At 49.8% G+C, this 71,769-nt stretch overlaps 1 protein-coding gene across 1 annotated transcript; it reads right to left on the bottom strand.

Moving 5' to 3' along the window:
• Positions 1 to 18,580: 18,580 nt before the first annotated feature.
• On the bottom strand, positions 18,581 to 71,451 carry LOC147109974 (nectin-1-like). Its single transcript, XM_086003958.1, has 8 exons — positions 71,061 to 71,451; positions 43,153 to 43,494; positions 39,752 to 40,045; positions 35,410 to 35,527; positions 28,723 to 28,880; positions 26,869 to 26,982; positions 21,176 to 21,216; positions 18,581 to 19,981 (listed from the first exon to the last, which is right to left on the bottom strand). The coding sequence occupies exons 1-8, from the start codon at positions 71,107 to 71,109 to the stop codon at positions 19,856 to 19,858; spliced, it is 1,242 nt and encodes a 413-aa protein (XP_085860084.1). The 5' UTR covers positions 71,110 to 71,451; the 3' UTR covers positions 18,581 to 19,855.
• Positions 71,452 to 71,769: the final 318 nt, after the last annotated feature.

Here is a 71,769-nt window from a genome sequence, read left to right as displayed (position 1 = left end):
GTGCAGTTCTGGTCACCACATTACAGGAAAGATGTGATTGCACTGGAGAGGGTACAGAGGAGATTTACGAGGATGTTGCCTGGGCTGGGGACTTTTAGCGATGAGGAAAGATTGGATAGGCTGGGGTTGTTTTCTTTGGAACAGAGGAGGCTGAGGGGAGATTTAATTGAGGTGTATAAAATTATGAGGGGTCTAGATAGAGTGGATAGGAAGGACCGATTTCCCCTGAGCAGAGAGGTCAATAACCAGGGGGCAGAGATTGAAAGTAATTGGTCGGAGGATTAGAGGGGAGTTGAGGGGAACTTTTTTCACCCAGAGGGTGGTGGGGGTCTGGAACTCACTGGCTGAAAGGGTGGTAGAGGCAGAAACCCTCATTTAAAAAGTAACATAAGGCCATAAGAAATAGGAGCAGGAATAGACCACTTGGCCCCTCGAGCCTGCTCCGCCATTCAATAAGATCATGGCTGATCTTGGGCTCAAAGCCACTTCCCTGCCCGCTCCCCATAACCCTTCACTCCCTTATCTTGTAAAAATCTGTCTATCTCCACCTTAAATGTATTTAATGACCCAGCCTCCGCGGCTCTCTGGGGCAGAGAATTCCACAGATTTACGACCCTCTGAGAGAAGAAATTCCTCCTCATCTCAGTTCTAAAAGGGCGACCCTTTATTCTGAAACTGCGCCCCCGAGTTCTAGATTTCCCCACGAGGGGAAACATCCTCTCTGCATCTACCTTGTCGAAGCCCCTCAGAATCTTATATGTTTCGATAAGATCACCTCTCAATCTTCTAAACTCCAATGAGTATAGGCCCAACCTGCTCAACCTTTCCTCATAAGTCAAACCCCTCATCTCTGGAACCAACCGAGTGAATCGTCTCTGATCTGCCTCCAATGCAGTACTTGGATATGCGCTTGAAGTGCCGTTACCTCAAGGGCTACAGACCAACAGCTGGAAAGTGGGATTTGGCTGGAGAGCTCTTTGTCGGCCAGCACAGACGGGATGGGCCGAATGTCCTCTATCTGAGTTCTAAATTTCTATGATTCTGTCGCCCACGTGCGACTCCAGTCCCACACCAAACTATATAAAACACTAGTTAGGCCGCAGCTAGAGTACTGCGTGCATTTCTGGTCACCACATCACAGGAAGGATGTGATTGCACTAGAGAGGATGCAGAGGAGATTTTGCCAGGACTGTGGAATTTTAGCTATGAGGAAAGATTGGATAGGCTGGGGTTCTTTTCTTTGGAACAGAGGAGGCTGAGGGGAGATTTAATTGAGGTGCATAAAATTATATGGGGCCTAGAAAGAGTGGATAAGAAGGACCTATTTCCCCTGAGCAGAGGGGTCGATAACTCTTAATTGTAAAAGCTGGTAGCGATACCGATTCATAAAACTTTCCTTTGCAAGTTGATTCTATGCAGATCATGAAGTAAAGCACGAAAAGGGAAGCTCCTCTCTGAATTGTGTAGGAGCTCATCACGAACAGACGCGTTGCAGGAAACAGACACAACCACCAGATGAGAAGTGGTCACAGCGCCAACAACAAAAATCCCCAGCGAAAACTGCTGCCGAATGCAACAATCCGCGTTGTTAATAATGTTTCTTCATCCCCTGGGAAAGATTTTTTAAATGTCGCCAGTGTGACTTTATCGCTGAGCTTCCATACGCGCTCCCTCGCTGTTTCCAAATTTAAACAAATGTCGGGAATTCTTTTCAGGCATCAGTTCTGCATTGTCGTACAGCAAGGCATGAGTAGTGGCTCAGTGGGGGGCACTCTGTCCTCGGAGTGAGAAGGTTGTAGGTTCGAGCCCCACGTCAGAGACAGGATCACAAAATCCAGGCCGACACTCTCCAGTACAGTACAGAGGGAGCGCCGCATTGTCGGAGGGGCAGTGCTGAGGGATCGCTGCACTGTCGGAGGGGCAGTACTGAGGGTGCGCTGCACTGTCGGAGGGGTAGTACTGAGGGAGCGCCGCACTGTCGGAGGGGCAGTACTGAGGGAGCGCTGCACTGTCGGAGGGGCAGTACTGAGGGAGCGCCGCACTGTCGGAGGGGCAGTACTGAGGGAGCGCTGCACTGTCGGAGGGGCAGTACTGAGGGTGCGCTGCACTGTCGGAGGGGCAGTACTGAGGGAGCGCTGCACTGTCGGAGGGGCAGTACTGAGGGAGCGCCGCACTGTCGGAGGGGCAGTACTGAGGGAGCGCCGCACTGTCGGAGGGGCAGTACTGAGGGTGCGCTGCACTGTCGGAGGGGCAGTACTGAGGGAGCGCTGCACTGTCGGAGGGGCAGTACTGAGGGAGCGCTGCACTGTCGGAGGGGCAGTACAGAGGGAGCGCCGCACTGTCGGAGGGGCAGTACTGAGGGATCGCTGCACTGTCGGAGGGGCAGTACTGAGGGAGCGCCGCACTGTCGGAGGGGCAGTACAGAGGCAGCGCCGCACTGTCGGAGGGGCAGTACTCAGGGAGCGCCGCACTGTCGGAGGGGCAGTACTGAGGGAGCGCCGCACTGTCGGAGGGGCAGTACAGAGGCAGCGCCGCACTGTCGGAGGGGCAGTACTCAGGGAGCGCCGCACTGTCGGAGGGGCAGTACTGAGGGAGCGCTGCACTGTCGGAGGGGCAGTACTGAGGGAGCACTGCACTGTCGGAGGGGCAGTACTGAGGGAGCGCTGCACTGTCGGAGGGGAAGTTGTTAAGTCTGTGTGTTATATTGAGAATTACTACACAGGCCATAAGAGTAAACTTTAACAGGTCTTTACTAGTTGAAGGTCAGGGCGGAACTGCCCAATAAATCATTACACAGCACTTATATACTGGTGTGGTCACCACCGGTATTATAGTATACAGCAGCCAAGATAAAGTAGTGCAACTCTTAAAATAGTTCTCTTAAAGGTGGAACGGTTACATACACTACAAGCATCCCTTTTTAGCTTAACTGTATATATTCCCCATTAAACATAACATCATAACATATATGCACAACTTCATGTAAAAACAGTTCACAGATTCAGTCTCTGAGTCGGCGCCTCCTGCGCCTCCTGGCTCGGTCCGGATAACGCCTCGGTGGTGTAGTAGGTTCTTGTTGCTGGGGTGACTCATCTAATAGTCCTTCACTGGACTTAACAGCTTGAACTTTCGTAACTGCAGAACCAGCATTGCTGACTTCTAAAGGCTCGAGTACCTTGGGAAGTTTTTCTACTTCCAGACTGATTTGGCTCAGTTCGGAGGGACCACGTGCGTGACCTGGTAGGGGTGATAATGGTTCAGATGAGTCATCATCTTCATCATCATGGGACAACTCACATGAATATACTAGATTGCTGTCCTCCTCAGTATCTACGTCCTCCAAATGTTTTATTATTTCTATTTTTGGAGCTTCAACTGTGAGTGTGGCTGTGGTCTGTGCATTACTTGATTTGCAGCTATATTCACCAGAGTCTTTGGGTGTGAGGTTTGTAATGGTAAGTTCTATCACATTCTTCTTTTGTTTACATTTGTATCGGTCAGAAGATTCAATTAAGCTCTGGTCTTTGTACCATCTGACCATCTTGGGAGTAGGTGTAAACTCACAGCTCAAAGTAGCAGAATGCTTCTCTTCCACTGTAATGTTCTGTAGTTCTTTGACTACCTTTGACGGAGGCTCTTTAATAGTCAGCCTCGCCTTAGATTTTGATTTCCCTGCAATAAACTGCAGCAAGCCGGCCATCTTACAAGTTGTTTTTTTCAGTGAGACGATGAATAGTGCCACGATACTCAATGTCCACATCTTCAGAAGCATGAAGAACTTCCCCATTTAGTATCTATTTTGGAGGCTTCACGTCAGCAACTGAAAGCTCACACTCAAGAATGGCGTCACTTGGCTCTGTCACTTCCACATCACATATGGGTTTAATGATGGCAATTGATTGCTCTTCTACATATAACTTTGCTGTGCTTTGGTCATCTATGGCATCGCACATGTAGTTGCCTTCATCTTCAAAAGCGACATTATTAATAACGAGCTTCCTGTACACATCTTCACCCACAATCTCATATTTATTACTGGGATGAATCTCTTTGTCTTTGTAATACCGCTTGACAGCAGCATTTGGCCTGGAAACCTTGCATTCGAAAATGACACGATGTTTCTCCACGCCAATCTTCTCTCTTAAGGGTTTCACAATTTTAACTGGCAATTCTTTAATTCGAAGCAAAGCTCTGGAAGTAGCGCTTTCAGCAACAAACTTGATCTCTGCAGCATCTTCAGTTTTTGCTTCTGCCACCAATTTCCTGAGTGGCTTATTACTGCTGACACCGCTCACAAAAGGGTGCTCTTTCTTCTTAGCTTTCAACTGATCGATGAATTTGACATATTCCCTTTCTTGCTCAGCTTTGATTCGTTTGGCCTCATCGCGCAGGCGGTTTGTGTGTTCCTGCTCCATTTTCTCAATCAGCTGCTTCTGCTGTCTTCCCAGATTCTCCAACTCTGTGTCAAAGAACTTTTTCTTTGCATTCATCTCTTGCTCAAAACGGCGAATCATTTGTTCTAATTGCTGTTGTAGTTTGAGATTGAGTTGAGTTCGAGCCCGGTGTCCCTCAGAAATGTGCATGTCTGTAGACTGGACAGACTCAGAATCCTCTGTCAAACTATGTTGTTGTTGTTCAGTGGAATTTTGTTCTGATACTTTGTTCTCTTCTGAAGCATTTATGCACTCCTTCGTTTTTCCATCATTAGTCTGCAAGTCCATTTTAGACTTGTCTTTTGCACATGGGCTGGTCTTACCATCATCAGTTCCAGAGTCTGAGCTGATTGTCTTCACCGAGTTCTCACTCTCTTCTTTGTCACTGTCACTGCTGCATATGCCCTCATCTAATATTCTGGACAATCGTGCAGGGTTGACATTTTTTTTCTTTCCGGAATCTACCGTTATTGCTTTTAGGGAGTGCCAGTCCATATTTATTTTCCTGATCCACTCCCGTCCCAGAAGTGGTGGACCTCCCTCAGGTAGTACATATATGTCCATTCCTTGGTGTTCCTTGCCCTTGTGTACCACCTTGACTTTTATCTTTCCGATGGGGTATACTCTTTGCCCCGTGTATGTCTTTAATACTATCTCCGTATCCCGTAGGGAAATATGTGTGAATAACCTTTTGTAATCTTGCTTATTCATGACCGTCAATGCCGATCCGGTGTCCAATTCCATCTTCACTTGGACTCCTGCTATCTGCAGGGTGACCCAGATAGTTTGTCGGTCAGCTTCCTTACTCACATTGTGAATTCTCAGACTACCCAGTTCCTTGCTGTTGGAGTCTGAATCCGAATTCTGTTCATCCGAACTCTTCTCAGCCACCTTGTGTACCTTGCTGCACTTTTCCTGCGGTGACTTTTTGTTGCTGGTCTTCTTTCCTGACCGGCATACTTTAGCTATGTGACCAAGCTTGCCACATTTCTACATTCCTGGTTTTTAAACCAGCATTGGTTCTGATCGTGTGTTGTCTTCCCACGACGATAACATTTCGTTGTACCCAAAGCCATTTGATCTACGCTGAGTACCGCTGCCTTCAGCTGCATTTCCGCAGTGCCTCTCGCTGCGGCTTCATGCGATGCTGCAATAGAGACAGCCTTATCAAGTGTAAGATCATTCTCTTCAAGTAGCCGCTTTTGTGTTCCTTCTTTCGACAATCCGCACACGAATTTGTCTCTCAGTGCCTCTGTCAGTCCTTCCCCAAACTGACAGTATTTCGCTAGCTTACGCAGTTCAATTAAGTACTCCGCGTTGCTTTCCTCTTTCAGTTGCGTTCTCGCATAAAATTTAAATCGTTCCGCTAACATCAGCGGTGTGGGGTTCAAATGATCCTTCAGGACAGCAACAATATTAGCGAAAGTCTGATCCGCCGGTTTAGCTGGTGATAGAAGATGCTTCAATAGCCCGTATGTCTTTGCACCCATTGAGTTTAGTAAGGTTAGTGCTTTATCTTCATTTGATATTTTATTTGCCTTACAATATATCTCTATGCGTTCTACATACGTGGCCCAATCTTCAACATCGGGATCGAAATCATTGATGTTACCACGCTTAGGCGTCCTCGCACTCTTCTTGAGAAACAGCAAGAAATTTTTCTTTAACTTTTTTTTTTCAAAATGGCGGTTTCCCGCGCTTGCCTTCTTCACCCCGCCTACGAAAATGGCGGCTTCCCGCGTTTGCCTTTCTCCCCCGCTGGCTGTAATGGTGATTGCCGAATTGCTGCGTTCGCCCTCCCCCAGCGGTTCTCGAATCGTGCCTCCCAGCCCCTCTTGCAGTCCGGTCCTATCCCCCCCCGGCTGCGGCTGAGTTCTGCGCGGCTTCTTTTTTTATTTTTTATTTTCTCCCACGCCTTACGCTGTCCCTGCGCCTCGCGGCCTCGGTAGCTGCCCGGCCTTTTTCACCGGTCGCGGTCGAGCTCTCTCTCGACGCTGTTGCGTCTCCCAGCCCGCTTGCAGCCCGGTCTCTCATATCGGCTGCGTTTGCATTCATCGCGGCTTCCGTGCCTTACGCTGCCCAAGTCTCAGCGCCTCTGGCCCCGACTTCTGTCCGGCTCTCTTCCCCGGCCGTGGTCGAGTTCTCCGCCCTTATATCCTCCGTTTTTTTTTATCTTCTCCCCTACTCACAGTCAACGTGGCCGACTTGCTGCTCGTCGCTGATCGGCTTACCCACCACCGTGAGAGAAGGGATGATCACTGCCTGTTGCTGATGGAAGACTTCATGTCAGAATTCTTCCTTTGCTCTGCAGGCTCGAGTCTTCTCTCAGCAGAATGATGAGGGCGGATGCCTCTTCTCGACGCCCGTTAAACAGCCTTGGATGTATCTCTGCCGCAGGGTAAGATCGTACTCGTCGCCACTATTAAGTCTGTGTGTTATATTGAGAATTATTACACAGACCACAAGAGTAAACTTCAACAGGTCTTTACGAGTTGAAGGTCAGGGCGGAACTGCCCAATAAATCATTACACAGCACTTATATACCGGTGTGGTCACCACCGGTATTACAGTATACAGCAGCCAAGATAAAGTAGTGCAACTCTTAAAATAGTCCTCTTAAAGGTGGAACGGTTACATACACTACAGAAGTACTGAGGGAGCGCCGCAATGTCGGAGGGGCAGTACTGAGGGAGCGCCGTACTGTCGGAGGGGCAGTCCTGAGTGAGCGCCGCAATGTCGGAGGGGCAGTACTGAGGGAGCGCTGCACTGTTGGAGGGGCAGTACGGAGGGAGCGCTGCACTGGCAGACGGGCAGTACTGAGGGAGCGCCGCACTGCCGGAGTGGCAGTCCTGAGGGAGCGCTGCACTGTCGGAGGGGCTGTACTGAGGGAGCGCCGCACTGTCGGAGGGGCTGCACTGAGGGAGCGCCGCACTGTTGGAGGGGCGGTACTGAGGGAGCGCGGCGCTGTCGGAGGGGAAGTACTGAGGGAGCGCCGCAATGTCGGAGGGGCAGTACTGAGGGAGCGCCGCACTGTCGGAGGGGCAGTACTGATGGAACGCCGCACTGTTGGATGGGCAGTACTGAGGGAGCGCAGCACTGTCGGAGGGGCAGTACTGAGGGAGCGCCGCACTGTCGGAGGGGCAGTACTGAGGGAGCGCTGCACTGTCGGAGGGGCAGTACTGAGAGAGCACTGCACTGTCGGAGGGGCAGTACTGAGGGAGCGCTGCACTGTCAGAGGGGAAGTACTGAGGAAGCGCCGCAATGTTGGAGGGGCAGTACTGTGGGAGCGCCGTACTGTCGGAGGGGCAGTACTGAGTGAGCACCCCAATGTCGGAGGGGCAGTACTGAGGGAGCGCTGCACTGTCGGAGGGGCAGTACTGAGGGAGCGCTGCACTGTCAGACAGGCAGTACTGAGGGAGCGCCGCACTGTCTGTGGGGCAGTACTGAGGGAGCGCTGCACTGTCGGAGGGGCTGTACTGAGGGAGCGCCGCACTGTCGGAGGGGCTGTACTGAGGGAGCGCCGCAGTGTTGGAGGGGCGGTACTGAGGGAGCGCGGCACTGTCGGAGGGGAAGTACTGAGGGAGCGCCGCACTGTCGGAGGGGCAGTACTGAGGGAGCGCCGCACTGTCGGAGTGGCAGTACTGAGGGAGCGCCGCACTGTCGGAGGGGCAGTACTGAGGAGCGCCGCACTGTCGGAGGGGCCGTACTGAGGGAGCGCCGCACTGTCGGAGGGGCAGTACTGAGGGAGCACCGCACTGTCGGATGGGCAGTACTGAGGAAGCGCCGCAGTTTCGGAGGGGCAGTACTGAGGGAGCGCCGCACTGTCGGAGGGGCAGCGCTGAGGGAGCACCGCATTGTCAGAGGGGCAGTACTGAGGGAGCGCTACACTGTCGGAGGGGCAGTACTGAGGGAGCGCCGCACTGTCGGAGGGGCAGTACTGAGGGAGTGCCGCACTGTCAGAGGGGCAGTACTGAGGGAACGCTACACTGTCGGAGGGTCAGTACTGAGGGAGCGCCTCACTGTCGGAGGGGCAGTACTGAGGGAGCGCCTCACTGTCGGATGGGCAAAACTGAGGAAGCACCGCACTTTCGGAGGGGCAGTACTGAGGGAGCACCGCACTGTCGGAGGGGCAGTGCTGAGGGAGCACCGCACTGTCGGAGGGGCAGTACTGAGGGAGCGCCGCACTGTCGGAGGGGCAGTGCTGAGGGAGCGCCGCACTGTCGGAGGGGCAGTACTGAGGGAGCGCTGCACTGTCGGAGGGGCAGTGCTGAGGGAGCGCCGCACTGTCGGAGGTGCTGTCTTTCAGATGAGACGTTAAACCGAGGCCCACGTCTGCCCTCTCAGGTGGACGTAAAAGTCCTCACGGCCACTATTGGAAGAAGAGCAGGGGGAGTTCTCCCCCTGGTGTCCTGGCCAATATTTATCACTCAACCAACTTCCCTAACACAGATTATCTGGCCATGATCTCATTGCTATTTGCAGGATCTTGCTGTGCATGATCAGCTGCCGCGTTTCCGACATTACAACAGTGTTTGAAAAGTAGGTTCTTGTCTGTGAAGGTCTTTGGGATGTCCGGAGGGTCGGCACGACTGCTGAATAAATGCAAGTATTTCATTGGGCGGTGCGGGCTAAATTTTGTAAACTGAATAAAGTGACGATAGGCGACTTGCTGGTTCTACAAATCTTGCAAACTGCGATGTGAGCACACTTAGGGAGCAGCAACGCGCTTGGAACGGTGGACGTGAAATTTCTCTCCGCTTGCTCCGGGCTGCGACTCGTTGCCGATCTGCGGAGGCCATTGAGTTGAGGAATTGGTCCCCTGTGCCTAATTAACATGGGATAAGCGGACTCTCAACTCTACACGGCTGTTCATTGGTAGTTCGCCGAATGAGGGCTGGAATATTCAGCGTTCCCGGCCGCCTTTGCAGATGTCACGCACCTCTTAAAGGGGAAGTGCACGCTGGCTGCTGAATACAGCCAACTCTTGGAATCATGGAATGGTTAGAGCACAGAAGGAGGCCATTCAGCTATTCCTCATGTGGCCTTTGGTTCTTCTGCCAATCACCTTAAATCTGTGTCCTCTGGTTCTCGACCCTTCCGCCAATGGGAACAGTTTCTCTCTATCTACTCTGTCCAGACCCCTCATGATTTTGAACACCTCGATCAAATCTCCTCTCAACCTTCTCTGCTCTAAGGAGAACAACCCCAGCTTCTCCAGTCTATCCACTTAACTGAAGTCCCTCATCCCTGGTACCATTCTGGTCAATCTCCTCTCGACCTTCTCTGCTCTAAGGAGAACAACCCCAGCTTCTCCAGTCTATCCACTTAACTGAAGTCCCTCATCCCTGGAATCATTCTAGTAAATCTTTTCTGCACCCTCTCTAAGGCCTTCACAGCCTTCCTAAAGTGCGGTGCCCAGAATTGGATGCAATACTCCAGTTGAGGCCGAACCAGTGTTTTATAAAGGTTCGTCATAACTTCCTTGCTTTTGTACTCTACAGGCTAGAATTTCCCAGGGCCGTGGAGGCGGGAATGGAGGCATGTGAGGTGTTAAAATCGCGAAATTGAGGGGCACGAACCCATCCCGCCCCCAACCCGCCTCCATGCCCGTTTTCCAGGAGGTGGATACCCAACCTGTGCTGGGAGACGCCTCCCTGAGGCGGGAAGGGGATTAGTGCCAATTAACTGCCTGTTAACAAAATGCTGAGGTACAGAGGGGTCTGGGGGTCCTTGTACATGAATCACAAAAAGTTAGCATGCAGGTACATCAAGTAATTAGGAACCCTTAATATTCAAAAATCTATCGATCTCTGTCTTGAATATACTCAACGACTGAGCCTCCACAGCCCTCTGGGGTAGAGAATTCCAAAGATTCACCCCCCTCTGAGTGAAGAAATTTCTCCTCATCTCAGTCCTAAATGGCCGAGCACTTATCCTGAGACTGTGACCCCTGGTTCCAGACTCCCCAGCCAGGGGAAACATCCTCCCTGCATCTACCCTGTCAAGCCCAGTAAGAATTTTGTATGTTTCAATCAGATCACCTCTCATTCTTCTAAACTCTGGAGAATATAGCCTAGTCTAGTCAATCTCTCCTCATAGGACAATCCCCCCATCCCGGGATAGGACACATGAGTTTCTTAAGGGCTCAGCAGATAGTTACACAATAACGATATAGGATGAGATGAGATTGGAGAGACAGGAGAACGGGATGTGGACCACGGAAATATTTTCACTCAACAGATAGGGTAGATAGAGAGAGAAACTATTTCCGCTGGTTGGGGGCAGAGTCTAAAAATTAGGGCCAGACCTTTCAGGAGTGAAGTGAGGAAACACTTCTACACACAAAGGGTGGTAGAAGTTTAGAACTCTCTTCCGCCAACGGCAATCGATGCTAGATCAATTGTTAATTTTAGATCTGAGATTGAGAGATTTTTGTTAACCAAAGGTATTAAGGGATATGGGGCAAAGGCGGGTAGATGGAGTTAGGTCGCAGATCAGCCATTGAATGGTGGAACAGGCTCGAGGGGCTGAATGGCCTCCTCCTGTTCCAATGTTCCTCTTCCCCCCCTTGCGATTCAAATTGCATCTATCTCGCCATCCTTCCCCAGAAATATATCAAGCTTAACACTGGTTCCACTTATCCTATTTGCATAAGTGACCATCCCTGATAAAGGATAGATTCAGTAGACGAGGCCATATGTTCCCCAGAGTTTAGAAGAATGAGAGGTGATCTAATTGAAAGATATCAAATTCTTCCAGGGAGTGACAGGGTAGATGCAGGGAGGATGTTTCCCGCTGGCTGGGGAGTCCAGAACCAGGGGTCACAGTCTTAGAATAAGGGGTCGGCCATTTAGGACTGAGATGAGGAGAAATTTCTTCATTTCGAGGGCGGTGAATCTTTGGAATTCTCTACCCCAGAGGGATGTGGGAGCTCAGTCGCTGAGTATATTCAAGACAGAGATCGATAGATTTTTGGACACGAAGCGAATCAAGCGATAGGGTGGGGGAGTGGAGATGAGGTTGAAGATCAGCCATGATCTCATTGAATGGCGGAGCAGACTCGAGGGGCCGAGCGGCCGACTCCTGCTCCCTATTTCTTATGTTCTCAATTTTACCATTCATCTGCATAAATGAGTTCCCTCTGAATCCTTTATTCGCTCCCGTTTCTCTTCCGTTAAAGTATTCGGCAGATTTTACTCTCCACGCCGGGCCGGAGTTCCGTGAGGAAAATCTGCCGGGGGAAGATCGCAAGTCCTTTGCAGAACCCGCCAGCGTTCGCTTCCGTGACTTAAAATGGTCGGAAAAATTCGGGTCCAGTTACCAGCGTGCGATTCTCCCCTGGAAAGTGGCTCCCTGCGCGCCGGGCAACACATGGTTAATGCCCGATGCAGTCAAGGTCGAAAATCTATGGGGTATGTTCTCATCCTAGCACCCAAGTGACTGCACACCGCCTGACTGGCCTTTTGAGAATTACGCACAGTTTTGGTCTCCTTATTTAAGGAAGGATGCACTTGCATTAGAGGCAGTTCAGCGAAAGTCCACTTGGTTGATTCCTGAGATGAAGGGGTTGTCATATGAAGAAAGGTTGAGCAGGTTGGGCCTATACTCATTGGAGTTTAGAAGAATGAGAGGGGATCTTATTGAAACTTGTAAGATTCTGAGGGGGCTTGACAAGGTGGATGCAGAGAGGATGGGGGTGATTTTCATTCAGAAGTCGGGAAGAAGGCGGGACTACAACTTTCGGGGTTGTAGTCCTGCCTCCAGCGAGTTGCGGCCAATCCACGCGATTTTAACTTGGGAATCTAGAACTAGGGGGCATAGTTTCAGAATAAGGGGTCATAGAAACATAGCAAAATAGGAGCAGGAGTAAGCTATTTGGTCCTTCAAGCCTGCTCCGCTGCAGTGGGGAAAGAGTTAAACTGACATCGCTGGCAGGTTCATTGAATGGTGTAGTAAAGACCATACTTTGAAGCTTTTTCTAAGTTGCTGAATTGGCAGTGGAGGTAACATAGCAGGAGACCTCAGAGGATGTAAGTTCTGTTCTGGCAGGACAGTAAAACAATGAAAGAGGCCCAGAGAGGCAGGAGAGGAGATCAATGAACCAGAAGTATCGGACCCATTTGGCATAAACAGAGGTCATAGGTGCAACAACAGCTTGACATATACTTTTCAGACAATAAAGGTGGTACTTTAATGTAACGCGGCACAGGCAACCAATCAGTGACGATGCATGCGGGCCAAGGTCCAATCAGGTGGCAGGAATGAATTTTGACATGTGTATTGTAATGTATAAAAATGTAGTGTTTGCTGTACCAATTTGGAGAAGTCTGGCTGAGACAGAACAGACTGTCTCCCCACCGGTGCAATAAAGACAACTTGACTATCGATCTAAAACCTTGTGTCGAGTGTTGGTTTAAAATACTCCACAACATCTGCCATTCAATATGATCATGGCTGATCCTCTATCTCAATACCATATTCCCGCTCTCTCCCCATGCCCCTTGATGCCTTTTGTGTCTAGAAATCTATCGATCTCCTTCTTAAATATATTCAGTGACTTGGCCTCCACAGCCTTCTGTGGTGGAGAATTCCACAGATTCACCACCCTCTCAGTGAAGACATTTCTCCTCATCTCAGTCCTAAATGTCCTACCCCGTATCCTGAGACTGTGACCCCTCGTTCTAGACCCCCCAGCCAGGGGAAAAATCCTCCCTGCATCCAGTCTGTCTAGCCCTGTCAGAATTTGATATGTTTCAATGAGATCTCCTCTCATTCTTCTAAACTCTAGTGAATACAGGCCTAGTCGACCCAATCTCTCCTCACACGACAGTCCTGTCATCCCAGGAATCAGTCTGGTGAACCTTCGCTGCACTCCCTCTAATGGCAAGTATATCCTTTCTTCGGTAAAGACACCAAAACTGCACACAGTACTCCAGGTGTGGTCTCACCAAGGCCCTGTATAACTATAGTAAGACATCCTTGCTCCTGTACTCAAATCCTCTTGCAATGAAGGCCAACATACCATTTGCCTTCCGAACTGCTTGCTGCACCTGCATGTTTGCTTTCAGTGACTGGTGTACAAGGACACCCAGATCCCTTTGTACATCAGCATTTCCCAACCTGTCACCATTTAAATAATACTCTACCTTTCTGTTTTTCCTACCGAAGTGGATAACTTCACATTTATCCACGTTATACTGCATCTGCCATGTACTTGCCCACTCACTCAACTTGTCTAAATCGCCTTGAAGCCTCTTTGCATCCTCCTCACAACTCACAATCCCACCTAGTTTCATGTCGTCAGCAAACTTGGAAATATTACATTTGGTTCCCTCATCCAAATCATTGATATATATTGTGAATAGCTGGGGCCGCCCAGTTAAGACGGTGATGAGGAGGAATTTCTTCTCTCAGAGGGTGGTGAACCTTTGGAATTCTCCGCCCCAGAGAGTTGTGGAGGCGGAGTCATTGAATATATTTAAGGTGGAGATGGACAGATTTTTGAACGGTAAGGGAGTCAAGGGTTATGGGAAGTGGGCAGGGAAGTGGAGTTGAGGCCAAGATCAGATCAGCCATGATCTCATTGAATGGCGGAGCAGGCTCGAGGGGCCAAACGGCCAACTCCTGCTCCTATTTCTTATGTTCTTATGTACCTGGGCCTAGAAATTCAGTAGGCTTTGCGCCCACTTTTCGCCCAAAGAGGGTTTCTGCGCCAGTGTAAGAAGGTGCGCTGATATTCAGCGCTGCGGTAATGGCGGCGGTAGCCGGTAGCGCTGCGCCGACACCGATGACATCATCGGTGTGCGCAGTGCCCCGGTTCCGCCCCGCTTCCGGCCCAAACCCCATATTTAGTTGCGGCCGCCTCTTCTGCAGCGGCCGCAAACAGCGCTGGAAAAACGGGGCCGTACTGCTGCGCAACTGGGGCGCTTTAAGGTGGAGGTGCGGCCGGCCGCTTTTTCGGCGGCTGCCTGCCCGCACCTCCCTCCCCGGCCTCCTACACCACCCCCCCCCCCGCGGCATTAGTGGCTGATTCCCGCGAGCCCGGCAATTCTCCGTGGTGCCGGCCTCATTTGCCGGCACAATCCAGCGGCGATCTCACGGCTGCAGGCAGCTCCTCCTTAAGAGAAGGAGGAGGCCTGCAGTACCCCAGCCTGCCGCACCGCATCGGGTGGCGCAGCGGCAGCTGGAGCGCTGAAATTCACTTTCAGCGCCCCAAGCGGAGGCGGGCACACCCTGGAACAGCGCCCGGTTCCGACTTGGGGCGCTAAAAGTGAATATCTGGCGGGCACAACTGGCTCCGCGCGCAGCGCTAACTTTTGGGCGTTAGCCTGCTGGCGGGCCTTAACTGAATTTCTAGGCCCTGGTGTTTCAAATGTACGTTTAAGTATGGTATGAACCAATAGCAGCCCCTGATCCCTGAGGTAATTAGATACACTGCGAAATGCAACCACATTTCAACAATTTTGAGGGAGACTGTTCCCATTGGCGGAAGGGTCGAGAACCAGAGGACACAGATTTAAGCTGACTGGCAGAAGAACCAAAGGCGAGATGAGGAAAAACTTATTTTACGCAGCGAGTGGTCAGGATCTGGAATGCGCTGCCTGAAAGGGTGGTGGAGGCAGACTCAATCACGGCTTTCAAAAGGGAATTGGATAAGTACCTGAAGGAAAGAAATTTGCAGGGCTACAGGGAAAGGGCGGGTAAGTGGGACTAGCTGAGGTGCTCTCGCAGAGAGCCGGCAGGGGCTCGAGGGGCCGAATGGCCTCCTTCTGTGCTGTAACCCATTCTGTGATTCTACAATACAACCAAGGAAATGATGATTGCCGGCTCCTCGTGATCCCGAGCAAGAGACATGCGATGCTCAATCGTTCTTTCGCTACTGTGCTGTGGAACCATCAGCAATGAACTGAGAATTCTAGTCCGTGTTTTTATTAAGAAAATTAAGTACAAATTATCGTGCTTAAGAACTAACGGCTGACGTTCCTGCGTGCACATTTGTAACAGACTCGGGGAGAGCGCAAGGCTGCTTGCATCAGGTTCGGACCGAGTAGAAAATTGCGCGAGAGATATGGGGCTGGATTTCCCAGCCCTGAGGAGGCGAGCTTGGAGGCAGGACAGCTGGGAAAGTCAAAAAGAATGGGAAGGGTCCCCAACCCGAAAGAGTAATTGGAGATAACAACAGAAAATGCTGGAAAAACTCAGCAGGCCAGGCAACATCCGTGGAGAGAAATTAGAGTCGACATTTCGGGTCAAAACTGTCACGGGTGTGGGGAGCCAAGGGGCCGTGTAGATACGGGGCCGTGCTCTCTGGGCAAGGTAGGTTCTGGACCCAAGTGCAGAAACCAGGCTAAAGGCAGGTAGACAATCTTTAAGGTACTTTACTAGATTCACACATAACTAGATTCATACAAGGAACACAACAATATACATAGAACTCGAGACAAGTTACAAAACGGCTAGTCAAGAATAGGAACTCAGGACAGCTTCCATGAGGCAACCTACTTGTCCATACTGAGCTGGGATAAGCTTACCACAAGCGCAACCAGCTTGCCGAGACGAGACTCGAGACAAGCTATCACGAGGGGCTGTCACAGGGGTAACAGGCTTATCAATACAGAGCTCAAGACAAGCTCCAACATGGCAACACGCTAGTCCAGCTCAGCACCTTATCAAGACTAAGAACAACAAGAACACAGACTTAGATACATCTTAAATACAGAGCTCAAGAACCATGGCAGCCAGCTAGTCAAAGCCAGCAGCCACAGAGCGAAGGCTAGTCCCCAGTTCCCCGGTTAGGACTGAGTACAGAGGAAACAAACCACAGAACTTATATACCAAGAAAACCAGGTGAAACCTATGAACAGCTAACAGGCCGTTAAGAATTAACACAGGAGGCTAGGAACAATTAACAAAGGGCTAGAAACAAACAAGTGAAGGTGCCATCCAGAGGTTACAGAAGGAACTGACTGGCACCCTCACAAAAACCCTTTATCAAGACTAAAGAGGCACAGGGAATGAAACAGATTAAGAGGCCAGGCTGGGAGAGAACAAAAGAGAAGAGACATTGGCCTAGAAATTCACTTTGGGGTGGCCAGCTCGCTTGCGCCCAAAAGTTAGCGCTGGGCGGGGAGCCATTAGCGATCGTCAGATATTCAGTGTTTGCACCCCAATTCGGAACCGGGCGCTATACCAGGGTGTGCCTGCCTCCGCTTGGGGCGCTGACACTGAATTTCAGCACTCTTGGCGCCGCTGCGCCAGCCGCTGCAGAGCGGCAGGCTGCGGTACTGCAGGCCTCCTCCTTCTCTTAAGGGGGAGCTGCCTGCAACGGGGAGATTGCCGCTGGAGAGTGCCGGCAAATGAGCCCGGCACCACGGAGAAGTGCCGGGTTCGCGGAAAGCAGCCGGCAATGCCGCGGGGGGGGGGGGTGGAGGAGGCCGGGGAAGGAGGTGCGGGCAGGCGGCCGCTGAAAAAGCGGCTGGCCGCACCTTCCCCTTTAAAGCGCCCCACTAATGCTACAGCACGGCCCCGTTTTCTGGTCGCTGTTTGCGGCCGCTTCGGAGGAGGCGGCCGCTACTAAATATGGGGATTGGGCCGGTTTCGGGGCGGAACCGGGGCACTGTGCACACCGATGACGTCATCGGTGCCGGCGCAGCGCTAACGGCTACCGCCGCCAATACCGCTGCGCTGAATATCAGCGCAAACTCATTTTTGGCGCAGAAGCCCTCTTTAGGCGGTAACTGGCCGCAAAGCTGGCAGCGCCTTAATGAATTTCTAGGCCATTAAGAGGTATTCAAAACGGGACGAGATGGTGATAGGATTAGTGGAGACAAAAGACGGCTCTAGATTAGGTGTGAAATGCGCTGGCAGAATGGGAGACAGCTGCCATGTGGGAGAGAGACAAAAAATGGAAAGCGGGGGGGAACCAAATCAAAGGTGTGGATAAAAACAGTGAAAATGTAATGGGGGCCGAGGTTATGATCTGAAATTGTTGAACTCGATATTGAGTCCAGAAGGCTGTAAAGTGCCTAATCGGAAGATGAGGTGCTGTTCCTCGAGTTTATGTTGAGCTTCCGTGGAACAATGCAAGAGGCCAAGGACGGTGTGGTCCGAGTGGGAATGGGGCGGTGAATTAAAATGACAGGCGACCGGAAGCTTGGGGTCACCCTAACGGACTGAACGGAGGTGTTCCGCAAAGCTGTCACCGAATCTGCGTTTGTTTTTTTTTGCATTAATTAGAGTAATTGGAGAGCCTGGGTGAAAGGGCTCACCTGTGTACTGTGATTGTCAGTGTCTGACAGCAACTCAATGCTGTCAAACACTGACAATTCATCTGTCAAACAAGTGTGGTGCATATGCCTTTATGAAAACCGGCAGATGAAGCGTCATCAACTGATGTCATCTGACACCGGCTTTCCCTTAATTGGCAGGCAAGACCGCAGGGCGGGGCTTAGCAAGGCCAATCAGGGAAAAATAGCGTCTTTTCATCAGATGTCACTGGGGGCGGGACTAGAACCCAGAAGGCAGCAGTCCCGCCCCCAACTCGTCTTGGTAAGTAAAATCCAGCCCATGCTCTGAGAAGCAGAATTCACCCCACCAGCCTTCACATTCAATGGATCATCCTCCGCCATTTCCGCCACCATCAGCGTGATCCCACCACCAAACGCATCTTCCCCTCCTCTCCCCTTTCAGCATTCCGAAGGGACCGCTCCCTCTGCGACACCCTGGTCCACTGCTCAATCACCCCAACACCCCTTACCCTTCGCCCGGCACCTTCCCATGCAAGCGCAGGAGATGCAACACCTGCCCTTTTACCTCCCCTCTTCCCACTGTTCAGGGCCCCAAACACTCCTTCCAGCCGAAACAGTGATTTACTTGTATTTCTTGCAATTTGATATTCGCTGCTCACGATGTGGTCTCCTCTACATTGGGGAGACCAAACGTAGATTGGGCGACCGCTTTGCGGAACACTTCCTTTCAGTCCGTAAGGGTGACCCCGAGCTTCCGGTCGCCTGTCACTTTAATTCTCCGCTCCACTCCCACTCTGACCTGACTGTCCTTGGCCTCTTACACTGTTCCAATGAGGCACAACGTAAGCTCGAGGAACAGCACCTCATCTTTCGATTAGGCACGTTACAGCCTTTGGGACTCAACATCGAGTTCAACAATTTCAGACCATAACCTCTGCCCTCATTTTTTTCAGATGGCAGCTGTTGCTGATTCTGTCATACCCATTTGTCATTTAATCTCTCCTGCCTTCCATCCTATCACAGAGCTTCCCTTTTGTTCTTTCCTCCCCTCCCCCCTTTTCCCTGCCCCCACACTTGCTTAAAATCTGTTACATCTCCAACTTTTTCCAGTTCTGAAGAAGGGTCACAGACCTGAAACATTGACTCTGTTTCTCTCTCCACAGATGCTGCCCGACCTGCTGAGTGTTTCCAGCATTTTCTGTTTTTATTTCAGATTTCCAGCGTGTGCGGTATTTTGAGGATTGTATTAGCATAAGCTGACTGCTGATTCGCCAGGTCGAATTTCACTCCCATTGAGAATGTTCTACTGTAAGTCCTGACTCCCCAAAGCCTTTCCACCATCTACAAGGCACAAGTCAGGAGTGTGATGGAATACTCTCCACTTGCCTGGATGAGTGCAGCTCCAACAACACTCGAGAAGCTCGACACCATCCAGGACAAAGCAGCCCGCTTGATTGGCAATCCATCCACCACCTTAAACATTCACTCCCTCCACCACCGGCGCACCGTGGCTGCAGTGTGTACCATCTACAAGATGCACTGCAGCAACTCGCCAAGGCTTCTTCAACAGCACCTTCCAAACCCGCGACCTCCACCACCTAGAAGGACAAGGGCAGCAGGCGCACGGGAACACCACCACCTCCAAGTTCCCCTCCAAGTCACACACACCATCCCGACTTGGAAATATATCGGCCGTTCCTTCATCGTTGCTCGGTCGAAATCCTGGAACCCCCTCCTGAACAGCACTGCGGGAGCACCTTCACCACACGGACTGCAGCGGTTCAAGAAGGCGGCTCACCACCACCTTCTCAAGGGCAACTAGGGATGGGCAATAAATGCTGGGCCTTGCCAGCGATGCCCACATCCATGAACGAATAAAAAAAGCGGCTCAATACGAATGAAGCAAGGTACATGGGAGATTAGAACAACACCTACAATCTGTTAAAAGTCATCAGGAACAGGTTCGGTCGGTACAAAGGTGATCGCACACAGTGCATATATGATACAGCTCTATCATGTGGTGGGGTAGTCTTTCACAGGAGCAGGACAACAGAAATCGAGTTGATTTTGGATTAGTAGCACGTTATGGGATTAACACGCCAACCGTTGGAACTTACTGCACAGATAATGCACAGCTTTTTTCAAGTTGAAGCCCATATGAGTGAGAGCAGCAAGTTAACTTTGGTTGTACTCGACAGCTGCGTACACCGTTCTCTCCTCATGGTGAAAATTTCCCCTTTGCTCAGATGCGTTAGCCAGTACATTAAGATCGAGTGAAGCATAAACAGTCCCCTGTTCGTCCTGTTGAGAAAAGAGAGAGTTTCAAACTTCCGTATCAGACCTATAAGGCCACATAGGGGGAAAAATCGGATTCTCGCACCTCCTGTTAGTGCTGACACAATGGGCTGAAGGGCCTCTTTCTGTGCTGTATAAAACTATGACTCTATGACTCAGTCCTAAATGTCCTATCCCGTATCCTGAGACTGTGAGCCCTCGTTCTAGACTCCCCGCAGCCAGGGGAAACATCCTCCCTGCATCCCGTCTGCCGAGCCCTGTCAGAATTTTATGTTTCAATGAGATCCCCTCTCATTCTTCTAAAGTCTAGTGAATACATAGAGTCATAGAGTTATACAGCACTGAAGGAGGCCCTTCGGCCCATCGTATCCGCGCCGGCCATCAAGCCCTGTCTATTCTAATCCCATTTTCCAGCACTTGGTTCGTAGCCTTGTATGCTATGGCGTTTCAAGTGCTCATCTAAATGCTTCTTGAATGTTGTGAGGGTTCCTGCCTCTACCACCCTTTCAGGCAGTGAGTTCCAGATTCCAACCACCCTCTGGGTGAAAAAGTTTTTCCTCAAATCCCCTCTAAGCCTCCTGCCCCTTACCTTGAAACTATGCCCCCTGGTTATTGACCCCTCTACTAAGGGGAAAAGTTCCCTTCTATCTACCCTATTTATGCCCCTCATAATTTTGTACACCTCAATCAGGCCCCCCCTCAGTCTTCTCTGCTCTAAGGAAAACAACCCCAGCCTGTCCAGTCTCTCTTCATAGCTGAAGCGCTCCAGCCCAGGTAACATCCTGGTGAATCTCCTCTGCACCCTCTCCAATGCAACACAGGCCTAGTTGGCCCAATTTTACTACATTAAAGGCGCTGTATAAATACAACTTGTCGTTGTTGTTGTTTAAGCTTAAATGGGGTATCATTTCCTCCTGTACCCTTGAGTATTAAGCATCGCCTGTTTGGAGGCAGAGGGAAATCTCTTTGGCCGCATGGCCGTTCTGCAACTCAGCCTTCTGATTTTTCTTCCCTTGACATTGGTGAAAGGAAACTCCAGCGGATTTGTAAGGGTCTCTCGATCCGCCCTGTCGGATTTTCCTTTCTGCCCTCCATCCAGTCGATGCTTACCGTCCAGAAATTAAGATGACAATCTACACCTAACTAAGAAAACACTCAACGGAACTGACCCTGGCCGCGTAAACTTCGCATATAACGTACCTGAGTTTGGGAGCTGTAGGCATCAGGGGTAGCACTTGTTTCTACGAAGATTGGAAGAAAAACATAATTTACATTGATTACATTAGATCATAAGAAATAGGAGCAGGAGTCGGCCATTCGGCCCCTCGAGCCTGCTCCGCCATTCAATAAGATCATGGCTGATCTTCTACCTCATCTCCACTTTCCTGAACTATCCCTTGAATGCCTTAATATTCAAAAATCTATCCATCTCTTGACTATACTCAACGACTGAGCCTCCACAGCCCTCTGGGGTAGAGAATTCCAAAGATTCACCACCCTCTGAGTGAAGAAATGTCTCCTCATCTCAGTCCCCAATGGCCGACCCCTTATTCTGAGACTGTGACCCCTGGTTCTAGACTCCCCAGCCAGGGGAAACATCCTCCCTGCATCCAGTCTGTCTAGCCCTGTAAGAATTTTGTATGTTTCAATGAGATCACCTCTCATTCTTCTAAACTCCAGAGAGTATCGGCCTAGTCTACTCAATCTCTCCTCATAGGACAATCCCCCCATCCCAGGAACCAGCCTGGTGAACCTTCGCTGCACTCCCTCTATGGCAAGTATATCCTTCATTAGGTAAGGAGATCAGAACTGTGCACAATACTCCAGGTGTGGTCTCACCAGGGCCCTATATAATTGCAGTAAGACGTCTTTACTCTTATACTCAAATCCTCTTGTATTAAAGGCCAACATAACATTTGCTTTTTTAATTGCTTGCTGTACCTGCATGTTAAGAGAGATTGGGTTGATTGGGCTTATACTCGCTGGAGTTTAGAAGAATGAGAGGGGATTGTAATGATCAATAGCATGTCATTCTATAGTGGACACTAGGTGGAGCCGTATATAGCTGTATGTATATAAGACTACACTACCCAGCTGTATAGATATTAAGACTACATTACCCATGAGGCACTAGGCTACCCAAAAGGCAGCAGTCAAGATGGAAGCCTCTACAGATACTGTACCTAGAGAACGTGTACTGAATAAATGACTAGCTAGAAGCTCGCTGTGTTCATAATAAGAATGTCTAGTTATTAATGAACATAACATGGCACCAGGGTGGTGAAGATCTGCTGAAAATTGTGAAAAGCGACATGGAGAATTTGAAGCCACCAGAGCGTTTGAATCTCGAGGGAAATATCGACTACAATTGGCGGATTTTTAAACAACAATTCGAACTCTACATTGCAGCCATCGGATTCGGTACAAAGCCAGACGCAAGGAAGATAGCGTTGCTGCTTACGGTTGCAGGCCCACAGGCGATAGAGGTATTTAATACATTTGTATTTAATCCAGCGGAGAACAGAGAAAAATTAGAAGATGTGCTAAAAATTTTTGATGCACATTGCTCTCCCAAAAAGAATGAGACCTATGAAAATACATCTTCCGTTCTCGGACACAGCAACAAAATGAGACTTTTGTTAGCTTTATAACTGATCTGAAACTGAAAACAGACATGTAATTTCTCTGAGCTGAAATCATCCATGATTCGTGACCAGATTGTGTTTGGTATTCATGATAAAAATGTCAGGGAACGTCTGTTGAGAGAAACCGAACTAAATTTGGAAAATGCAGTGAAAATATGCCAAGCCAGCGAGCTAGCTCGAAAGCACGCGAAGACTTTCAGTGAAACCAATAATGATGCGATTGTAATGAGTGAAAATGCTACTGTTGGTGCTGTGTCCTACAAGGGAAAGAAACGTGGGCAGAACAGAAATGAAAAGCAATCGGAGGATGACATTTTTAATTGTAAACGCTGTGGTTACAAACACCAGTTAAGACAATGCCCAGCGTTTGGAAAAATGGCACAAAGTGTAATGGAAAGAATCACTTTGCCAAACAATGCTTTTCAAAAGTACAAACTAAGAAAGGGCAACGAGTTAATATAATTGAGGACACTGATTTAAGTGAGACATTTTTTGTCGGAATGGTGTCATGTGACGATATCAAAAAAGATACAGAAAATGTGCAGCCCTCAGAAATGGACAATGCTGAACATAAAGTCAATGCAGTAAAAGAGGACAAATGGATGATCCCACTACAGATAACTGGAGCATTAGTTACATTGAAACTGGACACTGGGGCAAAAGCAAACTTAAACAGTATGAGTGACATTAACAATATGAAAGAAAAGCCCAAAATAGAGAAAAAGTCAGTACTACTGAAGGACTATAATGGACAGAAAATAGATAGCTTAGGTGTATGCAGACTCAAAGTGATAGTCAAAGACAAAGTGCATCATCTCACGTTTTCTGTTGTGGCTGAAAGACTTGATTCGATACTAGGTGACAAAGCTTGTGAAGACTTAGAACTGGTCAAGAGAGTCTACCATATAAACTGTGCCATAAGCAGACCAGATGACTCAGGTGATGAAGTAGAGAGCCGATCAAGGATGAAAAGGCCAAAGGGTATCCATGTCTTCAAAAAGCCTAGTTTCTCCAAGAAGAAAGAAAAAGACTTTAAGGTCAAAGAAAAGCACAAAGAGGAAAAACACAAGGAGAAAAAGTCCAAAGATATAACCGCAGCAGATGTTGTTAAGCAGTGGAAAGAGAAAAAGAAAAAGAAGAAGCCTGCACCAGAGCAGGAAGCAGTTCCGGTGGATACTCCTTCTTCCCTCAGGCCAATCTTTGGTGTTCCATTAGCCGAGGCTGCTGAGAGGACTATGCTGTATGATGGGATCCAGCTGCCAGCAGTTTTTCGAGAGTGCATTGACTACATTGAGAGTTATGGCATGAAGAGTGAAGGAAACACTGAAACCCTCTCCAAGCAAAGATCGCAAGGAGACCTCGATCTATACAAGAGCAGATTGATGACAATGCCGCAACTGCATCTTGTCATTCACCGCCAGAACAATCTCATGAAGACACATCAGACTTACCCGTGTTGAGAAGATCCACACGTGAAGTAAAAGAGCCTGATAGACTTAATCTTTGAGTACAATGTAAAGCTTTGAAAATGTGTTGACTGTTTTGAAAATGTTTATGTTTATAGAGCACTCCTATCTTCTATGTTAACTTTCAGGGATTCGTGTACAAGGACACCCATGTCCCTCTGAACACCAACACTTCCCAATCTCTCGCCATTTAAAAAATACACTGCTTTTCTATTTTTCCATGAATCTAAAATTTACCGAGGGATATAGTCAAAATATTCACCATTTTATGTGAGTGCTTTGCATGCAATCCCTCTTTCACCCATTTCCCCTTTAGTGCAATGAGGTTTAAATAACAACCATTGTTGATGCGAATGAATAAATAATTATTCACTGTCGAAGTCAGCACTATTTTAGATTCCTGCGGATATATGGGGTAGAATACACCTTGGACGACGAGAAAAGTGGGCGATATCAGATCGACCATCCATTGTACACCTCGCCTGCTAAACAATTCAATTGACTGCAATGGAGTGGTAAATAGGGAGGAGGGAAGCCTCAGGCTACAGGATGATATAGACGGGTTGGTCAGATGGGCAGAACAGTGGGCAAATGGAATTTAACCCTGAAAAGTGCGAGTGATGCATTTTGGGAGGACTAACAAGGCAAGGGAATACACAATGAATGGTAGGACCCTAGGAAGGACAGAGGATCAGAGGGACCTTGGTGTGCATGTACATAGATCCCTGAAGGCAGCAGGACAGGTAGATAAGGTGGTTAAAAAGGCATATGGGATACTTGCCTTCATTAGCCAAGCCATAGAATACAAGAGCAGGGAGGTTATGATGGAGCTGTACAAAACACTAGAAGGCCACAGCTGGAATACTGTGTGCAGTTCTGGTCGCCACACTATAGGAAGGATATGATTGCATTGGCGAGGGTGCAGAGGAGATTCACCAGGATGTTACCTGGGCTGGAGCGCTTCAGCTATGAAGAGAGACTGGACAGGCTGGGATTGTTTTCCTTAGAGCAGAGAAGGCTGAGGGGGGACCTGATTGAGGCGTACAAAATTATGAGGGGCATAGATAGGGTAGATAGAACGGAACTTTTCCCCTTAGTAGAGGGTCAATAACCAGGGGGCATAGTTTCAAGGTAAGGGGCAGGAGGTTTAGAGGGGATTTCAGGAAAAACTTTTTCACCCAGAGGGTGGTTGGAATCTGGAACTCACTGCCTGAAAGGGTGGTAGAGGCAGGAACCCTCACAACATTCAAGAAGCATTTAGATGAGCACTTGAAAGGCCATAGCATACAAGGCTACGGACCAAGTGCTGGAAAATGGGATTAGAATAGACAGGGCTTGATGGCCGGCGCGGACACGATGGGCCGAAGGGCCTTTTTCTGCACTCTATTACTCTATGACTCCATGAACCGAATATCAAACAAGGCCTGTGAGAGGCAGCCGGTGCAATGATGCCCAATCTGCGCCGCCACGCAAGATGATTTTCTGCCCGTTGCTTTCTAAGGAAGGATATACTTGCCATAGAGGGAGTGCAACGAAGGTTCACCGGATTGGTTCCTGGGATGGGGGGATTGTCCTACGAGGGCAGATTGAGTAAACTAGGCCTATATTCTCTAGAGTTTAGAAGAATGAGAGGTGATCTCATTGAAACATACAAAATTCTTACAGGGCTTGACAGGGTAGATGCAGGGGGGATGTTTCCTCTGGCTGGGGAGTTTGATCGGCACCCCATCTACCACCTTAAACATTCACTCCCTCCACCACCGGCGCACCGTGGCTGCAGTGTGTACCATCTACAAGATGCACTGCAGCAACTCACCAAGGCTTCTTCAGCAGCACCTCCCAAACCCGCGACCTCTTCCACCTAGAAGGACAAGGGCAACAGGCGCATGGGAACACCACCACTTCCAAGTTCCCCTCCAAGTCACATACCATCCTGACTTAGAAATATATCGTCCGATCCTTCATCGTCACTGGGTCAAAATCCTGGAACTCCCTCCCTAACAGCACTGTGGGAGCACCTTCACCACACGGACTGCAGCGGTTCAAGAAGGCAGCTCACCACCACCTTCTCAAGGGCATCTAGGGATGGGCAATAAATGCTGGCCTTGTCCGCGACGCCCACATCCCATAAACAAATTTAAAAAAAGTCTAGAACCGGGGGTCACTGTCTCAGAATAAGGGGTCGGCCATGTAGGACTGAGATGAGGAGAAATGTCTTCACTCAGAGGGTGGTGAATCTTTGGAATTCTCTACCCCAGATGGCTGTGGAGGCTCAGTCGTTGAAGCATAGAAACATAGAAGATAGGAGCAGGAGTAGGCCATTCGGCCCCTCGAGCCTGCTCCGCCATTCAATGCGATCATGGCTGATCATCCAATCTCAGTACCCTGTCCCTGCTTTCTCCCCATAGCCCTTGATCCCTTTAGCCTTAAGAAATATATCCAACTCCTTCTTGAATACATTTAATGAATTGGTCTCTACTGCCTTCTGTGGTAGTGAATTCCACAGGTTCACCACTCTCTGGGTGAAGAAATTCCTCCTCATCCCTGTCCTAAATGGCTTACCCCTTATCCTTAGTAGATAGATTCTTGAATATTAAGGGAATCAAGGGATATGGGGATAGTGCAGGAAAGTGGAGATGGGGTAGAAGATCATCTTTAACTAACTAAGGAATTCACCCCTTTCGATGCACGAGGAAGTAGGAACTTTGCAAAATTATGTTCGAGGTACTTGTCTTCCCGTGCAACATATATTTGAGTTTCTCGACTATTCCATTCCAATTACCTTGAGCTCTTCGTTTTCTCCACATTAATACGAGCGCCAACACAAGTACAACAACACACACAATAACCGCAGCTATTATGGCGATATGGGTCATGCTTGGAGCTTCAGGTTGATCTGGGGAAATACATTTGGAAGGAGTCAGGACAGTTGTAGCTCAAAAGTGGAAACAAAGTGGACAAGATACGTTAGACGGTAAGTCCATTAACTGTATTGTGGTTAGCAATTATTGTAACATTGAATTTCCCTCCTGGTTGCTCGTCACACTTGGTGGGAGATTTGGATTGAGCAACAGGCAAGTGAGGGACAAACGCGACTGAAAAGACATGAAAAATGCCCTTAATTCAATTCACAATTAATTATCTTCGCAGTGCTCCTTTTAAACATAGAAACATACAAGATAGGAGCAGGAGTAGGCCATTCGGCCCCTCGAGCCTGCTCCGCCATTTAATGAGATCATGGCTGATCATCCAAATTCAGTACCCTGTCCCTGCCTTCTCCCCATATCCCTTGATCCCTTTAGCCTTAAGAAATATATCCAAATCCTTCTTGAGTATATTTAATGAATTGGCCTCAACTGCCTTCTGTGGTAGAGAGCTCCACAGGTTCACCACTCTCTGGGTGAAGAAATTCCTCCTCATCTCAGTCCTAAATGGCCTACCCCTTATCCTTAGTCTGTGACCCCTGGTTCTGGACTCCCTGCCATCGGGAACATCCTTCCTGCATCTAGTCTGTCCAGTCCTGTTAGAATTTTATAAGTTTCAATGAGATCCCCTCTCATTCTTCTAAACTCCTGCAAATATAAGTCCAATTGACCCAATCTCTCTTCATACGTCATTCCTGCCATCCCAGGTATCAGTCTAGTGAATCTTCGCTGCACTCCCTCCATGGCAAGAACATCCTTCCTCAGATAAGGCGACCAAAACTGCACACAATACTCAAGATGTGGTCTCACCAAGGCCCTGTAAACAACTGCATCAAGACATCCTTGTTCCTGTACTCAAACCCTCTCGCTACGAAGGCCAACATACCATTTGCCTTCTTAACCGCCTGCTGCACCTGCATGCTTACCTTCAGCGACTGGTGCACAAGGACACCCAGGTCTCGTTGCACTTCCCCTTTTCCCAATCTTTTGCTGTTCAGATAATAATCTGCCTTCCTGTTTTTGCCACCGAAGTGGAAAACCTCGCATTTATCCACATTATACTGCATCTGCCATGCATCTGCCCAATAGCGAATATAAGCCCAATCGACCCAATCTCCCTCATATGCTTGTCCAGCCTCCCCTTAAATGCATCTTTACTATTCGCTTCAACCACTCCCTGTGGTAGCGAGTTCCACATTCTCACCACTCTCTGGGTAAAGAAGTTTCTGCTGAATTCCCTATTGGATTTCTTGCTGACTACCTTCTATTGATGGCCTCTAGTTATGCTCTTCCCCACAAGTGGAAACATTCTCTCTGTATCCACTCTATCAAAACCTCTCATCATTTTACAGACCTCTATTAGGTCACCCCTCAGCCTTCTTTTTTCAAGAGAAAAGAGACCCAGCCTGTTCATCCTTTCCTGATATGTATACCCTCACATTTCTGGTATCATCCTTGTAAATCTTCTCTGCACCCTCTCCAGTGTCTCTATATCCTTTTTATAATATGGCGACCAGAACTGCACGCAGTACTCCAAGTGTGGTCTAACCAAGGTTCGATACAGGTTTAACATAACTTTCATAAACTCCAGGTGACCCAACCAATTTTTTGCATGTTCTTTTATCAAATACTTGCCTATATAAGTGTGCATCACTTTAATGAACAGTCTGAAATGAATCTGCCGCTTTTGATTACAGTTCATTAATATGTACCTGTATTCTCGGCTCCCTTGTCCTTTAAGATTATTTCCACTTTACCCGTTCCTGTCCCAATTGCGTTGGTAGCTTCACAGGTCCAGGTGCCATTCATTGAACTGTGCACTTCCTTTATAAATAGGTCGGCAGCTTCCGAATCTAGTCCTTCTGGCAACCTTGGGAGCAGCCAATCGCAAACAAAGATACTGTTAGCAAATCCACGTTGAAGAAATTTCCTGGTGTCTAAATCCAGGCGGTAATTTGAACGTTGGGTGATGTGTAAAGTGGTCTATATTGAACTGGCAGCTCATTATACACTCCTCCTGATTGCCCCTTCCACTGACTTCACTAGAAAGGAACAGAAGAACATAAGAAATAGGAGCAGGAGTGGCCACACGGCCCCTCGAGCCTGCTCTGCCACACGGCCCCTCGAGCCTGCTCCGCCGTTCAATAAGATCATGGCTGATCTTCAACCTCAACTCCACTTTTCTGCCTGATCTCCATATCCCTTGATTCCCCTCGAGTCCAAAAATCTATCGATCTCAGCCTTGAATATACTCAACGACTCAGCATTCACAACCCTCTGGGGCAGAGAATTCCAAGGATTCACAACCCTCTGAGTGAAGAAATTCCTCCTCATCTCAGTCTTAAATGGCCGACCCCTTATCCTGTGACTGTGACCCCTAGTTCGAGACTCTCCAGCCAGGGGAAACAATCTCTCAGCATCTACCCTGTCAATCCCCCTCAGAATCTTGTATGTTTCAATCAGATCACCCCTCATTCTTCTAAACTCCAGCGAGTACAGGCCCATTCTACACAATCTCTCATCTCATCCCGGGGATCAAAATCAGGAAAAATCATGGGCGGTGAATTCTATATCGTCCGTTTTACACTATCGGCCAAGGTTAAAATTATCCCGAAGATTTATTCCACAGAACATGATGCAACAAACCGTCTGATCGATGTGTGTTCGAGGGTCTCCTGTGATTTGGGGCTCTTTTATAGGACTCGGTGCTGCATTCATATATCAGCCAGCCCCATCTCACCCTGCCTGCTTTGTGCGCTGTACAAACACCTCTGTATCGTGGACAGTACTTACACTGCGCTATCTGTAAGACAGTCCTAGGGCAATTTTAACCTAATCCACTAGGCGGCAATCTGGCGGGATCAGATCGAACGCTGGTTAGAAACTCCGGCCGATTTGACGCCCCGCGTAAATCCTGCCTTAAACCCAATCTCATTAGTTTCCCGTCGAGCTGGGGAGGTTAAAATCACCCTCACCTCGTTCACAAAAAGGTTTATGATTACCTCACACACACAAAATCTCCCCCTGTTCCGCATCCGTACCACCTTGACCCGCGGAGAAGATTCATGCGTACTGCTACTTCTAGCGACATCGAAATGTCTTCTCTACTTACCGTGTCACTAATTGATAACTGCCCAGGAAAAGCTAGCCACAAGGTGTCACTTGTGATTAAGATTCACTGGCAGTTTCGTAGATCGTATGTGTTGCTGGCATGAAAAGGACTGTTCAAATTTATTATCAAATAATGGGGCATGAAATCCGAACTCTGTTTTATTTTCTAATTCAACCGGCGCTGTTGTACATTAATATATGAATTTATATATTTTTTTATTTATTCTTTCACGGGATGTGGGCGTCGCTGGCAAGGCCAACATTTATTGCCCATTCCTAATTGCCCTTGAGTGGCTTGCGAAGCCATTGTCAGAGGACAGTTCAGCGTCAACCACATTGCTGTCACATATCGGCCAGACCGGGTAAGGACGGCAGATTTCCTTCCCGAAAGGACATTAGTGAGCCAGATGGGTTTGTTACAACAATTCGGTAGTTACATGCTCACCATTTCTGATACTGGCTTTTTATTCCAGATTTATTGAACTGAATTTAAATTCACCAGCTGCTGTGGTGGGATTTGAACTCTTGGGCTGGATTTTGGAGGCGGGACACCTACTTGTCGGGTTTCAGTCCCGCCTCCATTGTTAGATTCGAATTTTTGGAGTAAAACCACACGGAGACGGAACTGCTGAAGTTTATTAGTAAATGGCTGGAAGGCCTTGTGCACAAAGGGAGAGACGTTGATTTCCCCAGAATCGAACCTTTCCTCTCAACGAAATACAATCGACAAGCCTTGATATACCTTTCAATAGGTAACGCCCATAGGTTGCAAAAGTAGGCGTACACATACAAACAGCGTCACTACTGTCACTCCCTTATTGGTTGGCGTGATTAGTCACTCAATGTCGAGAGCCGCCCTGAAGTGTTCTGACATACAGCATAACACCTAGGCCTAGAAATTCACTATGGCCCCGCCAGCTGGCTAGCGCCCAAAAGTTAGCGCTGGGCACGGAGCCAGTTGCGACCGTCAGATATTCAGTTTTTGCGCCCCAAGTCGGAACCGGGCGCTATTCCAGGGTGTGCCCGCCCCCGCTTGGGGCGCTGAAACTGAATTTCAGCGCTCTAGGCGCCGCTGCGCCACCCGCTGTGGAGCGGCAGGCTGCGGTACTGCAGGCCTCCTCCTTCTCTTAAGGGGGAGGTGCCTGCCACGGGGAGATCACCGCTGGATTGTGCCGGCAAATGAGCCCGGCACCACGGAGAAGTGCCGGGTTCGCGGAAAGCAGCCGGCAATGCCGCGGCGGGGGGGGGTGGAGGAGGCCGGGGAAGGAGGTGCGGGCAGGCGGCCGCCGAAAAAGCGGCCGGCCGCACCTCCACCTTAAAGCGCCCCACTAAGGCTACAGTACGGTCCCGTTTTCTGGTCGCTGTTTGCGGCCGCTGCAGAAGAGGCGGCCGCAACTAAATATGGGGGTCGGGCCGGTATCGGGGCGGAACCGGGGCACTGCGCACACCGATGACGTCATCGGTGCCGGCGCAGCGCTAACGGCTACTGCCGCCATTACCGCTGCGCTAAATATCAGCGCAAACTCCTGTGTTGGCGCAGAAGCCCTCTTTAGGCGGTAACTGGCCGCAAAGCTGCCGGCGCCTTAATGAATTTCTAGGCCCTAGTTTCTAGCTCCTGTGAGCAAGGTCGCTTAATTCTTGAGATAATAAACAACGTCAGCTTTTGGTTGCGAAGGAAGATAAGGTGGTTGAGGCAAAGATAGAAATGGCCGACTCCCTGTGAAGTTCAGTTTCCCTTATCTCTCAGAAAGCCAGCTGCGTTAAACACTGCTTCTGTAACACTGATAACAACAAAGACGGAGACTAAGAGTCTAGTAAAGATGCTGTGGTCCGCTATTTCTACAGTACTTAGTTAAAAAGGGGTTAATACAATGGTCAAGTATCCCATCATGCTTTGCAACTACCCTAATGCTATATATACGCTTTTAATATATATATCTCTACAAGTGAAGCTAATCATTCTTTACATATGATTTCTAGTACTACAGCCCTCCCTACAGCTTTGGCTAATATATTTAAAGACTAGAGGATTCAAGCTTTGGTTCACAGGCCTAATTTTGCAATCCAACACCATCAACTTCTGGCCAACCCATGCTCTTTTCCCTTGATTGACCTTGTTAAGCCCGTCCAACTGTCAAACGTTGACATTCTCTGTAGTTTGAGGAGGTCTTGAATACAAGAACTCATCAAACCTCTTTCTTTTGTAGAAATTAGATGGTTGTTGCATTGGAGAATGCAGCGGCCATCTGTCGTCTCTGCCGCGGAGATGCGAGACTCTCCACATACCCAACGATTGAAGCCTGCAGGAAGAAACAAAGGTAAGTACACTTTTTCTAACACTTTCCACTTACCTCAAATACTCACCTCTCCACACTTGCACCCATCACTTACCTCCACAGCGCACTTTTGCACCCCTCCAACCCCCGCAGACCCACTGCTCGCCTCGGTAACCCTGGCGGGGTTCGGAGCCTTCGGGAAGCCTGCACTTGTGTGGGCAAAATGGGGATAATCCTCATATCTGCCTGTTAACTACCTGTTAACAAGCAAATACGTGGCTGTAATCCCCTCCCTGCCTCCAAGGAGACAGGACCCGGCGCGGGTCGGCTACCCGCCTCCTGGCAAGATGGCACGGAGGCGGGTTGGGGGCAGGATGAGCACCCGCCCCCAGATTCTGCCATTTTCACGCCAGTCTCGCCTCCATACCTGCCTCCCCAAGGCTGGCAAGATCGCGCCCAAAGTTTCCAATTCTGGGCACTTTAGGAGGGATGTGAAGGCTTTGGAGAGGGTGCAGAAGAGATTGGCCAGAATGGCTCCAGGGATGAGGGATTACAGTTACGTGGATAGACTGGAGAAGCTGGGATTGTTGTCCTTAGAGCAGAGAAGGTTAAGAGGAGATATGAGAGAGGCATTCAGAATCAGGAAGGGTTTAGGCAGGGAAAATAAAGAGAAACTGTTTCCAATGGCTGAAGGGTCGCTAACCAGAGGGCATGGATTTAGGGTTTGTTAAAGATCATTGAAATATATGCCCAGACTCAGTCAGTGAAGACTCATGTTAACTTCCTTGGGGGAATAATTGGGTTGATTTGCGCCTCCCGTTAGCGTCCCTGGGGGGCGCTAAAGGGCACAAATCCCCTAGCGCCCGGGCGTGGCGCCGCTAACACCTCCCGCGAAATTCAGCGGGAGGTCAGCGGCGGCAGTAGCCGGTAGCGCCCTGTGGCGCTGCGCCTCCGGCGATGACATCATCAACGTGCGCAGTGCCCCGGCCGCAAACTTCGCTCGCGCCCCCTGACCTATCGCCTGACGCTATGTCCGACAGCGTCAGGGGAGGGCGTTTATGCAGCGGCAGCGGCACTACTTAAAGGGCAGGTGTCAGGCGGCCATTTCCATTTGGGCCGACTGCCAGCATCTTCCCCCTTCCCCATTATTTCTTTGGTGTGCCGGTCGCGATCGCTCAGCCCGGCGCTCCTCTTGAGTGCCGGGCTGCTTTCCCAGCACCCCGCTCCCCGGTGGTCCAGCAGGTCCCCACTGCGCGCAGCACTAGGCCCCTTCCCTTTAATCAAGCAAGAAAGAAAGACTTGCATTTCTATAGCGCCTTTCACAACCACCGGACATCCCAAAGCGCTTTACAGCCAATGAAGTACTTCTGGAGTGTATTCACTGTTGTAAAGTGAGAAACGCGGCAGCCAATTAGCGCACAGCAAGCTCCCACAAACAGTAATGCAATAATGACCAGATCCTCTGTTTTTGTTATGTTGGTTGAGGGATAAATATTGGCCAAGGACACTGGGGAGAACTCGCCCTGCTCTTCTTCGAAATAGTGTCCTGGGATCTTTTACGTTCACCTGAGAGAGCAGACGGGGCCTCGGTTTAACGTCTCATTGAATAGACGGCTCCTCCGACAGTGCAGCGCTCCCTCAGTACCGCCCCTCCGACAGTGCGGCGCTCCCTCAGTACTGCCCCTCCGGCAGTGCTGCACTCCCTCAGTACTGCCCCTCCAACTGTGCTGCGCTCCCTCAGTACTGCCCCTCCGACAGTGCTGCGCTCCCTCAGTACTGCCCCTCCGACAGTGCGGCGCTCCCTCAGCACTGCCCCTCCGACAGTGCTGCGCTCCCTCAGTACTGCCCCTCCAACTGTGCTGCGCTCCCTCAGTACTGCCCCTCCGACAGTGCTGCGCTCCCTCAGTACTGCCCCTCCGACAGTGCGGCGCTCCCTCAGTACTGCCCCTCCGACAGTGCGGCGCTCCCTCAGCACTGCCCCTCCGACAGTGCTGCGCTCCCTCAGTACCGCCCCTCCGACAGTGCGGCGCTCCCTCAGTACTGCCCCTCCGACAGTGCAGCACTCCCTCAGTACTGCCCCTCCGACAGTGCGGCGCTCCCTCAGCACTGCCCCTCCGACAGTGCGGCGCTCCCTCAGTACCGCCCCTCCAACAGTGCTGCGCTCCCTCAGTACTGCCCCTCCGACAGTGCGGCGCTCCCTCAGTACTGCCCCTCCGACAGTGCGGCGCTCCCTCAGTACTGCCCCTCCGACAGTGCGGCGCTCCCTCAGTACTGCCCCTCCGACAGTGCGGCGCTCCCTCAGTACTGCCCCTCCGACAGTGCGGCGCTCCCTCAGCACTGCCCCTCCGACAGTGCGGCGCTCCCTCAGTACTGCCCCTCCGACAGTGCGGCGCTCCCTCAGTACTGCCCCTCCGACAGTGCGGCACTACCTCAGTACTGCCCCTCCGACAGTGCGGCGCTCCCTCAGTACTGCCCCTCCGACAGTGCAGCGCTCCCTCAGTACTGCACTGGGAGTGTCAGCCTAGCTTTTTGTGCTCAAGTCTCTGGAGTGGGACTTGAACCCACAACCTTCTGACTCAGAGGCGAGGGTGCGATCCACTGAGCCACAGCTGACACTGAAGGAGAGAGAGGGCTGCAATCATGCGGTGCTACGTGCCTACGCGCCTGGCGCTGTCGCACGCAGCGCCACGATAATCAGTTGTAGCGCCCCAGGAAGGAGGGGGAGCACTGAATTTCAGGCGGAGGGACACTAATTTTTTCAGGGGCGCTAATGGCGACGTGAGCACCCCAAAAGGGGCGAGGCCCAATTTTTCACCCCTTGTGTTTCTAACACATTTTTGCGAGTGTTGCCCTTAAGCTAAGCAAATAATGACAGTTTTGATAGTTCTTTTACAGTTTAACAGCGATATCGTACAACAGGATGATAACCGACATTTATCTGGGCCGCCCATTCGCCGTGACACTTTGGAAGTTTACACAATGAAGTCCTTAATATGTTAAACATTTACTTACCCTTGCCAAGAGTAATTAGTCGCTGGAGGGTTGGCTTTCGCCTCGCATTTGAGGGTAACCGCCATTGTATTTTCGCTCCAATTCCCATCATACCCTGTTATGGTCACTTCCGGTGGATCTAAAGAGGAGATAGTTGTGTTTGTGTGGTCAGTACAGCCAACGTGTCCGATAATCCAATTTAATCGACCGTGCGCGTTTGTACGAGTGAACACAGCGGCAGTAAACGGTTATTAACTGTGGGCCATCCAAATGCTCGATAAAATTGCTTGTCTTTAATATTGCATGTGTCTTGCATCTGTACAACAAAGAATAAGACAAAGAAATATTCTACCGTTCTATTTGTACCTGGCAATGTACTGGATACACTGGTAACTGAAGTTAACCAGTGGGTTTACCAGCGTGTAATTACCAAGCTTCAAGTATCATAGAGGCCCAGATATTCTGATCACAGGCCTCCCGCGGGCGGAGGCCCGCGATCTGGGAAAAATCTGCGCCTGGACCGGAGTGATCCCGGGAGGCGCACAGTTCCGCTGCTGGGCCTCTCCAAACTCAAAATGCGCAGGGCCCACGTATCCCAGAGGCGCAGGTAGTTCGCAGCGACCCTGGGATCACGTGGGCCATGGGGAGCCAATCACAGAAGACCTGTCAAATATATGAATGGAGATCAGCCCCAAAACATAGTAAAACTTCAAATACATTTAAAAAAAAATAACATTTTTAAAATTACAATAAATTCAGTATTTTAAACAAAAATTTAATTTTTTGAAAAAAGTAATTAAGTTTTTTACGGGGCTAAGAATAAATTTACCTTTCTTAAAGTATTTTTAAATGATAAATCAGTGAAAAAATGTTTTTTAAACTTTTTTCTACTCTTATCCTGGTAAAAGCAGGCCTTACGCCGGTCGGGATCGGAATATCTGGGCCAGAATCATAGAAGGAGGCCATTCGGCCCATCGTGTCCATGCCAGCTGACAAAGACCTCTCCAGCCCAATCCCACTTTCCAGCTCTCGGTCCATGGCCCTGCAGGTTACGGCACTTCAAGGGCATATCCAAGAACTTTTTAAATGTGATGAGGGTTTCTGCCTCTTCCACCCTTTCAGGCAGTGAGTTCCAGACCCCCACCACCCTCTGGGTGAAAACAGTTCTCCTCAACTCCCCTCTAATCCTTCCACCAATTACTTTCAATCTCTGCCCCCCTGGTTATTGACCTCGCTGCTAGGGATAATAGGTCCTTCCTATCCACTCTATCCAGGCCCCTCATCATTTTATACACCTCAATTAAATCTCCCCTCAGCCTCCCCTGTTACACAGAAAACAAACCGTCTTTCCTCATAGCTAAATTTCCCCAGTCCTGGCAACATCCACGTAAATCTCCTCCATAAATCATTCCACACATGTGGCATGAGAACTGGATCCAGTTTTCATGTTCTTCTCCTTCTTAGGCAGTCCCTCAGAACCGAGGATGACTTGCTTCCACACAAAAAATGAGTTCTCAGGTGACTAATTAGTCCAATGCAGGACCTACAGTCTCTGTCACAGGTGGGGCAGACGGTGGTTGAAGGGGCGGGTGGGTGGGGTGCTTGGGTTGACGTGTGCTCCTTCCGCTGTTTGCGCTTGGCTTCCGCTTGCTCCCGGCGAAGAGACTCGAGGTGTTCGGCGCCTTCCCGGATGCTTCTCCTCCACTTTGTGCGGTCTTGGGGCCAGGGATTCCCAGGTGTCGGTGGGGATGTTACACTTTTTCAAGGAGCCTTTAAGGGTGTCCTTGAAGAGTTTCCTCTGCCCACCTGGGGCTCTCTTGCTGTGTCGGAGCTCCGAGTAGAGCGCTTGTTTTGGGAGTCTCGTATCGGGCATGCGGACAATGTGACCCGTCCATCGGAGCTGATTGAGCATGGTCAAAGCTTCGATGCTGGGGATGTTGGCCTGAGCAAGAACACTGACTATGGATTTGCAGGATCATATTATATTATATACTGCCCCTTTCTTGCAAACAGTCAGTGGACAGTTGTTGTCACTATTATCATCTTAAAGAGGATTAATGCATTATTTGAAATAAATGAAGACCTCTGTTCATATAGCAGGAAAAAGGAAAATCGTTTCAGCAGTATTTCTGTGCTAAAATTGTGCTGATTTCACACTGGGCTGGGGAATTCTAGCTATGAGGAAAGATTGGAGAGGCTGGGGTTGTTTTCTTTGGAACAGAGGAGGCTGAGGGGAGACTTGATTCAGGGGCCTAGATAGAATGGATAGAAAGGACCTATTTCCCTTAGCAAAAGGGTCAATAACCAGGGGGCATAGAGTTAAATTAATCGGTGGAAGGATTAGAACAACAACAACTTGTATTTATATAGCGCCTTTACCGTAGTAAAACATCCCAAGGTGCTGCATAGGAGTATTATAGGACAAAAATTTTGACACCGAGCCACATAAGGAGAGATTAGGGCAGGTGACCAAAAGCTTGTTCAAAGAGGTAGGTTTTAAGGAGCGTCTTAAAGGAGGAAAGAGAGGTAGCGAGGCGGAGAGGTTTAGGGAGGGAATTCCAGCGCTCAGGGCCCAGGCAACAGAAGGCACGGCCACCAATGGTGGAGCGATTATAATCAGGGATGCTCAGGAGGGCAGAATTAGAGGAGCGCAGATATCTCGAGGGGTTGTAGGGCTGGAGGAGGTTACAGAGATAGGGAGAGGGGGGCGAGGAGGCCATGGAGGGGTTTGAAAACAAGGATGAGAATTTTGAAATCGAGGCAATGCTTAACTGGGAGCCAATGTAGGTCAGTGAGCACAGGGGTGATGGGCGAACGGGACTTGTTGCGAGTTAGGACACGGGCAGCTGAGTTTTGGATGACCTCCAGCTTACGTAGGGTGAAATGTGAGAAGCCAGCCAGGAGTGCGTTGGAATAGTCAAGTCTGGAGGGGAGTTGTGGTGAACCTTTTTCCCCCGAGAGGGTGGGGGTCTGGAACTCACTGCCTGAAAGGGTGGGCGAGGCAGAGACCCTCATCACATTTAAAAAATACTTGGATATGCGCTTGAAGTGCCGTAACCTACAGGGCCATGGACCGAGAGCTGGAAAGTGGGATTAGGCCGGATAGCTCTTTCTTGGCCCGTGCGGACACGATGGGCCGAATGGCCTCCTTCTGTGCCATAATGTTTAATGTTTCTATAACTGTAAAGACTCACACATGATTACTGAGGCTGTGCCCCAACGATGATTCTACGGAGCTGAAATGCACCACACCCTGATAACAACTTTCATTTATATAGCTCCTTTCACGTAGAAACATCCCAAGGAGCGTTATCGTCTGAAGTTAAAATGACCCCTAATTACTGTCGGCAAATCATTCAATCTACAAGTTATAGTAATAACTGTTTCCTTCAATCTAGACGCTGAAGATTTTTTTTTTTTTTATTCGCTGATGGGATCTGGGCGTCGCTGGCAAGGCCAGCATTTATTGCCCATCCCTAGTAGCCCTTGAGAAGGTGCTGGTGAGCTGCCTTCTTGAACCGCTGCAGTCTGTGTGGTGAAGACCAGGACCTCAAACCCGGCACCAAGCTCATGGTCTACAGAACAGCAGTGATCCCCGCCCTGCTGTATGCCTCAGAGACATGGACCATGTACAGCAGGCACTGGAGAGGCACCACCAATGCTGCCTCTGCAAGATCCTGCAAATCCATTGCGCACCAACGCCAGTGTTCTCGCTCAGGCTCAGGCCAACATCGAAGCTTTGACCACGCTCAAACAGCTCCGATGGACAGGCCAAATCATCCTCATGCCCGGTACAAGACTCCCAAAATAGGCACTCTACTCGCAGCTCCGACACAGCAAGAGAGCCCCAGGTGGACAGAGGGCAGTTGCTATGGGGTTGGAGTTACATTATAGGCCAGACCAGGACAGCAGAACTAGATGGGATTTTACAACAATTGCATAATAGTAATTATTCCACATTTATTTAATTGAATTTAAATTCCCCCACTGTTGTAGTGGGATTTGAACTCATGTCAATGGATTATTAATTCATGCTTTTGGATTACTAGCCCAGTGACATTACCACTACACTACCACTCTGCTGTCTGTTTCTGACTTATTAATATGATAGAGGTGGAATTTAGAGAATAGCAGTGAGGGGCCATTTTATCAGCCAAAGGCAGTAAGATTAAAACCACCCAGAAATTGTGCAATCGCAGACATCTGGGAAATGTCAACTCTCTCAATGGACCAGATTTGGCACTGCTCCACTTCGGGAGGAGTTCGCGGAATTGTTTCCCAACCATAGTGCACCGAGAACTGTTTCACGTGATTTGTCTTTGTATTTTTAAACTCTACGTATATAAACATATGCTGCACTTACACTGGACTGATAACTTCACCGTGAATTTATCCGTGCCATTTGCTGTCGTGTGGGAGATGACACAGGTCACGGTTTGGCCATTATTGGAACTATTCGGTGCGATCATGTACTGGCTGGTGACAGTTACTGTTCCATTGTCGTTTGTCGTCTGGATTGAGGTGGAGTTTCCAGGCATGTTAGACATCCACGTGATGCGAGCTGCTGGCTTTCCATTTGCTGCAGTACAAGATGCCACTGGTACCTCTAAATCACCAGCTCGTGCGGGAACCGGCCTCGCGCTGTTGGAGGGAATTGCTTGGGGAAAGATAAAACAAGCAATTAATTCAATGTCTCTTTCAACCAGCATTCGATTCTGAAAGATCCGTCGGGAACAAAAGCAAAATACTGCGGAGGCTGGTAATCTGAAATAAAAAACAGAAAATGCTGGAAATACTCAGCAGGTCAGGCAGCATCTGCGGAGAGAGAAACAGAGTTAACATTTCAGGTCGATGACCCTTCGTCAGAACTGGAAAAAGCTGGAGATGGAACCGGTTTTTAAGCAAGTGTAGGGGCCGGGAAAGGCGGGGGGAGGAAAGAACAAAAGGGAAGGTCTGTGATAGGATGGAAGGCAGGAGAGATTAAGCGACAAAAGGGATGATGGTGCAAGGCAGAAGAAGCTGGTAATGGGACAAGTTAAGAAACAGAAGATGGCTTTAGATGAAGTGTAAATGGCACTGGCAGAATGAAAGACAGCTGCCATGTGGGAGAGAGAAACAAAATGAAAAATATGATAGGGGCCGAGGTTATGATCTGAAATTGTTGAACTCGATGTTGAGTCCAGAAGCCTGTAAAGTGCCTAATCGAAAGATGAGGTACTGTTCCTCGAGCTTACATTGAGTCAATTCATTCAATGTCTCGTTCAACTAGCATTCGATTCTTAAAGATCCATCAGGAACAAAAGCAGGCACCGCATCCCGTGAATATTTACGATCTATTGATCTGATGTCAATGGGAATCTGGGGGAAAATGCTCCACTGGCTGGAGTCATACCTAGCACAAAGGACGATGGTTGCGGTGGTTGGCGGTCAATCATCACAGCCCCAGTGCATTGCTGCAGGAGTTCCTCAGGGCAGTGTCCTAGGCCCAACCATCTTCAGCTGCTTCATCAATGGCTTTCCTGATGACTGCACAGTGCTCAGCGCCATTCACAACTCCTCAGATACTGAAGCAGTCCATGCCCACATGCAGCAAGACCTGGACGACATTCAGGCTTGGGCTGATAAGTGACAGGTAACATTTGTGCCACACAAGTGCCAGGCAATGACTATCTCCAAAAAGCGAGCGTCTAACCACTGCCCCTTGACATTAAACAGCATTACCATCGCCGAAACCCCCACCATCAACATCCTGGGGGGTCACCATTGACCAGAAACTTAACTGGACCTGCCACATAAATACTGTGGCGACAAGAGCAGGTCAGAGGCTGGGTATTCTGCGGCGAGTGTCTCACCTCCTGACTCCCCAAAGCCTTTCCACCATCTACAAGGCACAAGTCAGGAGTGTGATGGAATACTCTCCACTTGCCTGGATGAGTGCAGCTCCAACAACACTCAAGAAGCTCGACACCATCCAGGACAAAGCAGCCCGCTTGATTGGCACCCCATCCACCACCTTAAACATTCACTCCCTCCACCACCGGCACACCGTGGCTGCAGTGTGGACCATCTACAAGATGCACTGCAGCAACTCGCCAAGGCTTCTTTGGCAGCACCTCCCAAACCTGTGACCTCTTCCACCTAGAAGGACAAGGGCAGCAGGCGCATGGGAACACCACCACCTCCAAGTTCCCTCCAAGTCACACACCATCCTGACTTGGAAATATATCACCGATCCTTCATCGTCGCTGGGTCAAAATCCTGGAACTCCCTCCCTAACAGCACTGTGGGAGCACCTTCACCACACGGACTGCAGCGGTTCAAGAAGGCGGCTCACCGCCACCTTCTCAAGGGCAACTAGGGATGGGCAATAAATGCTGGCCTTGCCAGCGAAGCCCACATCCCATAAACGAATAAAAAAACATATTGGTCCATCAGATCATATTACAGAAAGAGGGAGGATGGAGGGAAGGAAGAAAGGAAGGAAGGAAGGAAGGAAGAAAAGAAGGAAAGTAAAGGGAAGGAGGCAAAGGGGGGAAAGGAAGGAAGGATCAGGAATACAATAAGTCAACTTTTTTTCTCAATTCAGCAATGTCTTTGCTATCAGTGAGATACAACCTGCTCTTATGTACAATTTGCCTTTCACGTGGGGAGCAGTCAAGGACCTTCTCAAGATGGACGTGGCAATGGGTGTTAGGGGAGACCACCAAAGGGAAATGTCGAAGAAGTGCGTTCTGAGAAGGTTGTAAAGGTGGGCAGTGATATAACAAAGCACGGGAGGCTGAGTTGGCTGAAGACTGTGTCATCGATGATAGACTCTGGGGGATGTGCAGTGATGATAAGCAAAAGACCGGCGATATTTCAGAGTGTTTCAGACTGAGAAGTCCTGCGAAATGAAAGTATGTCTGCTTTGAGCCTCGGATCAACAAGAACCATGAGGATCTGCACCGTTGGGGCTGGCCTGAGAGAACCGGTAGGGAGGTGGAATCCGAGGCAAGGACATGGCTGAAGAAGGGGCTTTGGGGCATGGAGGTGAGAGGTGCCACTGCAGACCTGGAAGGTGAAGCCAATGCATGTGATGTGCAGGCTCGACTCGGACACAGAGGAGTGAATCTACGACAAGGCAACGTCACGAAGGTGAGCGACTGACGACCGACAATGGATGGGGATAAAGTGGCCAACCGTATCGAAGAGCTATAACAGGTCTAAGAAAACAGGGAGGTGTGCCATATAAGCAATACAGTATATGAGCAATTTGCGACATGATGTGTGGTGAGTGTAGCATGATTGGGAGGAACTGTTGACTTTGAACCTATGATACCCAAAGCTCTCCAACAATGGATGGATAACCTCACCTCATGCCTGGCTCTGTTCGATAGCGATGATGAGTCCAGAACTCCATCACCATTGTAGAATGCGATGACCAGGATGGTCGAAGGTGAACTTGATGGATCCTTGGTCTTCTTGCATCGAGCAATTCCTACCTTCCTGTGATAAAAGGTTGACCCGCGTCCACAAAGCCAACACTCACTAATTATCTGATTAATAACTGTGTACTGCGTGCTAACAAGAAACAGGAGCTGGAATGTGACTGGAATGAATCATTGGAAAATTTGAAACATTTATTTTCAATGATAATTGCAAGGGGAACAAATCCACATCTGGGTCCACATCCCAAAATCCACCCTCACCCACCACTCCCCGTATTTATGACATTTCCCACACAGATATATCTTTAATTGAACAATGGCCATGAATAATACATACCTAGAATCATTAAACTTATCGTTTTCAATTGTTTTCCCTCAGGGTATAATGTGAGAGTGCATAAGTAATTTCCTTCATCTTGTATTTCCGAAGGGTTGATTAGGATTGAACCGTCCTGCCGAGAATCGTTTCTGAAAGCTATCCGTGTGGCGTTCGATTCATTGGAGTAACTGGCCCCATACCGAGGGTGGTATACTGCAAAGTCTTTCTCCTCATTTCCCTTTCTCCAGGCAATCAGCGCTATCTCTGTGCTGTTGTTTTCTATCTGACACGGTAGCAGAACCTCAGCCCCAACAAGAGCAGTTAGGGTCGCCTCAACTGTGACGAGATTACTGGCCACAACTGTAAGAAACCACAATAGTTGGAAAGGATTAGGAATCATGAATTAAATTGAAACATTAACTTAAGTTCCCCTGCAAAGATTCTCAATCCGAATCGAAGGAATACACTGTTAACAAAACATACAATCCGAAGCAGACATATTTAAGTAGTCGTCAAGGGCGCCCACGATTTACCGATAACCCGCCGGGTGTGTACAAGGATCCACCTGGGGTAAAAGTTGTTCGCTGGTGGGAGCACTACACGTGCAGTAACATATTATACGCGGTCGACCATTATACGCTCTGCCCAATATTCCGGAACACCTCCGTTCAGTCCGTAAGGGTGACCCCGAGTTTCCGGTCGCCTGTCACTTTAATTCGCCGCTCCACTCCCACTCGGACCTCACCATCCTCGGCCTCTTACACTGTTCCAATGAAGCTCAACATAAGCTCGAGGAACAGGATCTCATCTTTCGATTAGGCACTTTACAGCCTTTGGGACTCAACATCGAGTTCAACAATTTCAGATCATAACCTCGGCCCCTATCCTTTTTTTCCATTTATTTTATTTATCATATCTTTTATTCTCTCTCTCACATGGCAGCTGTCTTTCATTCTGCCAGTACCATTTACACTTCATCTAGATTCATCTTTTGTTTCTTAACTTGTCCCATTACCATCTCCTTTTGCCTCGCACCATCTCTTAATCTCTCTTAATGTCTCTTAATCTCTCCTGCCTTCCATCCTATCACAGACCTTCCCTTTTGTTCTATCCTCCCCTCCCCCCTCTCCCGGCCCCTACACTTGCTTAAAAACCTGTTCCATCTCCAGCTTTTTCCAGTTCTAACGAAGGGTCATCGACCTGAAACGTTGAGTCTGTTTCTCTCTCCACAGATGCTGCCTGACCTGCTGAGTATTTCCAGTATTTTCTGTTTTTATTCCGTTCCATTGACGCCAATACCCACGTGCCCATAAACACCGGGAAATTCACCAGGCCTTGTTAGCAATGGCGATGGATAGATTTTTGTTCGGCAAGGGTATTGAGGGTTATGGAACCAAGGCGGGTAGATGGAGTTCAGATGCAGATAAAACACTGGTTCGGCCTCAACTGGAGTATTGTGTCCAATTCTGGGCACCGCACTTTAGGAAGGATGTGAAGGCTTTAGAGAGAGTGCAGAAAAGATTTACCAGAATGGTCCCAGGGATGAGGGACTTCAGTTACGTGGATAGACTGGAGAAGCTGGGATTATTCTCCTTAGAGCAGTGAAGGTTGAGAGGAGATTGACCAGAATGATTCCAGGGATGAGGGACTTCAGTTACGTGGATAGACTGGAGAAGCTGGGGTTGTTCTCCTTAGAGCAGAGAAGGTTAAGAGGAGATTTGATCGAGGTGTTCAAAATCTTGAGGGGTCTGGACAGAGCAGATAGAGAGAAACTGTTCCCATTGGTGGAAGGGTCGAGACCAGAGGACACAGATTTAAGGTGATTGGCAGAAGAACCAAAGGCGACATGAGGAAAAGCTTTTTTGCGCAGCGAGTGGTCAGGATCTGGAATGCACTGCCTGAGAGGGTGGTGGAGGCAGACTCAATCGTGGCTTTCAAAAGGGAGTTGGATAAGTACCTGAAGGAAAAAGATTTGCAGGGCTACGGGGAAAGGGCGGGGGAGTGGAACTAGCTGAAGTGGTCTTGCAGAGAGCCGGCACGGGCTCGACGGGCCGAATGGCCTCCTTCTGTGCTGCAACCATTCTATGATTCGATGATTTAACGACACACTATAAATGGTAGGACACTGAGAAGTGCAGAAGATCAGAGGGACCTTGGAGGGCATGTCCACAGATCCCTGAAGGTAGCAGGACAGGTAGATAAGGTGGTTAAGGAGGCATACGGGATACTTGCCTTTATTAGCCGAGGCATTGAATACAAGAGCAGGGAGGTTACACTTGAACTGTATAAAACACTATTTAGGCCTCAGCTAGAGGACTGCGTGCAGTTCTGGTCACCACATTACAGGAAGGATGTGATTGCACCAGAGAGGGTACAGAGGAGATTCACGAGGATGTTGCCTGGGATGAGGAATTTTAGCTATGAGGAAGGATTGGATAGGCTGGGGTTGTTTTCTTTGAAACAGAGGAGGCTGAGGGTAGGTTTAATTGAGGTGTATAAAATTATGAGGGGCTTAGATAGAGTGGATAGGAAGGTCCGATTTCCCCGAGCAGAGAGGTCAATAACCAGGGGGCAGAGATTGAAAGTAATTGGTCAGAGGATTAGAGGGGAGTTGAGGAGAACTGTTTTCACCCAGAGGGTGGTGGGGGTCTGGAACTCACTGCCTGAAAGGGTGGGAGAGGCAGAAACCCTCATCACATTTAAAAAGTCCTTGGATATGTGCTTGAAGTGCCGTAACCTACAGGGCTACGGACCGAGAGCTGGAAAGTGGGATTGGGCTGGATAGCTCTTTGTCGGCTGGCACAGACATGATGGGCCGAATGGCCTCCTTCTGTGCCGTAAATTTCTAAGATTGCATGATTTAAGATACAGATCAGCCGTGATCTCATTGAATGGAGGAACATGCTCGAGGGGCTGAATGGCCTCCTCCTGTTCCTACGTTCCTTCCTGTGCCAAAACAAGAACTTATTCTTCATTTGGTGATTTTGTTTTCAGAGATATTTTGATCTCTTGGAGAGGTACGTGCTAATGTTTCAAAATATTGATCTGTCGTTGTGATAAGAAACCTTAAATATTTTCTTGACCGACGAGTATCCTACAGATTACTCAGCGTTTTTTTTTTGGAGCAGTCTTCTAGGGCTGGATTTAGCCAATGGGGAGCTTTTGGAGGCGGGACTCCCGCTTGTCGGGTTTTAGTCCCGCCTCCATCAACTTCTGGCCAACCCACGCTGTTTTCCCTTGATTGACCTTGTTCAGCCTGCCCAGTGGGCTTAGCAGGCCAATTAAGGGGAAGCGGGTTGCAGAGCACGTCAACGTATGACGATTCATCTGTGGAGAATTTTTGACAGATGAATTGTTATTGTTTGACAGCTCTGCAAGACCTCATCAAACTTTTTTCTTTAGCAGAAATTAGATGGTTGTTGCATTGGAGAATGCAGCAGCCATCTGTCATCTCTGCCGCGGAGATGCGAGACTCTCCACATCCCCAACTCTTGAAGCCTGCAGGAAGAAACAAAGGTAAGTGCATGTTTTCTAACAATTTCCACTCACCTCACATACTTACCTCTCCACACTTGCACCCATCACTCACCTCCACAGCACACTTTTGTACTCCGCAGACCCTCTGCTCGCCTCGGTGAACCTGGCGGGGTTCGGGGCCTTCGGGGTGCCCACACTTGTGTGGGTAAAATGGGGATAATCCTCTTAACTGCCTGTTAACTACCTGTTAACAGGCAGATAACATAGAAACATAGAAGATAGGAGCAGGAGTAGGCCATTCGGCCCCTCGAGCCTGCTCCGCCATTCAATGAGATCATGGCCGATCATCCAAATTCAGTACCCTGTCCCTGCCTTCTCTCCATATCCCTTGATCCCCCTAGCCTTAAGAAATATATCCAACTCCTTCTTGAACATTTAATGAATTGGCCTCTACTGCCTTCCGTGGTAGAGAATTCCACAGGTTCACCACTCTCTGGGTGAAGAAATTCCTCCTCATCTCTGTCCTAAATGGCTTACCCCTTATCCTTAGACTGTGACCCCTGGTTCTGGACTCCCCGGCCATCGGGAACATCCTTCCAGCATCTAGTCTGTCTAGTCCTGTTAGAATTTTATAAGTTTCGATGAGATCCCCTCTCATTCTTCTAAACTCCAGCGAGTATAAGCCCAATCGACCCAATCTCTCCTCATACGTCATTCCTGCCATCCCAGGTATCAGCCTGGTGAATCTTCGCTGCACTCCTTCCATGGCAAGAACATCCTTCCGCAGATAAGGCGACCAAAACTGCACTAATCTCCCTTCCCGCCTCCAAGGAGACGGAAACCGGTGGGGGTCGGCTACCTGCGATGGCACGGAGGCGGGTTGGGGGCCAGATTCTGCCATGTTCCCGGCAGCCCTGCCTCCAAACCCGCCAAATTAAATACCATTTAATAAAAAAAATTGTTAATTCGTTTTTGGAAAAATATTAAATGTGTTTACGGGGCTAAAAATAAACTTACCTTGTTGAAGAGCATTTTTAATTTATAAATGAGTTATCAAATTTATTTTTTCTATTTTTCAACACTCTTAAGCTGGTAAAAGCGGGAAGACTGGTCACGAAAGTAAAAGCCCATAGGGTCCAAGGCAAAGTGGCAAGTTGAATCCAAAATTGTCTCACAGGCAGGAAACAAAGGGGAATGGTCGACGGGTGTTTTTGTGACTGGAAGGCCGTTTCCAGTGGGGTTCGGCAGGGCTCAGTACTGGGTCCTCTGCTTTTTGTGGTATATATCGATGAATTGGATTTGAATGTAGGAAGTATGATTAAGAAGTTTGCAGATGATACAAAAATTGTCCACTTGGTTCATAATGAAGAAGAAAGTTGCAGACTGCAGGAAGATATCAATGGTCTGGTCGGGTGGGCAGAGAAGTGGCGAATGGAATTCAATCTGGAGAAGTGTGAGGTAATGCATTTGGGGAGGGCTAACAAGGCAAGGGAATACACTATAAGTGGTAGGACACTGAGAAGTGCAGAAGATCAGAGGGACCTTGGAGTGCATGTCCACAGATCCCTGAAGGTAGCAGGACAGGTAGATAAGGCAGTTAAGAAGGCACACGGGATCCTTGCCTTTATTAGCCGAGGCATAGAATATGAGAGCAGGGGGGTTATGCTAGAACTGTATAAAACACTAGTTAGGCCTCAGCTAGAGTACTGCGTGCAGTTCTGATCACCACATTACAGGAAGGATGTGATTGCACCAGAGAGGGTGCAGAGGAGATTTACGAAGATCTTGCCAGGACTGGGGAATTTTAGCTATGAGGAAAGACTGGAGAGGCTGGGGTTGTTTTCTTTGGAACAGAGGAGGCTGAGGGGAGACTTAATTGAGGTGTATAAAATGATGAGGGGCCTGGATAGAGTGGATAGGAAGGACCTATTTCCCTTAGCAGAGAGGTCGATAACCAGGGGGCATAGATTTAAAGTAATTGGTGGAAGGATTAGAGGGGAGTTGAGGAGAACTTTCTGTTAAGTATGTGTATTGTATTGAACAATTAACACAAAGACTTAAACGTATAACTCAAACAGGTCTTTACTGGTTGGAGGTAGGGACTATACATAGGTCTTTACTTCATGCCCACAGGCGGGAACTGAGGGGGATCAGTACCCACAGTACTATTTATACCCCTATGGCCAGGAGTGGTACTGCGTATCACTACGCCCAACAAGTAGTGCAGTCCTGTCCATAGGTTCAAAGTAGCACACATATTACATACACAACATTCCTCCCTTCCTAGCTTTACAGTCATCTCCCCATTTAACATAACGTAATAACATATATACATATATCACTTCAGGTTTACATAACAGAATAACATAGATACATAGATAACTTCATGTCAAAACAGATCACAGATTCAGTCTCTGCGGAAAACAGTTCACAGATTCAATCTCTGTGGTGGAGTCGGTTCACGTTGCTGGAGTGACTCATTCAATAGTCCTTCCATGGATTTAACAGTTTGAACTTCCGAACTGAATTGGCTCCGTTCGGAGGGACCACGTGTGTGATCTGGTAGAGGTAATAATGGTTCAGATGGGTCATCTTCTGTTTCGACTTTTCCTTTTCTGCTTCTTGGAGACTCTCTGGGCTCCACTGTCAGCTGCCAGCTGCATGCGCAGTTCCTCCTTCTCTCCCTCCTTTTTCCGTAGTAGAGCCACCTTCTCCCGATGTTCCGTAGACTTTCGGTGCTCCTCCATGATTTCTGTATGGTGGGAGTCGAAGTTACAAGTTGGGCAGGACAGGACATAGTAATATTCGGTGTCGTCCTGATCTAGGCCAGCGAGAGGGTCTTCTATTTCCTCCATACCCAGCTGGGCGTTAGCCAGCTTTTGTTCCAAGTCCAGACATCTTTCCTGAAGAGACTTCTTCATGCGTACCTCTTCATCCAGCTTTTTCTGGGCTTTCAGCAAGTCGTTTACTAATGACCTCATTTGAGATTTTACTACTTCAACTTCTTTTGGAGATTGATTGATCGGACTATTCAATCCCTCTACCGGAGCAGCTGTTTCAGCGGTCTGTTGTTCTACGTTGACGTGAGTCAGCGTACTTTTGGCATCCAAGGGCTGCTCTGTTGCAGTCATCTCAGTCTGTGTTGTCACCTCAGCTCTTCCAATAACCTTTGAGAGCTCCGAACCCCTTTCGTTTGAATATTGAAGTTCGTGTTCAAGTTTTTCCCATTTCAGAGTCCTGTCCTTCAGCATATGTAGGAGTTGGCTGACCGTTAACTCCTCTGACATCAGACGTTTTGTGTGCTCCTGCTCCATTTTCTCCATCAGCTGCTTCTGTTGTCTTTCCAGATTCTCCAACTCTATATCAAAGAACTCTTTCGTTGCATTCAACTCTTGCTCAAAACGGCGAAGCATTTGTTCTAATTGCTGTTGTAGTTTGAAATGGAGTTGAGTTCGAGCCCGGTGTCCCTCAGAAATGGGCACATCAGTAGACTTGCCAGACTCAGAATCCACAGTTAAACTATGTTGTTGTTGCTCAGTGGAATTCTGTGCTGAAACTTTGTCTTTTGCACCTGAGTTGGGCTTACCATCATCCGTTCCAGAGTCTGGGCCGACTATCTTCACCGAGTTCTCACTCGTTATTGTTTGTAGGAAATGCCAGTCCATATTCATTTTCCTAATCCACTCCCGTCCTAGTAGTGGAGGACCTCCTTCAGATATCACATATAAGTCCATTATTTGACTGTCTTCGCCCTTGTGGACCACTGCAACCTCTATTTTCCCGATGGGGTACACTCTTTGCCCCGTGTATGTTTTCAATATAATCCCCGTATCCTGTAGGGGAATATGTTGGAATAACTTTCCGTAATCTTTCTTATTTATGACCGTCAATGCCGATCCAGTGTCCAATTCCAGTTTTACTTGGACTCCTTCTATCTGAAGAGTGACCCAAATTGTCTGGAGGTCTGCACCCTTACCAGCGTTGAGTACTCTTAAGCTAGCCAGGCCATTACAGCTTAAGCTAGCCAGTTCATTACTGCTAGCGTCTGAATCGGACTCCTGTTCGGCCACCTTGTGTACCTTTGCGTATTTTCCTTGCGGTGACTTCTTGTTGCTGGTCTTCTTCGCTGACCTGCATACTCTAGCTATATGTCCAAGCCTACCACAAGTTCTACATTCTTGGTTTTTAAACCAACACTGGTTCTGATCATGCGTTGTCTTTCCACAACGATAACATTTGCCAGAACTCACACCCAATTTGTGTGCACTGAGCTCCGGTGACCGTAGCTGCATTACTGCCGTGCCTCTCGCTGCGGCTTCGTGTGCTGCTGCCATAGTGACCGCCTTCTCAAGCGTCAGCTCATTCTCCTCGAGCAGTCGCTTTTATGTATCCTGTTTAAATAAACCACACACAAATTTGTCTCGAAGTGCCTCTGTCAGTCCCGTTCCAAACTGGCAATATTTCGCTAATTTACGCAATTCCAGCAAATATTCAGCATTGCTTTCATGCTGTAGCTGCCTTCTGTCGTAAAATTTAAATCGTTCCGCTAGCATCAGCGGCGTGGGGTTTAGATGATCTTTCAGGACAGTAACAATCTCATCGAACGTCTTATCCGCCGGTTCATCTGGTGATAACAGGTGTTTCAATTGCCCGTATGTCTTCGCACCCATTAAATTTAATAATGTTAGTGCTTTATCAGCCTCACGAATTTTATTGGCCTTACAATAATTTTTAACTCGTTCAACATATATGGCCCAATCTTCGATGTCACTATCAAAGTTGCTAATATTCCCGTGTTTAGGCATTGTAGTACTTTATCAGATTTGCAATTTCTCAGATTTTTTTTTTTTACTGCTATCCAAGATGGCGGCTTCCCGCTCTTGCCGTCGTCCTCCGCCCACAAAATGGCGGTTTTCCCGCGCTTGGCGGTCTTCACCCGTCCCCCGACGCCGTCTCCCTTCAGCCCCGAGTGCGGCCCTTATCTTTGGTCCCGATCGCTGGCCCGCGCTTTTCACCGCGGCTCTCGCGCCTTCAGTGTCTGCCGACGCTGCGCCTTCCAGCCTGAGTGCGGCCCTTATCAGGGATTTCGATCGATCGCCCTTCTACCTCCGACTTCCCCCAGCCCTGTCTTTGCAGCCAACGCTGCTTGGCTTACTCACCACCGAGGTTGAAAAAGCTGCAGGATGTCTTCTGTCCTCCCGTTTTCAGTCGCTGATGGAGGCTTCAGGGTCCTAATGCCTGTCGTTTCCAGTGGGGTGGTGAGATTTGAAACCTCTCTTCAACGTCCTGTCTGTGGACGAAGCCGCCGTGGAATAACTGCCGCAGGGGAAGAACCTGACTCGTCGCCAGTGTTAAGTATGTGTATTGTATTGAACAATTAACACAAAGACTTAAACGTATAACTCAAACAGGTCTTTACTGGTTGGAGGTAGGGACTATACATAGGTCTTTACTTCATGCCCACAGGCGGGAACTGAGGGGGATCAGTACCCACAGTACTATTTATACCCCTATGGCCAGGAGTGGTACTGCGTATCACTACGCCCAACAAGTAGTGCAGTCCTGTCCATAGGTTCAAAGTAGCACACATATTACATACACAACACTTTCTTCACCCAGAGGGTGGTGGGGGTCTGGAACTCACTGCCTGAAAGGGGGGTAGAGGCAGAAACCCTCATCACATTTAAAAAGTACTTGGATATGCGCTTGAAGTGCCGTAACCTGCAGGGCTACGGACCAAGTGCTGGAAAGTGGGATTGGGCCGGATAGCTCTTTGTCAGTCGGCATGGACACGATGGGCAAAATGGCCTCCTTCTGTGCTGTGAATTTCTATGATTCTATGAGAGAGAGAATGGTAGGGGGAATGTGGGTCCATTAAAAACATTTAAAGGATAGACTATAATAGACAATAAGGAAGTGGCAGACTTGTGAAACGAGTTCTTGGTATCTGTTTTCGCTTTAGAGGAAGAGGTCATGATACTTTCACATGGAAACCTAAAAATAAGTTGAGGGGAGGAACTTACTGGATTTAAAATGGCAATGGAGGAAATAATACTTGTATTGGAGACGGTTCAGAGAAGGTTCACTTGGCTGATTCCAGAGATGAGGGGGTTGACTTATGAGGAAAGGTTGAGCAGGTTGGGCCGATACTCATTCGAAGTTAGAAGAATGAGAGGTGATCTTATTGAAACATATAAGATTCTGAGGGGGATTGACAGGGTAGATGCTGAGAGGATGTTTCCCCTCGTGGGGGAATCGAGAACGAGGGGGCATAGTTTCAGAATAAGGGGTCGCCCATTTAAGACAGAGATGAGGAGGAATTTCTTCTCTCAGAGGGCCGTGAATCTTTGGAATTCTCTACCCCAGAGAGCTGTGGAGGCTGGGTCATTGAATATATTTAAGGTGGAGATTGACAGATTTTTGAATGATAAGGGAGTCTAGGGGTATGGAGAGTGGGCGGGGAAAGTGGAGTTGAAGCCAAGATCAGATCAGCCATGATCTTATTGAATGGTGGAGCAGGCTCGTGGGGGAGAATGGCCGACTCCTGCTCCTGTTTCTTATGGTCTTATGAAATAATGAGGTCTTAAGGTTAGAAACATCTCCAAGACTCTATGTTCATTAATAACTAGACATTATTATGAACACAGCTAGCTTCTAGCTAGTCATTTATTCAGTACACGTTCTCTAGATACAGTATCTGTAGAGATGCAGCATGTGTGCTCCTGTGTGCAGGCTGCCATCTTGACTGCTGCCTTGTGGGTAGCCTAGTGCCTCATGGGTAATGTATTCTTAAACACATACAGCTGGGTAGTGTAGTCTTATACATACAGCTATATACAGCTCTACGGCTCCACCTAGTGTCCACTATAGAATGACATGTTATTGATCATTACAAAGACCTGATGAGTTCCACCGTAATATATGAAAAGAAAGAGGTGGGGGGAAACTGCAGATGCATTTGTAATAATTTCATAAGGCTCTGCACTCTGTTATTGGATAATTGCAAATGTAATTCCTTTTTTAAGGCAGCAGGGAGGGAGAAATCAGGAAATGAAGGATCTATCAGTTTAACTTGAGTTGTAGGGAAGTTCATGGAATCAATCATTGGGGGTAGAGCGACTGAACCTTTGAACAACTACAAGCTGGTCAAAGAGAGCCGGTGTGGATTTTTGAAGTGTAGGTCATACCTGACTAATCTAGTTGATGTCTTTTGAAGAGGTCACTAACAAGATGGACAGGGGTGTTTTTTTTCAATATTCGTTTATGGGATCAGGGCGTCGCTGGCAAGGCCAGCATTTATTGCTCATCCCTAGTTGCCCCTTGAGAAGGTGGTGGTGAGCCGCCTTCTTGAACCGCTGCAGTCCGTGTGGTGAAGGTGCTCCCACAGTGCTGTTAGGGAGGGAGTTCCAGGATTTTGACCCAGCGACGATGAAGGAACGGCCGATATATTTCTAAGTCAGGATGGTGTGTGACTTGGAGGAGAACTTGGAGGTGGTGGTGTTCCCATGTGCCTGCTGCCCTTGTCCTTCTAGGTGGAAGAGGTCGCGGGTTTGGGAGGTGCTGCCGAAGAAGCCTTGGCGAGTTGCTGCAGTGCATCTTGTAGATGGTACACACTGCAGCCACGGTGCGCCGGTGGTGGAGGGAGTGAATGTTTAAGGTGGTGGATGGGGTGCCAATCAAGCGGGCTGCTTTGTCCTGGGTGGTGTCGAGCTTCTTGAGTGTTGTTGGAGCTGCACTCATCCAGGCAAGTGGAGAGTATTCCATCACACTCCTGACTTGTGCCTTGTAGATGGTGGAAAGGCTTTGGGGAGTCAGGAGGTGAGACACTCGCCACAGAATACCCAGCCTCTGACCTGCTCTTGTTGTCACAGTATTTATGTGGCTGGGCCAGTTAAGTTTCTGGTTAATGGAGTGTGTACGGGTGTTGTCCGCGTTTACTTCCTAAAGGCATTTGACAAGGTTCCGCACAAGAGATTATTAGCAAAGATGAGAGCGCGTTTGAATTGGAGGCAAGCTTAGCACATGGGTTCATAATTGGTTGGGAAGAAGGAGAAAGATGGTTGGGATAAAGGGGAAGTCCTCTGATTGGCGGAATAGTTCCAGTGACGTTCCCAGGGGCCAGTACTGGGGCATCAGCTTTTCAACACGTAAAACGATGAACTGGGCGAAGGAATAGGGAGCCGTACATCCAAGTTTGGAGATGACGCCAAGTTCGGAGGAACAGTAAGTCGTGTGGATTGATGCAGGGATTTACAACAGGGGCAAAGACAGACTGGCCGAACTCGAGACAGGCGGGGTTCAATGCGGGGCAACATAAGAATTCGGAGCAGGAGTCGGCCATATAGCCCCTCGAGCCTGCTGCACCATTCAATAAGATCATGGCTGATCATCGACCTCAACTCCACTTTCTCGCCCGATCTCCATATCCCTCGATTCCCCTAGAGTCCAAAAATCTATCGATCTCAGCCTTGAATATACTCAACGACTCAGCATCCACAGCCCTCTGGGGCAGAGAATTCCAAAGATTCACAACCCTCTGAGTGAAGAAATTCCTCCTCATCTCAGTCCTAAATGGCCGACCCCTTATCCTGAGGCTATGCCCCCTAGTTCTAGACTCTCCAGCCAGGGGGAAACAACCTCTCAGTATCTACCCTGTCAATCCCCCTCAGAATCCTATATGTTTCAATGAGATCACCTCTCGTTCTTCTAAACTCCAGATTGATTGATCGATCAATCGATCTATAGATAGATAGATAGATAGATAGGCAGATAGATATAGATAGATAGATAGATAGATAGATAGATAGATAGATAGGCAGATAGATATCGATCGATAGATAGATAGATAGATAGATAGGCAGATAGATAGATAGACAGACAGAGAGAGAGATAGATAGATAGATAGATAGATAGATGGATAGATAGATAGATAGACAGAGAGATAGATAGATAGTAGATAGATAGATAGATAGATAGACAGAGAGAGATAGATAGACAGATAGATAGATAGATAGATAGATAGATAGACAGAGAGATAGATAGATAGTAGATAGATAGATAGATAGATAGACAGAGAGAGATAGATAGACAGATAGATAGATAGACAGAGAGATAGATAGATAGATAGAGAGATATATAGAGAGAGAGAGAGACAGGCAGACAGACGAACAGTGGTATTAACTGAAACGCCTTGAGCAAAGAAGTTTAATTCACGCTGAAAACATTTCGAGTTGTTTTAAATGGTTAAATGCCTGTCAATCACATGTCTCTATTCGGTTATTGGACTGTTTAACTGTCGGTCATCGATTCTGCCTCGTCATCGGTGACATCTGCCAGTCACCAATAAGCCTTGACAGTACAGGATGATGCTGAGCGCCTCCACCTATTTAGAATATGTCTAATCGTAGCCTGTTGCGAGGGGCACGGCTCCGGGTTGCTCAGTACTGGAGATGCCCCTTACATTGACAAACAGGAAGTAAGGGAGTAGAAGTATTATTAAAAGTGCCATGCTTACTAAAATGTCTAAAAAGCTGAAAGCAGAGAGTAGCAGTGAATGGTTGTTTATCAGACTGGAGGGAAGTGTAGAGTGGTGTCCTCGAGCTGTCGGGATTAGGACCCCTGCTCTTTTTGTTGGCCCAGATATTCGGGTCGGGGGCTTCCCGCGGGTGCAAGCCCCCGACCTGCACTTACCTAGCGCGCCCGCCATTGAGCTGTGGGCCCGCGTGGAATTCCGATCCTGGGCCTGCTCCAGCTCCCGGCGCGCAGTGCTTGCGTATCCCAGGGGCGCAGTTAGTTCGATGCATCCCCTGGGATCACGTGGGCCATGGGGAGCCAATCGGAGCAGGGAATGCTCCATTTATAAGTTTGACAGGAAGACCTGTCAAAACTTATAAATACTACGGGCCGCAAAACATCACTAAATCTTCAAATAAATTTTAAAAAAGCATCACATTTTTTAAATAAACTATAAATTACATGAAATAACTATTTAAAACAATAATTTAAATTTTTGAAATTTTTTTTAAATTTTCTAACGGGGCTAAAAATAAACTTACCCTGCTTTAAAGTATTTAAAAATAATAAATCTGTGGAAAAAATGTTTTAATTTTAATTAATTCACCACTTACCTTGTAAAAAGCAGGCCTTACGCCTGCTTCTTATATGTGTAAATTCTGCAGGCTTACCTTCCCAGGAAAACCTGCAAAAAAAACCTAAGTTCGATGCGCACGCGCTGCCTCTCCTGCGCACGCGTTCCACCTCTGAACCCCTTCGTTCAGGGGAACGGAAGTGCCGGTTTCCCGCACATGCGCAGTGCATGCACGGAACCGGCACTTCCATTGGGCTTACGGGTGAGTACCCAGTGCGTACTCACCCGTGGATACCCGAATTTCTGGGCCGTTAACGTTATTTATTAATGACCTGGTCTTGGGTATAAGGACATTGTTTCATAGTTTGCAGATGACACAAACCTCGGAGATGTAGGAAACAATGAGGAGGATAGTAGCAGACTTCAGGAGGACACAGATAGACTGGCGAAATGAGCAGACACATAAAAAAGAAAGTCATGCATTTATAAGAACATAAATACTGTGGCAACAAGAGCAGGTCAGAGGCTGGGTATTCTACGGCGAGTGTCTCATCTCCTGACTCCCCAAAGCCTTTCCACCATCTACAAGGCACAAGTCAGGAGTGTGATGAAATACTCTCCACTTGCCTGGATGAGTGCAGCTCCAACAACACTCAAGAAGCTCGACACCATCCAGGACAAAGCAGCCCACTTGATCGGCAACTCATCCACCACCTTAAACATTCACTCCCTCCACCACTGGCGCACCGTGGCTGCAGTGTGTACCAGCTACAAGGTGCACTGCAGCAACTCGCCAAGGCTTCTTCGGCAGCACCTCCCAAACCCGCCACCTCTTCCACCTAGAAGGACAAGGGCAGCAGGCGCATGGGAACACCACCAACACCAAGTTCCCCTCCAAGTCACACACACCAACCTGACTTGGAAATATATCGGCCTTTCCTTCATCGTCGCTGGGTCAAAATCCTGGAAATCCATCCCTAACAGCACTGTGGGAGCACCTTCACCACACGGACTGCAACGGTTCAAGAAGGCGACTCACCACCACCATCTCAAGGACAACTAGGGATGGGCAATAAATGCTGGCCTTGCCAGCGACGCCCACATCCCAAAAACAAATTTTAAAAAAGAAATAGGAGCAGGAGTCGGCCATTCGGCCCGTCGAGCCTGCTCCGCCATTCAATCAGATCATGGCTGATCATCTACCTCATCTCCGCTTTCCTGCACTATCCCCATATCCCTTGGTTCCCTTAATATTCAAAAATCTATCGATCTCTGTCTTGAATATACTCAACGACTGAGCCTCCACAGCCCTCTGGGGTAGAGAATTCCAAAGATTCACCACCCTCTGAGTGAAGAAATTTCTCCTCATCTCAGTCCTAAATGGCCGACCCCTTATTCTGAGACTGTGACCCCTGGTTCCAGACTCCCCAGCCAGGGGAAACATCCTCCCTGCATCTACCCTGTCAAGCCCTGTAAGAATTTTGTATGTTTCAATCAGATCACCTCTCATTCTTCTAAACTCCAGAGAATATAGGCCTAGTCTACTCAATCTCTCCTCATAGGACAATCCCCCCATCCCGGGAACCAGTCTGGTGAACCTTCACTGCACTCCCTCTATGGCAAGTATATCCTTCCTCAGGTAAGGAGACCAGAACTGTCCACAATACTCCGGGTGTGGTCTCACCAAGGCCCTATATAAATGCAGTAAGATGTCTTTACTCTTATACTCAAATCCTCTTGTAATAAAGGCCAACATACCATTAGCTTTCCTAATTTCTTGCTGTACCTGCAGGTTAACTTTCAGTGATTCGTGCACAAGGACACCCAGGTCCCTCTGAACACCAACATTTACATAGCATCTTTCACGACCACCGGACGTCCCAAAGTGATTTAAAGTCAATGAAATACTTTTTGAAGTGTAGTTACTGTTGTAATGTATGAAATGCAGCGTCCAATTTGCGCACAGCAAGATCCCACAAACAGTAAAGTAATAATGACCAGATCATCTATTTTTGTTATGTTGATTGAGGGATAAACATTGGCCCGAGGACACCAGGGATAACTCCCCTGCTCTTCTTTGAAATAGTGCCATGGGGTCTTTTAAATCTATCTGAGAGTTCAGACGGGGCCTCGGCTTAATATCTCATCCGAATGACGGCACCTCTGACAGTGCAGTGCTCCCTCAGTACTGCTCCTCCGACAGTGCAGCACTCCCTCAGTACCACCCCTCCGACAGTGCAGTGCTCACACAGTACCACCCTTCCGACAATGCGGCGCTCCCTCAGTAATGCCCTTCTGACAGTGCAGCACTCCCTCAGTACTGCCCCCCCCGACAGTGCAGCACTCCCTCAGTACTGCCCCTCCAACAGTGCGGCGCTCCCTCAGTACCGCCCCTCCGACAGTGCGGCACTCCCTCAGCACTGACCCTCCGACAGTGCGGCGCTCCCTCAGTACTGCCCCTCCGACAGTGCGGCGCTCCCTCAGTACTGCCCCTCCGACAGTGCGGCATTCCCTCAGTACTGCCCCTACGACAGTGCAGCTCTCCCTCAGTACTGCCCCTACGACAGTGCAGCACTCCCTCAGTACTGCCCCTCCGACAGTGCAGCTCTCCCTCAGTACTGCCCCTCCGACAGTGCAGCGCTCCCTCAGTACTGCCCTCCGACAGCACAGCTCTTCCTCAGTACTGCCCCTCCGACAGTGCGGCGCTCCCTCAGTACTGCCCCTACGACAGTGCAGCTCTCCCTCAGTACGGCCCCTCCGACAGTGCAGCTCTCCCTCAGTACTGCCCCTCCGACAGTGCAGCGTTCCCTCAGTACTGCCCCTCCGACAGCGCAGCTCTCCCTCAGTACTGCCCCTCCGACAGTGCGGCGCTCCCTCAGTACTGCCCCTACGACAGTGCAGCTCTCCCTCAGTACTGCCCCTCCGACAGTGCGGCGCTCCCTCAGTACGGCCCCTCCGACAGTGCAGCGACAGTGCGGCGCTCCCTCAGTACTACCCCTACGACAGTGCAGCACTCCCTCAGTACTACCCCTCCGACAGTGCAGCACTCCCTCAGTACGGCCCCTCCGACAGTGCAGCACTCCCTCAGTACTGCCCCTCCGACAGTGCGGCGCTCCCTCAGTACTGCGCCTCTGACAGTGTGGTGCTCCCTCAGTACTGCCCCTCCGACAGTGCAGCACTCCCTCAGTACTGCCCCTCCGACAGTGCGGCGCTCCCTCAGTACTGCGCCTCTGACAGTGTGGTGCTCCCTCAGTACTGCCCCTCCGACAGTGCAGCACTCCCTCAGTACTGCCCCTCCGACAGTGCAGCGCTCCCTCAGTACTGCCCCTCCGACAGTGTGGCGCTCCCTCAGTGCTGCCCCTCCGACAGTGCGGCACTCCCTCAGCACTGCCCCTCCGACAGTGCGGCGCTCCCTCAGTACTACCCCTATGACAGTGCAGCTCTCCCTCAGTACCGCCCCTCCGACAGTGCAGATCTCCCTCAGTACTGCATTGGAGTTTCAGCCTAGATTTTTTTGCTCAAGTCCCTGGAGTGGGACTTGAATCCACGACCTTCTGACCCAGAGACGAGTGTGTTCCCCAGAGAGCCACGGCTGACACAATACGGCAGATTAATTTTAATGCAGAGAAGTGTGAGGTGTTGAACCTTGGAAGGAAGAATGAGGAGAGGCAATTTCAACTAAATGGTCCCATTTTAAAGTGGGTACAGGAACAGAGAGACCTGGAGGTGTATGTACAGAAATCTTTGAAGGGGCAGAACAAGTTGATTAGGCTGTTAATAAACGTATGGGAGGCTTTGCTTTATAAATAGTACAAACACAAACAATTCATGGTAAACCTTTCCAATCAATGGTCAGCCCACAGCTGGAGTATTGTGTCTATTTCTGGCCACCGCACTTTAGGAAGAATGTCAACGCCTTGGAGAGGGTGCGGAGGAGATTGACCAGAATGGTACCAGGGATGAGGGGCTTCAGTGATGTGAAGAGACTGGAGAAGCTGGGGTTGTTCTCCTTCGAGCAGAGAAGGTTAAGGGGAGATTGACCAGAATGGTTCCAGGGATGAGAGACTTCAATTACGCGGAGAGACTGGAGAAGCTGGGGTTGTTCTCCTTAGAGCAGAGAAGGTTAAGGGGAGATTGACTAGAATGGTCCCAGGGATGAGGGACTTCACTGATGTGGAGAGACTGGAGAAGCTGGGGTTGTTCTCCTTAGAGCAGAGAAGGTTGAGAGGAGATTGACCAGAATGGTACCAGGGATGAGGGGCTTCAATTACGTGGAGAGACTGGAGAAGCTGGGGTTGTTCTCCTTAGAGCAGAGAAGGTTAAGGGGAGATTGACCAGAATGGTTCCAGGGGTGAGAGACTTCAATTACGTGGAGAGACTGGAGAAGCTGGGTGTGGTAAACCACTGTATTGTATATTGCCACCTCTGGGTGGCGCTGTGTATGGAGGCATGCCTCAGCTGACTCCACCCACCACTGTGTGGGTTTCGTTCAGACTTGTTCAGTCACTCACGAAGAAGCATGGTCTCTTCTTAGCTAATAAAAGCCTTATTCATCTCTTCTTTCGACTCGTCATCTCTTCTTCGACTCATCACCTTTTATGAAGTAATTGATAAGCGTATCAATTTTATTAGCTAAAAGTTAAATGGCGACACCTGAGGAGCAACAACAGCAACGGATACAGCAGACATTGCTGAGAGCCCTCAGACCACCACGCCTGGACCTCGACCCTCAAGAGGTGGGTGCATCAGCCAAGTTTGAACACTGGCTGAGCTGCTTTGAATCCTTCCTCGCAATCTCACAGGTTACAGAGGAGGATCACAAACTGAAAATTTTGACCGCCCAGGTGAGCCATCAAGTATATATGCTAATCCGGGACTCTAATACGTACGTGGCGGCCCTCGAGCTACTAAAAGGGCAATATACGCGCCCAGTGAACACAATTTACGCCCGACACCTCTTGGGATCCCGCAGGCAGCAACCGGGAGAATCGGTAGGGGCATTTGCACGGGCGCTACTGGCACTCTGCAGAGACTGCGATTGTAAAGCGGTAACGGCTGTGGAGCACGCGCAGGGACTCGCCTGTGATGCCTTCGTCAGGGGCCTCCAGTCAGACCACACCCGGCAGAGACTGCTAGAAAGCAAGGAACCCGACCTGAAGACGGCCATTGCCCTTGCGCTCTCGTTAGAGGAGGCCCACCGAAACCTCGAGGCATACCCCCGTAACGGCGCCGAGACATGGCAATCGAAACCGTGGGACACGGGACCGCCGCCCCCGGCACCAACCGCTGCAGCGACCCAACCGAGACAGCAGCCTCCGGTAAGAACTGCTTCGATGCCCAGTAACCAGGCCCAAAAATGCTATTTCTGTGGCCAGTTAAAACATCCCAGAGCGCACTGCCCAGCTAAGACAGCTACCTGCTCGGGCTGCGGGAAGAAAGGCCATTACGCTAACGCCTGCAAGGGGAAGCCAGCCAGCAGCGCAGCGTGCGGGCCGTGGGAGCAGCCATCTTATCCGCCATTTTGTGTACCCCCGGCCGCATGGCATCCGCCGCCATCGTATCCAACGCACTCAACCGCCATTTCGTCACCGGAACCGACCACCGTCTCGGCGGATGACTATAGTGACTCACTAAGCCACATACTGGCCTCCGTGACGCTGGATCAAGCCCTCCCTCACCATCTATCCAGCTCCATGATGGATATCGCGGTAAACGGCCGCGCCACCAGTTGCCTGATCGACAGCGGGAGCACAGAGAGTTTCGTCCACCCCGACACGGTACGTAGCCACTCCCTCACGATTCTGCCAACGCACCATCGCATTTCTATGGCGTCCAAGTCCCAGTCAATGGACATCAGCGGCTACTGTGTGGTGACCATGTCAGTAGGGGGCACTGAATATAAAAAATTTAAACTGCTAGTCCTGCCCCGTCTTTGCGCTGCCGTCCTGCTAGGGTTGGATTTTCAGTGCCACCTTAAGAGTGTCACACTAGCATACGGTGGACCCCTCCCCCCACTCACAGTCTGCAACCAACAACTTTTAAATCGCCCGCTGCAAACCACCTGCAGCCTTTCCACATTAAAAGTCCCCCCCCCTCCCCTGTTCGCTAACCTCACCCGCGACTGTAAACCCATCGCTACCAAAAGCAGGCGGTACAGTGCCGGGGACAGAGCTTTTATCAGCTCTGAGGTGGAGCGGCTATTGAAGGAGGGCATTATCGAAGGTAGCACTAGCCCCTGGCGAGCCCAGGTTGTAGTCGTTAAAACCACTGCAAAACGCCGCATGGTAATCGACTACAGCCAAACCATAAACCGGTACACCCAGCTGGACGCGTACCCCCTCCCTCGCATATCTGATATGGTCAATCAGATTGCGCAATACAAAGTATTCTCCACCATCGACCTTAAGTCAGCGTACCACCAGCTGCCCATCCGCCATGAGGACCGCCAGTATACTGCCTTCGAGGCAAACGGCCGCCTCTACCACTTCCTTAGGGTCCCCTTCGGCGTCACCAACGGGGTTTCAGTCTTCCAAAGGGAGATGGACCGAATGGTTGACCAGAACGCGCTGCGGGCAACCTTCCCCTATTTGGATAACGTCACCATCTGCGGCCACGACCAGCAGGACCACGACGTTAATCTAGCAAATTTCCTCCGTACAGCCCAACGGCTGAACCTAACGTACAATAAGGAAAAATGTATGTTTCACACCAAGCGCCTGGCCATCCTCGGCTGCGTGGTGGAGAACGGAGTCATCGGGCCCGACCCCGACAGAATGCGCCCCCTAATGGAGCTACCCCTTCCCCACTGCCAAAAAGCACTGAAGAGATGCCTGGGGTTTTTCTCCTACTACGCCCAGTGGGTGCCCCTCTATGCAGACAAAGCCAGGCCCCTCATCAAAGCCACCTCCTTCCCCCTGACACCAGAGGCGTGTGCAGCCTTCACTCTTATCAAGAACGATATCGCGAAGGCCGCAATGCACGCGGTGGATGAGTCCATCCCCTTCCAAGTGGAGAGCGATGCCTCCGACCTCGCCCTAGCCGCGACCCTTAACCAGGCGGGCAGACCCGTGGCCTTTTTCTCAAGGACCCTCCAGGGCCCCGAGACGAGACACTCCTCCGTCGAAAAGGAGGCCCAGGCTATTGTAGAAGCGGTGCGTCACTGGAGGCATTACCTGGCCGGGAAACGATTTACCCTGCTCACTGACCAGCGTTCAGTAGCTTTTATGTTTAATAATAAGCAGAGGGGTAAAATCAAGAACGACAAGATCTTGAGGTGGAGAATCGAACTCTCCACCTACAATTATGATATCTTGTATCGGCCAGGGAAACTCAATGAGCCCCCAGATGCCCTATCACGTGGTACATGCGCCAACGCGCAGAGTGATAGGCTGCAGTCCCTCCACAATGACCTCTGCCACCCGGGGGTCACCAGGTTTTTCCATTTTATCAAATCCCGTAACCTGCCCTACTCCATCGAGGAGGTCAGGACCATGACCAAGAGCTGCCAAATCTGCGCCGAGTGCAAACCGCACTTCTATAGGCCGGACAGAGCAAGCCTGATCAAGGCCACCCGCCCCTTCGAACGCCTGAGCGTCGATTTTAAAGGGCCCCTCCCCTCCGCTGACCGCAATGTGTACTTCCTCAACATAGTTGATGAGTACTCCCGTTTCCCCTTTGCCATCCCTTGCCCAGACATGACCAGTACCACGGTCATCAAGTGTCTGAATGACATCTTCGCTCTGTTCGGGTTCCCCAGCTATATACATAGCGACAGGGGCTCATCGTTCATTAGCGACGAACTTCGGCAGTACCTGCTAACAAGAGGTATCGCCACGAGCAGGACCACCAGTTACAACCCCCGGGGGAACGGCCAGGTGGAAAGGGAGAACGCGACGGTTTGGAAGGCAGTCCTCTTAGCACTAAAATCTAAGGGCCTTCCGACCTCCCGCTGGCAGGAGGTCCTCCCTGCAGCGCTCCACTCCATTCGGTCACTGTTTTGTACTGCCACTAATGCGACCCCTCATGAGAAAATGTTCGTTTTCCCCCGGAAGTCTACATCGGGAACCTCGCTACCGGCATGGTTGACTTCTCCTGGGCCCGTCCTACTGCGGAGGCACGTGAGGACGCATAAAACGGACCCCCTGGTCGAGCGGGTGCACCTCCTACACGCCAACCCCCAGTATGCCTGGGTGACATACCCAGACGGGCGGGAGGACACGGTCTCCATACGAGATCTCGCACCCTCGGGTACCCCTGAATTACCACCGTTATCCCCCTTACCACCGTTATCCCCCTTACCACTGTTATCCCCCACCACCCCTCCCAACCCAACCCCTGCAGACGGCATGCCAAAGCCCCAGGAATCTTCGCCAACCACCCAGACACCAGACCCGACGTCGGATGCTGCAACACCACCGCCGCCACCACGACGATCAGGACGTCAGACAAGGCCTCCTGATAGACTTAACTTGTAGTACCCTTCACCCCGCCGGACTTCACATTAAACAAGGGGTGAATGTGGTAAACCACTGTATTGTATATTGCCACCTCTGGGTGGCGCTGTGTATGGAGGCATGCCTCAGCTGACTCCACCCACCACTGTGTGGGTTTCGTTCAGACTTGTTCAGTCACTCACGAAGAAGCATGGTCTCTTCTTAGCTAATAAAAGCCTTATTCATCTCTTCTTTCGACTCGTCATCTCTTCTTCGACTCATCACCTTTTATGAAGTAATTGATAAGCGTATCACTGGGGTTGTTCTCCTTAGAGCAGAGAAGGTTAAGGGGAGATTGACCAGAATGGTTCCAGGGATGAGGGACTTCAGTTACGTGGAGAGACTGGAGAAGCTGGGGTTGTTCTCCTTGGAGCAGAGAAGGTTATTGTGAGATTTATTACCGGTGTTCAAAATGATAAAGGGACGATTTTTGCGACCCCAAAGGGTGCCTATGAGGTGCGCACGCGCCTGCAGGAGCCGCACAAGTTCCGGGTGTAGGCGTGTGAAGCGCATGCGCTGAAAACTCGGCACTTGCGACCTGTGAAGAATCTTCTTGACTGATCCTCCGCACCCCCCGGGAGTTGGGCTTCCGCGGCGGGGGGAGAGCTGCGTTATTTGCCCAACTTCCACCCGCTGAACGCCCGTGAAATTCTTACGCCCGGTAAAAGCCGGCGTAAGGCCTGCTTTCACCAGCGTAAGAGTTTTAAAAAATAGAAAAATAAAATGGTGTCACTCACTTATACATTAAAAACCTTGTCCAATAAGGTAAGTTTATTTTTAGCCCCGTTAAATCATATAAATTTGTTATCAAAAAATTAACTTTTTGTTTAAAATATTTAATTAAATGCCATTTGGTTTAATTTTAAATATGTAATTAAAATTTTTTTTAATTCCAGTGTTGGTGTCTTTTTTAAGTGATCTTCATTCATACTTAAGGGGATTCCGTCCGTACGGGAATCCCATAAATGTGAATGGGGACCCTCTTCTTTTATAGGTCGGGCCGGCGCACGTGATCCCGGGGGGGGCGCTCGTGAACCGCCTGTGGCCCAGGGACGCGTGGGGCCTCTGCCCGCGCGGACCCAGAGAGAGGCCCAGGAGCGCGAGTCTCATAGAAACATAGAAGAGAGGAGCAGGGGTAGGCCATTCGGCCCCTCGAGCCTGCTCCGCCATTCAATGAGATCATGGCTGATCATCCAAATTCAGTACCCTGTCCCTGCCTTCTCTCCATATCCCTTGATCCCCTTAGCCTTAAGAAATATATCTAACTCCTTCTTGAATATATTTAATGAATTGGCCTCTACTGCCTTCTGTGGTAGAGAATTCCACAGGTTCACCACTCTCTGGGTGAAGAAATTCCTCCTCATCTCTGCCCTAAATGGCTTACCCCTTATCCTTAGACTGTGACCCCTGGTTCTGGACTCCTCGATCATCGGGAACATCCTTCCAGCATCTAGTCTGTCTAGTCCTGTTAGAATTTTATAAGTTTCAATGAGATCACCTCTCATTCTTCTAAACTCCACCGAGTATAAGCCCAATTGACTCAATCTCTCCTCATACGTCATTCCTGCCATCCCAGGTATCAGCCCGGTGAATCTTCGCTGCACTCACTCCATGGCAAGAACATCCTTCCTCAGATAAGGCGACCAAAACTGCACACAATACTCAAGATGTGGTCTCACCAAGGCCCTGTACAACTGCAGCAAGACATCCTTGTTCCTGTACTCGAACCCTCTCGCTACGAAGGCCAACATACCATTTGCCTTCTTAACCGCCTGCTGCACCTGCATGCTTACCTTCAGCGACTGGTGCACAAGGACACCCAGGTCTCGTTGCACTTCCCCTTCTCCCAATCTATTGCCATTCAGATAATAAGCTGCCTTCCTGTTTTTGACACCAAAGTGGATAACCTCACATTTATCCACGTTATATTGCATCTGCCATGCTTCTGCCCAATCACCCAACCTGTCCAAATCATACTGGAGTTTCTCGGCATCCTCCTCACAGCACACACGCCCACCCAGCTTTGTGTCGTCTGCAAACTGTATCTCCCGGGCCATCAGGTGCATTCGTAGATTTTTTTACTGGTCGGAGGCCTCCGCCCGCGGGAAGCCTCCGATCGCAAATTGTTCTGATCAGGAAAAAAAGGAACTGTTCCCACTGACAGAAGGATCAAAGATGATTTAAGGTCGTCGCCGAGAGAGAGCCAGTGCGGGGAGATGAGGACAAATGGTTTGTTCGCAAGTTGTAGTGATCTGGAAGGCGATCAGGGAAAAAAATGGCTCCTGAATATAAACATTTATTCAGTCAGGACCTCCAGTTCCTGAAAGGGCGGGGAAAGCAAATGTAGAAGTAACTTGCAAATGTAAATTTGAATTATACTCGAAGAGTTAAAAGTAGCATGGCGAGCGGGACAGAGCAGGGCAGTGAGATAAATTGAAAACTCTTCGAAGATCCGGTACAGGGACGATGGGCTGAATGACCTCCTTCTGTGCTGTATGACACTAAATTTGCGGATGACACCAAATCGGGCGGGGGGTGGGGGGAGATAATTAACGCTGGGGAGGACTGCAACAAGTTACAGGAGGACATTAATAGACTTGCAACGGTCATATAATTGATTTCAACACAGATAAATGTGAGGCATTACATTTTGGTAGAAAGAATAGGGAGGTCACTTATCACTTGGAGGGTGCGAGTCTAGGTGAGGTAGAGGAACAAGGGGATCTCGGAGTATAAATACACAAATCACTAAAAGTTGTGCCACAGGTTAGCAAGGCCATAAAAATAGCAAACCAAGCACGAGGGTTTATTTCTAGAGGGATAGAATTGAACAGAACCGAAGTTATGCTAAACCTGTATCGAACCTTGGTTAGACCTCACTTGGAGCACTACGTGCAGTTCTGGTCGCCATATTATAAAAAGGATATAGAGGCACTGGAGAGGGTGCAGAGAAGATTTACAAGGATGATACCAGAAATGCGAGGGTATACCTATCAGGAAAGGATGAACAGGCTGGGTCTCTTTTCTCTTGAAAGGAGAAGGCTGAGGGGGGACCTAATAGAGGTCTATAAAATGATGAAAGGTTTTGATAGAGTGGATAGAGAGAGAATGTTTCCACTTGTGGGGAAGAGCATAACTAGAGGCCATCAATATCAGCTGTGGCGCAGTGGGTAGCACACTCACCCCTCACTCCAGAGACTTGAGCACAAAAATCTAGGCTGACACTCCCAGTGGAGTGCTGCACTGTCAAAGGGGCAGTACTGAGGGAGTGCTGCACTGTTGGAGGGGCAGTACTGAGGGAGCGCTGCACTGTCAAAGGGGCAGTACTGAGGGAGTGCTGCACTGTTGGAGGGGCAGTACTGAGAGAGCGCCGCACTGTCGGAGGGGCAGTACTGAGGGAGTGCTGCACTGTCGGAGGGGCAGTACTGAGGGAGCGCCGCACTGTCGGAGGGGCAGTACTGAGGGAGTGCTGCACTGTTGGAGGGGCAGTACTGAGGGAGCGCTGCACTGTCGGAGGCGCAGTACTGAGAGAGCGCCGCACTGTCGGAGGGGCAGTACTGAGGGAGCGCTGCACTGTCGGAGGCGCAGTACTGAGAGAGCGCCGCACTGTCGGAGGGGCAGTACTGAGGGAGCGCCGCACTGTCGGAGGCGCAGTACTGAGGGAGCGCCGCACTGTCGGAGGGGCAGTACTGAGGGAGCGCAGCACTGTCAGAGAAGCAGTACTGAGGGAGTGCAGCACTGTCAGAGGTGCAGTACTGAGGGAGCGCCGCACTGTCGGAGGGGCAGTACTGAGGGAGGGCCGCACTGTCGGAGGGGCAGTACTGAGGGAGGGCCGCACTGTTGGAGGGGCAGTACTGAGGGAGCGCTGGACTGTCGGAGGGGCAGTACTGAGGGAGCACTGCACTGTCGGAGGGGCAGTACTGAGGAAGCGCCGCACTGTCGGAGGTGCAGTAGTGAGGGAGCGCCACACTCTCGGAGGGGCAGTACTGAGGAAGCACCGCACTGTCGGAGGTGCAGTACTGAGGGAGCGCCACACTGTCGGAGGGGCAGTACTGAGGGAGCGCTGTACTGTCGGAGGGGCAGTGCTGAGGGAGCGCCGCACTGTCGGAGGGGCAGTACTGAGGGAGCGCCGCACTGTCGGAGGGGCAGTACTGAGGGAGCGGCGCGCTGTCGGAGGCGCAGTACTGAGGGAGCGCCGCACTGTCGGAGGGGCAGTACTGAGGGAGCGCCGCACTGTGGGAGGGGCAGTACTGAGGGAGGGCCGCACTGTTGGAGGGGCAGTACTGAGGGAGCGCCGTACTGTCGGAGGGGCAGTGCTGAGGGAGCGCCGCACTGTCGGAGGGGCAGTACTGAGGGAGCGCCGCACTGTCGGAGGGGCAGTACTGAGGGAGCGGCGCGCTGTCGGAGGCGCAGTACTGAGGGAGCACCGCACTGTCGGAGGGGCAGTACTGAGGGAGCACCGCACTGTTAGAGGGGCAGTACTGAGGGAGCGCTGGACTGTCGGAGGGGCAGTACTGAGGGAGCGCTGCACTGTCGGAGGGGCAGTACTGAGGAAGCGCCGCACTGTCAGAGGAGCAGTACTGAGGGAGTGCAGCACTGTCAGAGGTGCAGTACTGAGGGAGCGCCACACTGTCGGAGGGGCAGTACTGAGGGAGGGCCGCACTGTCGGAGGGGCAGTACTGAGGGAGGGCCGCACTGTTGGAGGGGCAGTACTGAGGGAGCGCTGGACTGTCGGAGGGGCAGTACTGAGGGAGCACTGCACTGTCGGAGGGGCAGTACTGAGGAAGCGCCGCACTGTCGGAGGTGCAGTAGTGAGGGAGCGCCACACTCTCGGAGGGGCAGTACTGAGGAAGCACCGCACTGTCGGAGGTGCAGTACTGAGGGAGCGCCACACTGTCGGAGGGGCAGTACTGAGGATGCGCTGTACTGTCGGAGGGGCAGTACTGAGGGAGCGCCGCACTGTCGGAGGGGCAGTACTGAGGGAGCGGCGCGCTGTCGGAGGCGCAGTACTGAGGGAGCGCCGCACTGTCGGAGGGGCAGTACTGAGGGAGCACCGCACTGTCGGAGGGGCAGTACTGAGGGAGGGCCGCACTGTTGGAAGGGCAGTACTGAGGGAGCGCTGGACTGTCGGAGGGGCAGTACTGAGGGAGCGCTGCACTGTCGGAGGGGCAGTACTGAGGAAGCGCCGCACTGTCGGAGGTGCAGTAGTGAGGGAGCGCCACACTCTCGGAGGGGCAGTACTGAGGAAGCACCGCACTGTCGGAGGTGCAGTACTGAGGGAGCGCCACACTGTCGGAGGGGCAGTACTGAGGGAGCGCTGTACTGTCGGAGGGGCAGTGCTGAGGGAGTGCCGCACTGTCGGAGGGGCAGTACTGAGGGAGCACCGCACTGTCAGAGGGGCAGTACTGAGGGAGCGCCGCACTGTTGGAGGTGCCGCCTTTCGGATGAGACATTAAATCGATGCCCTGTCTGCTCTCTCAGGTGAATGGAAAGTGATCCCATAGCACTATTTCGAAGAAGAGCAGGGGGAGTTCGCCATAGTGTCCTGGGGCCAATATTTATCCCTCAACCAACATAACAAAAAAACTGATGATTTTCTCAGTAGCACATTGCTGTTTGTGGGAGCTTGCTGTGCGCAAATTGGCTGCCGCATTTCCCACATTACAACAGTGACTCCACTTCAAAAGAACTTAAATGGCTGTAAAGTGCTTTGAGGCGTCCAGTGGTCGTGAAAGGCGCTATAGAAATGCAAGTCTTTCTTTCTTTACAGTACAGGAAACCATATTGACCAACAGGATGTAAGGACTTTAGAAGCATTTTTTTTTAAAGTACCACAAATACAAAACCATGTTGCAAGCTTTGAAACTTACCAGAAAGAACAGCGATACATGCAGATGAAATCCACACGACTAAAGCCATGTCAAAGTGAAGAAACCGTCTTGGTTTCCCAGTGAAACTGGAGCAAGTGACACTTCAGAGCAAAGGGTTGCTTGCGAAGATGATTCAAGCTTTGGCACCTGACTCGTGCTAACAGCTCCGATTCGATGTGGCAATCACAATGAAGGGCTGTTCGTGTTCCCTTTTTGCAGCCCTGTGGCTGTACTTCCAGTCAGAGCCGCGGCTTCACAGCCCAGCCGTTCCCGTGACGTTTCCATCAGGGCTTCTGCACCGGTACAAACTGGGTGGCCTGTGCACGTCAGAGGGAAAGAACGATAAAGTACTGGAAACGCTCCGCGGGTCAGGCAGCACCTGCGGAGAGGGAGCCGGAGTTAAGGGTTTCAGCTCGATTACCTATCGCCAGAACTGGAACAAGTTACAGGTCTTTAAGCAAGTGCAGAGACAGGAAGAGAGGTTGAGGGGAGGAGAGAACCTAGAACATAGAGAAATAGGAGCAGGAGTCGGCCATTCGGCCCTGCTCCACCATTCAATATGATCATGGCTGATCCTCTATCTCAATACCATATTCCCGCTCTCTCCCCATACACCTTGATGCCTTTTGTGTCTAGAAATCTACCTATCTCCTTCTTAAACATATTCAGTGACTTGGCCTCCACAGCCTTCTGTGGTGGAGAATTCCAC

This window comes from Somniosus microcephalus, chromosome 12, assembly GCF_052327205.1.
Source record: "Somniosus microcephalus isolate GS21.2 chromosome 12, FLI_Smic_1.0, whole genome shotgun sequence".
Classification (NCBI taxonomy): Eukaryota; Metazoa; Chordata; class Chondrichthyes; order Squaliformes; family Somniosidae; genus Somniosus; species Somniosus microcephalus.
Note: the sequence above shows the minus strand (reverse complement) of the source record. Positions and strands in the feature narration are given on the sequence as shown.

What these genes read in the sequence shown, in the direction of transcription:
- LOC147109974 (XM_086003958.1), bottom strand. Translation starts at nt 71,109, where the DNA reads ATGGCTTTAGTCGTGTGGATTTCATCTGCATGTATCGCTGTTCTTTCT. An exon ending in GAGAAAACGAAGAGCTCAAG is followed by an intron (nt 21,217 to 26,868) that starts GTAATTGGAATG and finishes CAATCTTCGTAG; the next exon opens with AAACAAGTGCTACCCCTGAT. An exon ending in CCTACAGCTCCCAAACTCAG is followed by an intron (nt 19,982 to 21,175) that starts GTACGTTATATG and finishes TTTTCTCAACAG; the next exon opens with GACGAACAGGGGACTGTTTA.